The 72,089-nt window shown below is 44.5% G+C and overlaps 1 protein-coding gene across 11 annotated transcripts; it reads left to right on the plus strand.

Moving 5' to 3' along the window:
* The first annotated feature begins 31,058 nt into the window (after positions 1–31,058).
* On the plus strand, positions 31,059–43,592 carry SERPINA1 (serpin family A member 1). Of its 11 annotated transcripts, none has more exons than XM_004091840.3 (7): positions 31,059–31,479; positions 32,902–33,093; positions 33,249–33,352; positions 38,667–39,316; positions 40,789–41,059; positions 42,318–42,465; positions 43,314–43,592. In XM_004091840.3, the coding sequence occupies exons 2-7, from the start codon at positions 33,073–33,075 to the stop codon at positions 43,503–43,505; spliced, it is 1,386 nt and encodes a 461-aa protein (XP_004091888.1). In that variant the 5' UTR covers positions 31,059–31,479; positions 32,902–33,072; the 3' UTR covers positions 43,506–43,592. The 11 variants fall into 11 exon arrangements, with proteins under 11 accessions (XP_004091888.1, XP_012353535.1, XP_004091886.1 ...); XM_012498081.2 differs by having other exon boundaries at positions 31,059–31,442; positions 32,902–33,111; XM_004091838.3 differs by having other exon boundaries at positions 31,059–31,442; positions 32,902–33,111; positions 33,252–33,352.
* The last annotated feature ends 28,497 nt before the right edge of the window (positions 43,593–72,089 follow it).

Raw genomic sequence — 72,089 nt, forward strand, 5'->3', positions numbered from 1 at the left:
GCATCAGGGCTCTCGCTGTTGATTCAGCAGCTCTTAGCAGGTGTTGCTGTAATAATGGGGTCAAGTACAAATGAAAAACTGAAACAAACAGGGAGACAGGAAATCTGGAGGAACAAGATCTGGGGGAGGTTGCATTAACAGTTCTAGAGGATGAAGTCACCTTAAAGGGACAATACATGTCCCAAACTGGAGAGAAGCTGGGAGGATGAAAACAGGGAAGTTAGGAAGAGTAAGAAGGGGAAAATGAGATTGCCCCTGCCTGACCAACTCGAATGTTTCAGGAGAATAGCAGGTGCCATTGGCTGCTAAGACCAAGCAGGCAGGATGAGGCTGGGCTCCAGAAGAATACAGAAAGTTTTAAGAAGCTGCCTTGGAACACAGGACAGTAAGGTCAGCTGAAAGGTTGGAGATGAGACATTTATATTGGCACCAGGTATGCAGCAGTTGTACTGAGATTTTAATGGAGGGTAAGGTTGCATGGTTAAGCATCTCTTTGGGAAAAAACTCTTCAAATTCAGCAATTCAAGAAGCCTGCCCCCAATCCCCTGTTAGGAACTGAATATTTGTGTCCCCACAAAATTTAAATGTTGAAATCCCAATCCCCAATATGATAATATTAGAAGGTGGGACCTTTGGAAAGTAATCAGGTCATAAGGATGGAATCTCTTGAATGGGATGAGAGCCCTTATAAGAAAAAACAACAGAGTTTGTTCTGTCTCTGCTCTTGCCATGTGAGGCTACCAGGAAAAGATGACCATCTGAACAACAGGAAGTAGCCCTCACCAGATACCAGGTCTGCAGGGACCTTGATCTTGAACTTTCCCATCTTTAGAACTGTGAAAAATAGATGTTTTTGTTTAAGCCTCTTAGTCTATGGAAATTTGTTAAAGCAGCCTGTCTCAGTACGTTTTGGCTGCTATGACAAAATACCTGAGACTGGGTAATTTATAAACATCAGAAATTTATTGCTCACAGTTCTGCAGTCTGAGAGGTCCAAGATAAAAGTGCCAGCAGATTTGGTGTCTGGTGAGGGCTTGCTCCTCATAGATGGAGGCTTCTATTTGTCCTCAAATGCCAAAGGAGTCTAACAAACTCCCTCAGGCCTCTTTAAGAAGGGCACTAATCCCATTCATTTGGGCTCCAGCTTCATGACCTAATCATCTCCCAAAGGCCCCACCTCTTAATATCATTTCACTGGGGGTTATGTATCAACATATAAATTTGGGGGGGACACAGCATTCAGATCATGGCACAACCTAACTAATTCATCTCTTCTTTTATTAATTATCTGTGGAACTAAATAAGGATTCTCTGGAAAGAGAGACAGGCAGACAGGCAGACAGACAGACAGACAGACAGACAGACAGACAGACGGAGATTACATCCTAGCAGAAAATCAACATGCTTGTCTTGTGGCCCACAATATGTGCCAGGACCTAAACTATTTGTCTGTTCTCACGCTGCTAATAAAGACATACCTGAGATTGGGTAATTTATACAGGAAAGAGGTTTAATGGACTCACAGTTCTACAAGGCCGGAGAGGCCTCACAATCATGGTGGACAGCGAATGAGGAGCAAAGTCACATCTTACATGGTGGCAAGCAAGAGAGCTTGTGCAAGGGGACTCCAATTTATAAAACCATCAGCTCTCATGAGACTTACTCACTACCACAAGAACAGCATGGGGGAAACCACCCTCATGATTCCATTAACTCCACCTGACCCTGCCCTTGACATGTGGGGATTATTACAATTCAAAGTGAGATTTGGGTGGAGACACAGAGCCAAACTATATCTTTCTGCCCCTGGCCCCTTCCAAATCTCATGTCCTCACATTTCAAAACACAACTATGCTCTTCCAACAGTCCCCCAAAGTCTTAACTCATTCCAGCATTAATCCAAAAGTCCAAGTCCAATGTTTCATCTGAGACAAGGCAAGTCCCTTCCACCTATGAGCCTGTAAAATCAAAAGCAAGTTAGTCACTTCCTATATACAATGGGGGTACAGGCATTAGGTAAATACACTCATTCCAAATGGGAAAAGTTGGCCAAAACAAAAGGGCTACAGGCTGCATGCAAGTCTGAAATCCAGTGGGGCCTGTAGCCCCTTTGTTTTGGCCAATTTCTTAAAGCTCCAAAATGATCTCCTTTGACTCCATGTCTCACATCCAGGTCATGCTAATGCAAGAGTAGGTTCCCATGGTCTTTGGCAGCTCTGCCCCTGTGGCTTTGCAAGGAACATCCCTCTTTCTGGCTGCTTTCACAGGTTGGTATTAAGTGTCTGCAGCTTTTCCAGGTGCACAGTGCAAGCTGTCAGTGGATCTACCATTCTGGGGTCTGGAGGATGGTGACCCTCTTCTCACAGCCCCATTGCTCTTCTCACAGCAGTGCCCCAGTGGGGACTCTGTGTGGGGGCTCCCACCCCACATTTCCCTTCTGCACTGTTCTAGCAGAGTTTCTCCATGAAGGCCCCACCCCTGCAGCACACCTCTGCCTGGACATCCAGGTGTTTCCATACATGCTCTGAATCTAGGCAGAGGTTCCCAAACCTCAATGCTTGACTTCTGTGCACCTGCAGGCCCAACACCATGTGTAAGTCACAAGACTTGGGGTTTGCACCATCTGAATGGCCTGAGCTGTATGTTGGCCCTTTTTGGCCACAGTTGGGATGCAAAGCACCAAGTCCTGAGCCTGCACAAAGCAGCAAGGCTCTGGGTCCAGCCCCCCCAAACCATTTTTTCCTTCTAGGCCTCCAGGCTTGTGATGGGAGGGGCTGCTATGAAAACCTCTGACATGCCCTGGAGACATTTTCTCCATTGTCTTGGTGATTGACATTTGGCTCCTCATTACTTATCCAAATTTCTGCAGCTGGTTTGAATTTCTCCTCAGAACATGGGTTTTTCTTTTCTATCACATTGTCAGGCTGCAAATTTTCCAAACTTTCATGCTCTGCTTCCCCTTTAAACATAAGTTCTGATTCCAAACCATATTTTTGTGAATACATAAAACTGAATGCTTTTAACAGCACCCAAATCAGATCTTCAGTGCCTTGCTGCTTAGAAATTTCTTCCATCAGATACCCTAAATTATCTCAAGTTCAAAGTTCCACAGATCTCTAGCTCAAGGGCAAAATGCCCCAGTCTCCTTGCTAAAACATAGTAAGAGTCACCTTCATTCTGGCTCCAACAAGTTCCTCATCTCCATCTGAGAATACCTCAGCCTGGACTTTATTGTCTATATCACTGTCAGCATTTTGGTCAAAACCATTCAACAAGTCTCTAGGAAGTTCAAAAATTTCCTACATTTTCCTGTGTTCTTCTGAGTCCTCCAAACTGTTCCAACCTCTGCCTGTTACCCCATTCCAAAGTTGCTTCCACATTTTTGGATATCTCTGCAGGTACCAGTTTACTGTATTAGTCTGTTCTCACACTGCTAATAAAGACATACCTGAGGCTGGGTATTTATAAAGGAAAGCAGTTTAATTGAATCACAGTTCCACATGGCTGGGGAGGCCTCACAATCATGGTGGAAGGTGAATGAGGAGCAAAGTCACATCTTACATGGCAGCAAGCAAGAGAGCTTGTGCAGGGGAATTCCCATTTATAAAACCATCAGATCTTGTGAAACTTATTCACTATCATGAGAACAGCATGGGGGAAACCACAGCTATGATTCAATTATCTCCACCTGGCCCAGCCCTTAACACATGGGGATTATTATAAGTCAAAGTGAGACTTGGGTGGGGACACAGCCAAAACATATCATAAACCAACTTTGAGATAATGAGTGCTTTAGTTATTCAACAGTAACTAATTTAAAACATTTTTTTCATGTCAAAACAAACACTGATTTATTATGGAGCAAAAGGCAAAACGGGCCAGATTTTCAAAGGAACCCATGCTCTGGAGCCTCACCCTGCTCTGGACCCCAGGGAAATATATCATTCTCCTCTGAAGTTTGGGGAAATTTGATGACAAAGCTGCTGACCCTAGTAGCTCTGAGCAATGTCTAGCCAAGCAGACATGAAAGAATTTCCCTTACAGTCCTGTGTTTGGCACAGGGTCCATGCTTAACCCTCTATTGTTTGATGCTGTTTCTCTTGCTTAGAACTAGAACAATTTTGGCCGGGCACGGTGGCTCACGCTTGTAATCCTAGCACTTTGGGAGGCCAAGGCGGATGGATCACAAGGTCAGGAGATCGAGACCATCCTGGCTAACACGGCGAAACCCCGCCTCCACTAAAAATACAAAAAATTAGCTGGGTGTGGTGGCGGTCGCCTATAGTCCCTGCTACTCGGGAGGCTGAGGCAGGAGAATGGTGTGAACCTGGGAGGCGGTGCTTACAGTGAGCCAAGATCACACCACTGTACTTCAGCCTGGATGACAGAGAAAGACTCCATCTCAAAAAAAAAAAAAAAGAAAGAAAGAACTAGAACAATCTGCAGCATCCCTGTGTTGTGAATACTTGCTGCACCCTCATTGATGCCCTCTTGCCAAAAACCTCACCACCACAAGGCATTAAGTTATAGGTGCCAACTCTGACCAGGTTGGTGGGCATGATTTCTGGCCATCCCACATTCCCAGTGAGAGATTAAAGACATTTTTTCTTTCTTGAAACTGAGTTTTGCTCTTGTTGCCCAGGCTGGAGTGCAATGGCACGATCCCAGCTCACTGCAACCTCCACCTCTTGGGTTCAAGTGATTCTCCTGCCTCAGCCTCCCGAGTAGCTGGGATTAGAGGCACTTACCACCACACCCAGCTAATATTTTTGTATTTTTAGTAGTGACAAGGTTTCACCATGTTGGCCAGGCTGGTCTTGAAATCCTGACCTCAGGTAATCCACCTGCCTCGGCTTCTCAAAGTGCTGGGATTACAGGCGTGAGCCTCTGCACCCGGCCAGACCTCTTAAGTATTTCTTTAAAACCTGGGAATCATAGGTTTCCATAGTGTAGGAGTTATCACGTTGGCTGAACATAAAACCTGGGAACCCTTGCTACCCTAGGGAAGTTATCACCAGAGGCAAGCTTAGCAACATGGTGGAGATGACTGGCTTATAGACAACGAGAAACACCATCCTCTTCTCTCCACCTTTCTCATGATACATGGGTCCTTTTTCTTTTACGATGGCTTTGCTCACGGTTATCCTCACTGTAGTTTTCTTCGCTCTCTCCTTCACAAGCCATTGGGGCCATCCAGTGATGCCATCTTCCATGTGACAAAGGGCTGAGTCTATACTGCTGAGCTTCTACTCCAGACCGTGGCTGACACATTGCCTTGCAACACATTCTTGGGCTCCCTTCACATCTAGTAATTATGTGTGGCTGGTCGTCCTGCACACTCCTCCCTGTTCTTGGTATGGTTTCTGTTCTTTTCTCCAGAACCTTTCAATCTTCAGCTCTCAATTCTAATACCTGTTCTTCCATATAATCTAGATAGGAAGATAACATGTAAGCAAGCATATTCTTAATGGAATAGGCAGAACAGATCACCTAGGTGTCTACACAAAGAAGAGCTCATAATCCTACAGAGCTGCTATAAGGAAGATTAAAAGGGGGCCTCAAAGACACAGAGCAAAGCAATCAGCTGCACCTGGAGGAGGTGTCCGGCAGTCTCAATACCAAGCTTCCATTTTGCCCAAACCACTGACTGAGTTGCCATACAGAGAGGACTTTAATGTCCTTGCTGGGAAAACTAGATTATTTACTTACCACTTCTAGCTGCTTCACAGGGAAACTAGGCATAAACAGTACCAGAAATAGTCAATTCATCATCCTCTTAATAATCAGAGGACACAGAAAGAGTAGAAACCCTGTCATTCATATAGAGTACATGACCCAATTTAAATTCAACCCAAAGTGCCTTCTTTGCTCTCTGATCTACATCTTTCCTCTGCATTGCACCCAGCCTGAGGGTAGATTGATAAGAATACAAATAGATCCTTTTGAACATTTTCTTTTTTTCCTGGCCCAGTACTGAGCCCAGCAGGTATGAAGTTATGTCCAGCATGCAGAAGAGGGCGACGAAGTACAATAATGGGACTTGGGCTGGTTTTAGCATCGCCCAGGAAATCTGTGTGGTTCAAACCATAGAGAAGCCAGGTGTCAGACCCATCTGTATCCAGTAATCTGGGGTCATTTTGTGCAGAGTGGAGGTCCTTTGGAGCTGAAGGCAATGCTGCAGGCTCAGCCTTGCTCTGTAGGGGTGCTCAAGGCAGCGTGCCAGGAGTGCCTTGGGCATCTGCAGCAGGGAGATGACAGAAGCCCCCAACTTCTAGGTGAAAGAAGTATGATGTTTGAGACACCCCGCAAATTATAGCAGCAAATATTTTAATATCTCCACCCTTTAGCATTTCAGCCATGAGAGTGACCCTTTGGGGATAAAATAGCCCAGCTGCCAGGGATCAGATGAGGTCATTAATGTGAGCATGCTTTATAAATTGTGTGTAAACAGGGAAGGCCTTCCTGTGACAATTGTCAAAAAGCAGAGGTCTTGGAATAAATGTCAACAGAGACCAAGAGAGAAAGGTCAATGAGTAGCAGTCAGATGGAGGATGACAATCTGAAAGCGCTCAGGAGGCGGTACCCTGTGGCAATTGGAAGCCACAGAATGCGGCTTCTTATCCACATCCTAGCTGGGTGGCCCTGGACATGCTACCTAATGGCTCAGTGCCTCAGTTTCCTCTTCTGTAGAATAGGGATGATATTAGCAATCACCTAAGACCTGTAATGAGGACGAAATGTGCTAATACATGCAAATCACTTGGAACAATGTTTCGCACGTGGTAAGTGCTGAGTAAATGTTCAGCATATTCATACCTAGTGTTAGTTTTTTACTTGGCCTCAGCCAGTTGTCGCCAGGTAGAAATCTACTAACAACACCAGATCTTCTAATTTTCTAGGCAAAAATGAAAAGTCTGTTGATTTTTACATATTGGCAACTAATTTTTTTTAACCTGTGCTGAGACCAGCTCAGAAGAGGAGACCCTAACCCAGCAGCACTAGAGGAATTAAAGACACACACACAGAAATATAGAGGTGAAGTGGGAAATCAGGGGTCTCACAGCCTTCAGAGCTGACAGCCTCGAACAGAGATTTACCCACATATTTATTAACAGCAAGCCAGTCATTAGCATTGTTTCTATAGATATTAGATTAACTAAAAGTATCCCTTATGGGAAACGAAGGGATGGGCCGAAATAAAGGGATGGGTTGGGCTAGTTATCTGCAGCAGGAGCATGTCCTTAAGGCACAGATCGCTCATGCTATTTTTGTGGTTTAAGAACACCTTTAAGCGGTTTTCTGCCCTGGGGTGGGCCAGATGTTCCTTGCCCTCATTCTGGTAAACCCACAACCTTCCAGTGTGGGCGTTATGGCCATCATGAACATGTCACAGTGCTGCAGAGATTTTGTTTATGGCCAGTGTTGGGGCCAGTTTGTGGCCAGATTTTGGGGGGCCTGTTCCCAACAACCTGTGAAAAATTGAATGAAGTCTGGAGCTTAGTTAATAGTAATATAACAAGGTTGGTTTCTTAGTCTGACCAAAATATAAGAATTTTGTCTTCATGACTATGTAAGAATTTAATAATAAGGGGAAAGTAGGTATGTGGGTACCCAATCTTTGTAACTTTTCCACAAGTCTGAAATTATTCAAAAATAAAAAAATTATTTAAATAATTGAAGGGGGCAACATGCACACACACATTTATGAGGTAGGACCCCCAAAGGGAGCTTTAGTATAAGGGCCCATTGCTAGATGCATTGATGGTGGTGAGAAATGTAAGAACAAGGCTACTGCCTTCCCATAGCTGACAGCCAAGGGGAAACACAGGCTTTCACTCATGAAAAGGAACCTAATAAAACAAAAAACTGTTTCTAGCCAATGGCCAGCTTGTTTGTGTGAATCAACCAAGCTACTGATAACAGCTAGAAAACATGGATTTAAAAAAATTCTTAAAAGTAAAATTAATTAAAAGGAGAGAAGTATAAAAAATCAAGAACCCGGAGGACTACACGAGCATAAAGCTGCTTTTACTTGGAGGGCATGTGCTCACCTTACAAAATTACGACCTTCGTTTTGATGACTGTTCCCAGCTCCCAACACCAGCTGTCATCTGGATCACTCATGCATACTTGCACACACATCTTTCTTTGAGCAGAGGAACTATATTGTTCACTGAATTTTTCTTAGGGGTCTTTGACCACCTCCCCAACACCCACATGAATAGTTAAGAGGAATGGGTGTAAAATTACCACTCACACTTTTTTATGAGAATTAAGAAGATGTGGGGTAAAAGCTACTGCTGAAACCTTCCATCTGACTTATCACTAATGCCTGACATTCCACCACCAGGGAAGCAGGACCGGGGAGGAGTCTCCAACTTAGCAGCCCCTTTTACTGTGTGTCACGTGGTCAGATCCTGTCCAGAGAACAGGCCTTATGATGTGAGAGGGCAGAGAATCCTGTGATCTTCAGGTGTGTAGGTCACAGCAAAAGTATGGGAACGAAGAGAGAATTCTCTTTCCCAGTGAAGAACAGAATGCAGAAAAAGGTGAATGGGGTGGGTGCATGGCATCTTCCAAGCATTCCCTTTTTCTTACTGAAATCCAGATACCTTGGTCCTTGGCCAGCCAGGTTCCTGCAATATTTTACTTTCTGTCTCCCTTATCACCCCAGCAGGCGATGCTATTTCATGTAGGCAAAGTTGGAGGTAGCCACTGCAGAGGGATCCAATTGTAACCTGAGGCCCTGTGGGTAGAATGTGTCCTGCTGAAAGTGACCCAGGGAACTAGTGGTGACACTGAACTGAGACACTGGTTTTCTGACTCCGGGTCGTGTACCTTTTTCACTTGTAAAACCTCTTGGAGAACATTTCCACATGACAAACATTCTTGCATGTAGGCATCGTCAAGACTCCTCATGATCATATTCATTTGTACATTCTCTCACTCACTGAAAAGGCACTTTCTGAGGGATCTTATATGCCAAAGGTAGATGAGACATGCTCAAGCCTGCCCTAATGGAGCTTAGTTGAGGACACAGGCAGTCAAGAGAGCTTGGGAAGTAAGATCCATTGCAGGTTAGATGGGATGTGTGCTAAGGAGAGAAAAATACAGCAGGGAAGGGGGCTATTGAATGTCATGGGTTGGAAATGACATTTCAAGAGCGATGGCCAGGGAAGGTCCCATTGAGAAGACTTTTGAGGAAGTTCTGAAGAAAATGAGGAATTCAGTCAAATGCATATGTAGGGGAATAACCCTCTAAGCAGAGACAGCAAGAGCAAAGGCCCTGGGGCTTCTTTCAGGAATACAATGGAAGCCAGTATAGCTGGAGTGGAATGGGATGGGTTGCAGGGGGCATACAAGGAGATGAGGACAGAGAAGAATGTGTACAGGGAGCATGGGAGCAGCTGGATGTGGATCTCTCAGCTTATTTGTTTGGTTGACTGAAACATGAACTCAACAGCAACCTACAACAATGAGGTAGGCTTTGTAAAGATTTTGGCTTTACTCTTGGTTACTAAAGGATTTTTGAGCAGACAGTGACATGATCTGACTACTTTGTTGAGTATAGACTTCAGGGAGTCACAAACAGAAGTAAGAAGATGAACAAGTAAGCCACTGTTGTCATAGTCCAAGCAAAGAATGAAGGTGACTGGGACCAGGGTGGTACTGTTGGTGATGTTGAAAAGGGGGCCGGTTCTGGGTGTATTTTGAAGGTAGAGTCTGTAGGACTTTGACCAATCCGGTGTGGGATGAAAAAGAAAGAGAGAAATAAAGGATGACCCAGGATTTTCATCATGAGCCACTAGAAGAATGGAGTTGCCATTTATGCAGGCTACCAATTTATTGTCTCTCAGCTCCAAATTACCCTTCATTGCTTGCTCTGAGAAAACAGGTCTGTGTCCTTTAAAAAGCTTTTCCTTTGCCAGCTGGCAGATCATGCAGCTTTACAAGTAAACGAACCAGAGAGACATTGCAGGAGAAAAGGATTTTGCTTCCTCATTTCAGTGTGCTCCCAGGCAGACTCCAGCAGCTTGCTCAGCCCCTGCTCCAGAAGTCCAAGTGGTTTCCTGATATCCCCATCCAGGTACCCCCATCCTGCAGTGCACAGGGGCCACTGTTTCCTCTGGCACCCACTTTGCATGGTTTCATAACAGACCACCTCCAGTGAGATACCTCCCCATCAAGGCTTTCCCCAGTACCCTTTGCTGGCAAATTCTGGACAGTAAATTTTCAGAAATTTCTACCAACACAGCAGCACGCTGACTTCTCTGTCATTCGGAGAGTCATTACTGCACTCTCTGCACTCTCTGAGGTAGTGGGGTTGTGAAGCTCTTCCCTGGGTGCTCTGATCAGTCCTGGGGTATTAGCTATTCCTTAAATCTGCTCTCCCTTTATTCTTTTTTTTTTTTTTTTTTTTTAATTGAGACGGAGTCTTGCTCTGTCACCCAGGCTGGAGTGCAGTGACGCGATCTCCGCTCACTGCAAGCTCCGCCTCCCAAGTTCACGCCATTCTCCTGCCTCAGCCTCCTAAGTAGTTGGGACTACAGGTGCCCGCCACCATGCCTGGCTAATTTTTTGTATTTTTTAGTAGAGACGGTGTTTCACCATGTTAGCCAGGATGGTCTCGATCTCCCTTTATTCTTTAGGATTCCCTTTACTTTTTAGAAGCCAGTGTCTCATTACTCCAGTTGTCTGCTTTAGTTAATGATTTTTTATGTTAGCTATTCCCTGTTAAAATTACTGTGTATGTTTTTTCTCCTGATTGGACCCAGACTAATACAAATTGGTATCAGTCTGGGTCAGTGGACCCAGAAGACAGATCTGGGACTTTAGGATTGACTTGTTTGTGCCCTTGGGCTTGACAGAGTGCTGAGCTCCTTGACAGTGAGAAATGGGAGGTTAGCACTGTGGTATGCAGCGACATCATAGTTAATCAGGGTTTCACCTGTGGTGAATTACAATGATGCCTCAGATTCACTCGACCACTATGGCCATAAGGACTATAAGCAAGTGCAAAGGCCCTGATATGAATGAATTCTTTGGAATGCACTTGAGCTCTTACAAAATGAAAATGACAAACTGAGATCCACTAGCTCTCAGGTCAAGTCCCAATCTGAGAAATAGAGCATTTCCATAACAGCCCTAGAAAAAACTCCAATTTATTGTATCAATAATTGCAGGACTGATATTGCTGAAAATCAAACACAAAATTTAATTTATTGGGTTGCTGGACAGCAATGAAAATTGAATTCAGAGTCCCCACAAGTTTTCCATGTGAAAGTTAGGACATTAATTGGTTTAAAAAATGGAATTCTTAAACTTATAACAGGGTCATCTAGTTGACAAAATGAAACTATTTGACATTTTTCCATAATAATTTTTGAGTATGATAATAAGAGAAGGAGGAGGAAAGGGAGAAGAAGCATCAGTGGTGGTCATACTTGGCATATCAGGGGCCCCGCCACTTCACTAAGGAGGTTTCTGGAGATGTAATGGTCCGAGCCATGTCAAGTTATCACCTCTAAGGTGAATTTTCTGCATTCTGCAGGCCCAATGCTTACTAGACTTTTTTGGCAAGTTTAAGAAATCCATATTTGTATTTGTGGCTCACAGAATTAAAATGAAGTCACTTGTGTTAAAAATTCTGATCAGTTGAGCCAGGGAAGACACTAAAAGGAAGGTTCTCATGCAATGAATACCTGATAGCAAGAGCTATTACAGAAGACTCTGCAAAAACCGCAACATTGCACAGAGGCCATCACAACCTTACACAAAAAGATACCTACTTTTTTTTTAATTCTTTGAGACATAGTCACTCACTCGGTCGCCCAAGCTGGAGTGCAGTGGCATGATCTCAGCTCACTGCAAACTCTGCCTCCCAGGTTCCAGCGATTCTGCTGCCTCAGCCTCCTAAATAGCTGGGGTTACAGGCATGCACCACCATGCCCAGCTAATTTTCATATTTTTAGTACAGACAGGGTTTCACCATGTTGGCCAGGCTGGTCTCAAACTCCTGATCTCAGGTGATCCACCCACCTCGGCCTTCCAAAGTGCTAGGATTACAGATTTGAGCCACCATGACTTGCCACAAAAAGATACTTCTGCAAGGTCATCTGCCTGCCTGTCTAACCTCAGACTGGTGCTACCCTTGTTATTGATCTTTGTAGCCAAGGATAAATATCTCAAAACAGTTGTGTAATCCTCCTCATTTTTCCTTTAAAAACCTCTGTGGGCCAGGTGCGGTGGCTCACACCTGTAATCCCAGCACTTTGGGAGGCCGTGGTGGGCAGATCACGAGGTCAGCAGTTCAAGACCAGCCTGACCAACATGGTGAAACTCCCTCTCTACTAAAAATACAAAGATTAGCCAGGCATGGTGGAACACGCCTGTAGTCCCATCTCTTGGGAGGCTGAGGCGGGAGAATCACTTGAACCTGGGAGGCAGAGGTTGCAGGGAGCCTGGCTCACACCACTGCACTCCAGCTTGGCTACAGAGTGAGACTCTGTATAGAAAAAAAAAAAAAAAAAAAAGCCTTTGTCTTTCTTTACTTTCCAGAATATACACATAGCTTACTGTGGCATGCACATTCCCATCTTGATGCCTATTTTTAAATAAATATCGTTTTCTTTTAAAGAGCTTCTCTCTGTCTGTTATTGAGGTTATCAAAATGGTTTCAGAAACAAGATCAAAGTCAGCTCATCTTGGGCAGATCGGCAGCCCAGCTGTGATATTGACTGAGCCCCTTGCTCTCTCTTCTTCCGTAAGTCACATTTTTCAGCCCAGTGAAGCTCATCTTGGATTCTCAGACTCCCTCCTCTTGGTGAGTTCTTTTCTGTTTTATGCAGGATCTGATCTGGTTATAAGACTGCCTTAAATGAAGGACCTCACATTTGTCTTGGGACTATACAAGTCTGTTTTGGCAAGCCCTTGCTCGTAAGTGTCCTTTTGGAGAGTACTCTGGCTTCTACAGAATCTGCTTTCTAGCTCTGAGGCATATTTTTTTCTGGGGAATTCACTTTTGGTTTTTTTTCTATGAGCCTAATTTAGTATTTTGTTTGGTCCAGATGCCTGGCTTAAAATTTTTGTGGGCACTCTTATTTTTGCTTCATTTTGTTTTGGTTACACACATCTGTAAATGATTTGGCCCTGTTACTTTTTCTCCTCTTGTTTCTGAAGACCTTCTGAGAGTAAAATAATAAACATTCTAAATGATGTGAGCAGGATAGCTAATTAAAAGCCATTAGAGCGATCGCCACCATTTAGAACACTGGTTCAAATTCATGACATTCCCTAACAGGATTCATATGATTTTCTTTGCTCTCAAGAGATGAATAAGAAATAAAATGGGATTCTCAAAATTCTAAAGCATGCCAAAATTTCTGAGACTCCAGCTGGCTACATATTCAAAATTTATGGTCCATTCTCATGTACATTTTTTAATTATTGGAAAAATTACACCAAAAATAATATATGGCCATTAAAGGGAATCATTTCAACTCCCCAAGCCTGCTTTTCTTAAAACTAAATAGAAACAACAGCCAACTATAGAGTTAACATTTAGAGTCTTCTAAGTTGTCTATCTCTATTTCTTTTTTCTGCCTATTTTTAATTTTCTGACTTTTTTTTTGCTAGTGCTAAACTCACTGCTTATGGCATCCCAGCCAAGATTTTCTAAAAACTCTTAAAGGGCTTTTAAATTAATGATTTTACAAATTACAGTGTTTCCATGGTAACCAACAAACTAGACACCTGAGTCATCCCTTTTGGAAATGTAAATTTAGATTTGCCTGGCTAACAATCGCTTTGGGTGATGGAACAGTTAATTGATGGACTGATATTCTCAAAGGAAAAAACTAGATAAATATTTATAAATGTCAAGTTCTCCAGTCAAATTGGTAAAGATCTTGAGCTCAGAGCAATAATATAAGGTATCTCAATAATATAAGGCATAAAAATTGCTTTGTCTGCCATGCATGGACCAGAAAAAGCCAGGAAAAAAACACCCTGCGAATAGCTTCTTCTGAAATGCTTCCCCTCCCACATTGACTAGTCAAGCAAACCAGGCCAACAAACAAAAGATAAATTTGTTACTAAAATTCAAGGTTGCTTGGAGATTTGGGGATTTTCTACACAATTCAGCAGCCATAGCTAAAATGTAAACATTTAAGTTTAACTCCTAAACTCATGTAAAACTACTGTTTAAAAAAGAGTTAAAGAGATTTGTTTTTACCAAATGACTTTATTCACAATTTTGGTACGCCTTCATTAGATTACCACTCTGGGCAAACAGCCATGTGAATAGGTCCCGTTTTGTCAGAAATATAATTTGGATCCAACTGTCTTTCATAAACCAATGAGTTTGTATCAATCACTGTTTTGCTGTCTCATGACTAAAATTCTAAAATGAAAGCTACGAGATCTTTGTGGGGGGGTTAGGTGTTTTTACATGTATATTCATGTATTATGTTGTGTGTTGTATCTACATATAAGAATCTGGCATAGTCAGCTCAAAATCCCTTAAGGAATTCTACGCGTATTGGCTTAGATAAGTGAGTGCTTATATAAATTGTTAAAATATGGTAATTAACTCAAATATCTTTCAGTTCACGTGACTTAAGTAAATATTTAATAAGTAAGCTGTGTTTAAATTTGTTGATAAAATACACATGTATTCAGAGTTTTCAGCATAGTTTGCTGCCTGAATTTACTGGTCAGACAAGATTATATTTGTCTCTGCTAGATGCTTTAAAGTCATAAAACTATAAACTCAGACTAAAATCAAAATGATCTTTGTTTGTGAAACTCTTCGATAAGTAAGACTAATTTAATATTGTTTATTTAATAAAAACAGCTGCATCTTCTGCGTTATTGGCAAATACTCAAGTATTTAACTTTAGGGTTCTTACGTAGGTGAACATCTGATATTCACAAGTTATAAAAATTGTTATTAAGGAAATAACTTGAAATGCTGACTAACTTTGTCTAATAGTTTAGTTTTTAAAAGTAATCTAGGTATAATTGTTAAATAAATAAACAAATGAAAAAGGCGAATGTAAATGGAATAAATGATTATAAATGAACTTTTTATGTAATTTAAAATCTCGAAGTTATATTATATTTAATTAAGCAACAGATACTTATCAGATGTTCAGGTCATTTCCAAATAAAGTAAAATACTGAAACATAAATTGGTGAACATCGATGTAAATTTGTTCTTGGCTTCTTAAATTTGATATAAAGACTAAAATATATTTGGGTCTTTTAATACACATAAAAATTATGTTATGGGGAAACATGTTTCCAAAATTATAAAATGGTTCTTATCTCTAAAATACTGATATATCACAGTTAAAAATTTCTTGCTTCTCATATTTTTGCTAGAAATTTAGGCTACTGAGAGTTAACAATTCTAATTAATATATAAAATTCTGTATAGCAAGTGTACTAAAAGATGTATTTATGATGAAAATATAAGAAAGACATTAAAATATGTTCTTTATTGAGAAAAAAGATAATTGTGTCTAAGTTCAGAGGCTATTTAAGGATTTTTTAAAAAAATAAATTTGGAAAAGAAAGACACGATAGAAAAAAACAGTAAGTAGGAAAGAAAGATGTGAAGAAAGTTATAAGTCATACATATATATTTTTGGTAAGGAAGTTTAAAAAAATTACTTTTCAAATAACAATAAAAAAGAAAGTACATTTTTGTCCTAAAGTAACATAACTGTTTAAGAAAGGAAGAAACAAAGGTCTAAGCATATAATGAAAGGTCTGAGTAAGTTGTAGAAGGTTTATGAAAAATGAATTCATGAAAAGTATTTTCTATGTACTGAATAAAATTTGATTCCCCTATATTAGAACAACAGTTTTCTTGAAGTATTGATTTGCTCTTTACAAAAATTGCAAGAGTTTTGAATTTTATTTCTGAAACCTGTTTCTTTAAATTTTCAGACAGCTTCTAAATTGCAGCTTTTTCTGTTTTAGTCTTCATTTAATTTCCCTGGTTTCAAGTTAGAAATGCTATCTTCTTCAGCTACACTGGTAATTTCATTTTGCAAGGTAGAGTTTTCCTGTTGAAACTTCTCAGATTCATATTCCAGAGGTTCAACTGTTGTTAGAGCTTGCTGCATGTGATTTGCAGGTCATGCATTATGGCCTTCTGCTCTTCCTCTTTTTCTCCTTCAGATGGTACATTTTGGCCAGGCGTGGTGGCTCATGCCTGTAATCATAGCATTTTGGGAGACCAAAGTGGGCCAATCACTTGAGCTCAGGAGTTCAAGATCAGCCTGGCCAACACGGTGAAACCCCGTCTCTACTAAAAATACAAAAATTAGCCAGGCATGGTGGTGGGTGCCTGTAGTCCCAGCTACTCAGGAGGCTGAGGCAGGAGAATCACTTGAACCTGGGAGGAGGAGGTTGCAGTGAGCCAATGTTGCACTCCAGCCTGGGCAACAGAGTGAGACCCCGTCTCAAAAACAAACAAACAAAAAACCAAAACCTAACTATAGAATGACTGATCAGCAGTGCTTTGGAAGAAAGATCTTGAACAAAAGGGGAAGTGTAGAAGTTGTCAGAATCAAAATGGAGTCACTTGTGTTAAATCCCTGACAAATGGAGCCAGAGAAGGCCACGAAGAAAGCATTCTTGCAAACATATGCCCGATAACAAGGACTATCACAAAAGATGGCAAAAACCACAACCTTGCACAAAGGCCATCACAACCTTACACAAAAGGATACTCTTGTGAGGACATCTACCCAGCAAATGCCTATCCAGCCTCAGAGTGGCACCACCCTTGTTTCTGATCCTTGTAACCAAGGATAATTATGTCGAAACAGTTATGTAATTCTCTTCATTTTTCCTGCAAACCCCTTTGTCTTCCTTTACCTCCTAGAACATGCACATAGTTTACTACGGCCTGCTTGTTCCCATTGCAGGGCCCATTCCTGAATAAATCCACTGTCCTCTAGAGAGCCTTGCTCTGTCTCTTAGTTAGACAGACACCTCTATGTAACAAATATCTCCCACTATTTTCCCACGTGTCATTATGTTCCAGCCACAAGAATCTTTCTGTAAGTCCTGGAGTAAGCTCCTTCCTGCCTCAGGGACTTTGCATATGCAATTGTTTCCTCTGCCTGGCATGTTTACGTCCTCTGTTTTCATTCTGTAGGTATCAACCTTAGTTCATCTCTTCACAGATAATTTCCCTAAACACCCTACCTAAAGCAGGCTCCCGTATACATCCTTATCTTCTATCTCTGCCTCTTACTAACTTCCTCTATAATGCAACTTAACATTTATATTATTTATTGGTTTCTCTTCCTTGAAGATTTTTTGCTACTGGCTCATTGTCACGCTCTCCAACCTTTCCCCTTTCTTACCTCTCGGCAATGTCAATATTCACAAAAATAGGACTTTCTCGTTCCTGTATCTCCCCCTGTCCTCTCATAATGTTTCGCTTCACTCAACCTAAGACACTCACTCCCATGATCACGGCCTTGATCTTGTAATTGCCAATGCTGTGTGACCCAGCATTATAATCACTCAACTACCGTGCTCTTCTTTCCCTTATTATACTAGCAAAACCAAAGCCTGATTAAATCCTCCTGTGCATATACTCCATGTGTGCTTCTGTAGAGCTGAAAGACATGGGAGGGCAGCACATCCACCGTGATTGATCATACTATCACTGTACAATCACCACAATCACCAAGGACTCCTAATGCTACCTAGCAATCATACTAGGTATTTCTCGAATCCATTCTCTGCAATAATCCATTCTAATAAATTCTCTAATTCCTTCTTTCCCATTCTCCTAGGTGACTATTTCATGCTTTCCTTTCTTTCCTCAGATTTCCAAAACCTCCTTCTCCATTCTTATTCTAAACCAATGACATTATTTCTTGCCGCACTGAGAAAATTAAAGCAATCAAAAGAGAACATGCTTCCAGCTCAACATTCTTCTACACTCCTGAAAATGTGCTCTCATGTCCTTCTTTCTCTTCTATATTTGGGTGAAGTGTCTATGCTGTCAGCCAAGGCCAATCCACTTGTGCACTAGATCTACCTCCTTCACCATTCCTAAGACAAGGCTTAGCAGCAATCCCTCCTACTCACAAACCATCAATTCCTTCATCTCTACTTAATCATCTTCCTCTGCTAACAAACACAGTTTATTTCTGCCAGACTCTGTGGGAGGTGCCCTAAGATGCACAAAAGTTGATAAACAAGTTCCAAAATTTACCCTTTCCCCATATGTACTGATAATGTAATTTCTGATATGAGACAAGTGAGCCCACTGTTCTCTTCATGGGATGATGGGAGGTGGGGTTTCAGAGCTCAGTGCAGTCACAAGTTGAAACAAGGAAGAGATAGCAGGAAAGTCTTGAGCAATTCAATCTCTGACCATTGTTCCCTCCTCAAGGTCTTCACCATGGCTCAGCTGAAGGTCCCCCATGGGGAAAGTGAGCCTGCTTAGCTATTTAGGGGACCAGTCTCATCACTGGGCATCCACAGCGTGGGCACACAGTGATCCCTGAGTGCAAACTCAAATAGTGACCAGGAAGAGGTGGGGCTAAAGTTGGTAATATGCCAGGGGAGTGGTACCACATCTTGTCCCTGAACTCAGTTTACATGTAAAATAACATAGAATGAAATTACTCTTGGATTTCAGAAACCAGCATGATTAGTTCTCGATGAGGAATTATAGAGGAGTTGGCATGGAATCTGAACAGAAGAGGATGCCAAACAGGTGTTGCTATGGACTGAAGCAGAGGAAAGAAGCACTAATGCTGTTCTAGGGGATTAATGACTTCTGGGGACAATGTGCCCATCAACTGGAACACTGCCAGGGGAAAGAAAGGAAGGAAGGTCAGATGAGGAGTTGGGATCCTTGAAGTTCCGGCCAAGTCTCAGAGCAGGGATGGAGTCAACCACTGTTTACTTTTTCTTCCATCACAACTGCTACCCAGTCTTTGATTAGGATCCTTGGCCAATGGAATCCGAACATTGCAATACTCTTCAAGCCTCACTTGAGTTTGAGACATGTATTTTGCTGATTGACATTGAGTCATCTTAGTTATTCATCACTCGGTGTAACACAGCTCCAGCCATGTTGTGTTTTCTGTGCACATCTCAGTTGCTTGATCACTCCAGTCCAGACTGCAACTGGGTGGCTAGAACATGCAGGCAGATTCAATCAAGGGTTGTCCCTACTGAAATGATGCCAGCTCACAAGAAGATGTCGACTTGCGGATGTTGGTTTGTAGCCTCTTACTCAGTACTTGTAAAACAATTGAAAAAACTGATAAAGAACTATAAACTACATATCTAACAGGGTTATTTAAGAATCAACTTGGGCCCGTGACTAGCATAATGCAACATGTACATAGAAAGTATATAAGGGGTTAGCTGTTAAATATCAGTGACATTGTTCATGAAAATAAGAAAGAAAGAAGGAAGAAATAGTTGACAGGACAGAGATATAAGATCAACAGAACTGGAGGATAAATCAGAAATTATTCATTTGAAATTTGAAGGCCGGGTATGGTGGCTCAAGCTTGTAATCCCAGCACTTTGGGAGGCCAAGGCAGGCGAATCACCGGAGGTCAGGAGTTCAAGGCCAACCTGGCCAACATGGTGAAACCCTGTCTCTACTAAAAATACAAAAGTTAGCTGAGCATGGTGGCATACACCTGTAGTCCCAACTATTCAGGAGGCTGAAGCAGGTAAATTACTTGAACCTGGGAGGTGGAGGTTGCAGTAAGCTGAGATGACAGCACTGCACACCAGCTGGAGTGAAAGAGAGAGACTCTGTCAAAAAGAAAGAAAGAGAGAGAGAGGAAGGAAGGAAGGAAGGAAGGAAGGAAAAAGAAAGAAGAAGAAAGAAAGAAGAAAGAAAGAAAGAAAGAAAGAAAGAAAGAAAGAAAGAAAGAAAGAAAGAAAGAAAGAAAGAAAGAAAGAAAGAAGAAATTTGAGCCAGCCACTCACACTGCTTAGATTATTCGTTTCCAAACATTTGTTCACGGTCCAGATGCACGGCAATCAGACTCACCTGGGGAATTGTTAAAATACATTCTACATGACTTTCACAGAGTCCACTTAATCTCAACTATGATAAGCCTGGGATTTTTTAAAAGTAAATTACTTAATAAGCCAGTACATAGGAAAGTAAAACCATCTCATACGCAGTTACAATAATTTTAGAAATTTTATCTAAAAATGAAAAATTTGAATTCTTGTGTCCATAAATGGACTAAGATAGGATCTAATCTTATATCAACCACATGGAATCATTATTCTTATTTTTGGCTTGCTAAAAACCAAAGTAATAACCTCAATCACTTCAAGGCAAATAAGAGATTTATTATTTTAACTAAAATGATTTTTTTGAGGTAGGGGCTCATTCTGTTGCTCAGGCTGGAGTGCAGTGGTGCAATCACAGCTCACTGCAGCCTCAGACTCCCAGGCTCAAGCTATTCTCCCACCTTAGCCTCCCAAGGCAGTGTGCTATAGGCGCACACCACCATGCCCATCTAAATTTTTTTATTTTTTGTAGATACGGGGTTTTGCTATGTTGCCAAGGCTAGAAAAGACACTTTTTATAACAGGAATTCTATGGTTATGGTTGTGAGCAAGCTGTACCATGAGGTGGCATCAGCAAAATACCAATGCCTTATTGTATTAGTCAGGGAGGATTAGGTTATGCTTCAGTAGCATACAACTCCAACAATCTTAGTGGCTTCGGGATAAAATTTCTCTCTCATGCAGATTGGGTATGGGCTTCAGCAACTCTCAGACCAACTGTTTGTCAAGGCATCACGTCTGAATTGATGCAGTGATCAAGGTGTCCATTCTCATGGCTTCCCATCTCAGCATGAGCCCTCATCTTGACTATAGTAAGGAAAGACGGACTGGAGAATCACTCAGAGGGCTTTCCCTGCTTCAGTCCAGATGTGATACATAGCATTTATTCTAGCATTATTTTTGGCCAGAACACAGACCCGTCCACCTGCAACTTGGCTGGAAATTGTTGCCTTCTATATGCCCAGAGGAAAAAGAGAGTCAGATATTGGCAAGCATTAGCGATGTCTCTCACACTCAACTTAGCCTTCCTTCTGGAAGTTTCTATGCAGCCATCTGTGGCCTGGCATATGGCTTCTGGAACACTCCCAAAAAGATGCTGGTGCTCTGATAGTGGGTACCAGTCATTTCTTCTTTAGGTTAAGTTTATAGTCTCTGTCAGGAAGACTGTCACTTAAAATGGCCCAGTCTTGCAGACACTGCTCAGTGCAAATGTTTGATATTTGCATTCCTCCAATTGTTAGCAGGCAAGGAAGGTGTAAAGTCAGCTGTTGGCTGGGCCTAGGAAACAGGGGAATTCTGGAGTTGGCTGTTGTCACTTGCTAAGCTTATTGGCATTCAAACCAGACATAAGGAATTTGAAAGAACAATATGTCACTGCTATTTTTCTTCCATTGCACAGTTCCCTACAGCCCCTACTGAGAAGCAGGCTCATTTTCCCTAGCTACAAAGGCAGGATAGATGTGATATCCAAGGCATTTAAATGTGAAGTGCTAAACTCCTGCATGTGTATGTGTACATACACACATGCTAAGCATACAAAATTTGCTGTAATGTTTTACAGACCATTTTTGGATGAGACTAATCCATGAACCTAAGGGGAAATGGAGATTTCAACGGTTCACATAAATCAGGGGTCTTCAGTCCCTGGGCTGCAGACTGGTACCGGTCCTTGGCCTGTTAGGAACCGGGCTGCAAAGCAGGAGGGGAGCGGTGAGTGAGATCAGTGCCCTCCTGTTAGATCAGCTGTGGCATTAGATTCCCATAGGATTGAGAACCCTGTTGTAAACTGCACATGAAAAGGATCTAGGTTGCACACTCCTTATGAGAATCTAACGATGATCTGAGGTGGAACAGTTTCATCCCAAAGCCATCACCCCAACCTCCATCCATGGAAATTGTCTTTTTTGAAACCGATCCCTGGTACCAAAAAGATTGGGAATGGCTGACATAAATCATAAAATCAAAGGTAGTACTCTAGCCTCCATGGAAAAATGTATCAGGAAATATTGATATGCAAGAGATTTACTGATTAGACTTATTGCACAGTGTGGCAGACAAGTGATCAAAATTACAAACTGACTTTCTGCTAGGGTCCTTAACAATGCCAAATTTAAGTGAAAGAGGAAGGAAGTTGAAACAAAGTATGAAAAATTATAAATTGTGAAATTAAGATATTTACTCAGTAACTTCCTCGGATTAAAGTTTGTAATCCCAGAGCTCAGAGAGATCCATCTGACTAAGAATCCTAGTGGTTCACAGGCATGTAGTTCCTTCCTGATGTGATGGGTTTTGATTTTTTTTGATTTTGGTATTTTGGGTTTTTTTGAGACGGAGTCTCACTCTGTCACCAGGCTGGAGTGCAGTGGCACAATCTTGGCTCACTGCACCCTCCGCCTCCTGGGCTCAAGCAATTGTCCTGCCTCAGCCTCCTGCATAGCTGAGATTACAGGTGTGCTCCTGATGTGATGTTTTAATATGCTGAGCTTGAATTTGCAGGGGGAAAATAGCAACATCATTTTTGTTGACTAATTCATGTTTTCACACTTAGTGTGGAATCAGGATTTAAAAAACTGTACTTGGAGACCTATTTCAGAACTGCCCTGAGCTCAGGAGAATTGCAAATCCTCAAGGATCACCAAACTGTCTAGTAGAAAACAAGTCCCAGTTGCAGAAGAGTTCTACCTTAGGTGACCAGATGACCAACATGATGAACTATTAAGTCAAAGGATCCACACAGGGATGCTGGAGGTGCTGCTTTTGCATCTGAAAGATGTTCTTCAGGGACAAAAACACTGTATTCCCCAGGGTCTTTCCATGCTAATGAGGCTAATGTCATAAGGCTTGAAATCCAGGTCATGGGATCCCATCCCCAGGGAAGCCTCCAGATTCCACTTGGAGAATACACACCCCTGGTGCAAAATGCAAGGACAAGTGAAGGACAAACACAGATCTAATGACCTCTTCAGGCACCAGGGTCAAAGCCAAAATATGGCATGGCCATAATGCATAGAGAATACCTATAGTAATGTAAACACAGAGAACAAGGAACAGTGCTGGTTTTCCAGGGCACAACTCAACAAGTCACTTAAATTATCTGAGTTTTGGTTGCTCTTCTGCAGAGTGAAATGACAGCATGCAGTGACTATGGCACAGCATTGCTGGAGGTCATATTCTTGGAGACTGAACTAACACACAGGGAAGGAGACTGAAACTGCCTTTGCAAAATTATAACTCAGGCAATTGTGACAGTGAAAGAAATCAGACCTAACCGACTCCATCTTGCTTCTAACCTTTAAGCTGTCCTTGTTCATTCCTGGGCATAGGCCGAACTAACTTTGGGAGGGAATTCAGTTCGTGGTTTTGACTCTGAAACAAAATTGATAATAGCCCTTTCCCGAAAAGATCTCCTTCTTCCCTGCCTTTGCAGGACTGATGAATTAGCTACAGATTAGATATTACAGTTCACTGGTCATGCAGCCTCTGGCTCCAAGAGTCTGAACCTCTCCAAATTGCTCCTGGGGATAACATCACTTATTGTAAAATCTAAGATCAGTGCTTGAGATATTTTACAGACCCTACACTCGATGGATCAGCTGACACCACCCAGACCAGTAATCTGGCTCAACCAGTTCTGCCAAACCACCCAGGAACAGAAGACAGCCAGAAAAACCCACTTCGATCCCACTATGATTCTACTTCCAACCTGACCAACCAGCACTCCCAGCTTCCCAAGCCACTACCTGCCAAATTATCTTTAAAAACTCCAATCCCTGAATGCTTGGGGAGACTGATTTGAGAAATAATAAAACTCCAGTCTCTTGCACAGCAGGCTCTGTGTGAATTACTCTTTCTTCATTGCAATTGTCCCATCTTGATAAATCGGCTCTGTCTAGGCAGAGGGCAAGGTGAACCCATTGGGCAGTTACAAAACTGCTGCTCCTCAAGGAGCTTCTATACGCTCGGACCGTATATTGTTACTACATCAGCCATCTCCAAAACACACCAAAGTAGGTACGTTCCCGGTTTTATTCCTGGGCTCAATGAGAGATTAAATAATTTCCTAAATTCCCACAGCTAATAAGCAACAGATTAGGATTTGAGCTCCATGTTGTCTGACTTCATCACAGAAGATTTTCCACTCCATCAGACTGCCTTCCGAGGGTTAGGGCATTTGGAGGAAAGCCAAAAAGGTGAAGGAGAACCCCCGGAGAAGTTACCTTTTTAGAGACCCTGAAAGAAACTGTCATGTATTTGAATAGAGTCTTTCCATTTGTTTAAGTTAAAAGGAATTAAAGGCTTGCTTTCTTATAAAGGCAACCCATTCTTGTGAAAACATAAACACACAGAAACATAAAGAACAAAGTAAAAGTCATTGTCCCAGCTGGCAAATCTGCATTCCAGGAGAGTCACTGGGTTGTGTCTCAGAGCGTTCCATGCATCTCCTTTAGTTTCTCTATATATGCATAGACTCTTACCCTATACAATGTATTGTACATGGCTTTGTTCTCTTACTTCCAACCAAAACAAAAGGCCAAAAGAGAAGAGGAAAATAGAAAGAGGAGGAGTCTCTCTGAACCTGTTCTGGTTTGGGGACTGCCCAATTTTTTTTTCCAAAAAGGAAAAGAAAGGGAATCAACATTATTGTTACCAGAAAGGGGTCCTGATCCAGACCCCAAGAGAGGGTTCTCGGATCTCACACAAGAAAGAATTCAGGGTAAGTCCGCAGAGTGAAGTGAAAGCAAGCTTATTAAGAAAGTAGAGGAATAAAAGCATGGCTACTCCATAGACAGAGCAGCCCTGAAGGCTGCTGGTTGCCCATTTTTACAGTATTTCTTGATATGCTAAACAGGGGGTGGGTTATTCATGCCTTCCCTTTTTAGACCATATAGAGTAAATTCCTGACATTGCCATGGCATTTGTGAACTGTTATGCACTGGTGAAAGTGTGGCAGTGAAGACAACCACAGGTCACTCTTGTGGCCACCTTGATTTTGGTAGGTTTTGGCCAGCTTCTTTACTTCAATCTGTTTTATTGGCAAGCACTTTATGACCTTGTGCTGACCTCCTATCTCATCCTGTGACTTAGAATCTCTTAATCATCTGGGAATGCATCCCAGTAAGTCTCAGCCTCATTTTAACCAGTCCCTATTCAAGATGGAGTCACTCTTATTCAAACACCTCTGACATTATGAAGTGTCTTCTCTATACTGGTCCTCTCTGTGTACTCATTTATTTCATCTTAACAACCAACTCTAAGACCTCGGAACTATAATCTCCACTTACACATATGGACAGTAAAGCCATACGAAGTTAAGTAACTTGTCCACAGTAAACTGAGCCTAGCCCTAACTCTCCCAAATCTTATAATCTTGCCATAGTCTACACTATTTCAGGTGGTGTCAGGGCCATCATTTTTTCCAGAGCCCTTTAAATAAGGAAGGAGACCCCCAGAAGTCTTATGTGGGGATGTTAGTGTGTGTATGCACACGTGTGCAAACTGTTTGTCTTCAGCACGCTGGGTGCCTTGCCCTGCCCTCCCTGGTAAACCTGAGAGGGCTCCAGACCGAGGGAGCAGGGCACTTCTGCAAGTGTGTCCTCAGCTCCCTGAATCCCATCCACACAGCTTCCAGCACCTGAGCCTAAGTCGCTTCACAGAGTCTTCCCTATCTGCTTCCCACGTAGCCCTGCTGGAGAACAGAGGTAGCGGGAATAGGGCAGAGAAGTCCAGAACACACATGTCCTCATTGTTTGCTAGCAGGGTTGATGTTGACCCAGCTTGTGTTTGCCCTCCTTGCCCAATGCTTTCCCAGGGGGAGAGCCAAACACCAAGCCCTGAGAACTAGTTTAAGTAGAATGGAAATCATTGATTTTTCACTAAATTCCTGAAACAACTTTGTTTTTTGTTCCCAGTCATTTCACTGAATTAAATTTCTATTTGCCTGCCGTCAAAATAACAGGCACACAGTCCCAAGGGTGAAAGAAAAAGGAAATACTATTTATTCAACCAGGCACTTTCTGTAATCCTCACTGCAGCCCCACCATGTCAGGACTATCATCTCCATTCCACAGACAAAAGAGAGGAAGTCGCTGACTCTGGGTTCTTGGTGGTTAATGACAGATCTGGGTTTGAACTATGTCCAACTTCTTTTCCATTTCATTCCTGGAATCCTTCCAAGACAGCAAAGAAAGGGGAAGGAGGGGAGAGGAAAAAAAAAGCAAGGAGGGGAGAGAAAAGGGTTTTTATAATACAGATTAGCATAGTCTACAAATAGCCATTCCACCCAAAACAAATGAAAATGCAAAGACTTCTACATGAATGCTCTTAGAAGCTTCATCCATAACAGACCAAAGTGGAAGCCACCCAGACATCCGTCAATAAACGGGCTAATTGTGGTCCGCCCACACGATGATGATGGAACAGGACTCAGCAAGAAGCATAAGCGCACTGCTGATATTGGTGACAACGTAGATCAATCTCAGAAACATGATGTTGAACTAAAGAAGCCAGACACAGAAACATAGGTAGTGTATTATCCCATTTACATGTTCTTCTAGAAGGGGAAAAACTGGTCTATGGAGACAGAAGTCAGAACAGAAGTTACCTTCGGGAGGCATTGGTAGAAAGGGGACTTCGTGGATGGAAGAATTTGCTCTGTCTTTCTCAGAGTGGTGGTTCCACAGATGCAAACACATGTAAAAATGTATTGCGCTGTGGATTTAGGAGTTACGGTTTTACTACATGCAATTAACACCTCCATAAAAAGTAAATCGATAAAGACAGGGAAGAGATGGTGGCACAGGGGAGATGTGGAGAGGCTGGAGGATTCAAGAGAGGCTTTATAGTGTCATCATATGTATTCTCTTCAATCCTAATGTGCAAAGTAGGTATAATAAAACGTTCCTTGCAGAGCTGTTGGGGAAATGAACGTTTGTGAGCACAAATTTCTGACAGAAGCCTTGGCATCTGGTAACCAATCAGCAAATGGGTTGCTTTGGCTGGGATTCTGCTGATGAGCTTAGGAGGGGCCACAAGGAGAATGGAAAGAGGGACGGCCGGGGCATGATGCAACCTCCTTCCTCATCGGTGGATTTCATCATGACAGCTCAGTCCTCGCTCTGTTGTCCTCCCACGGACTGTTTCCCTTTTCTCATGGGGCAGACAGAGGAGGCGGGTGGAAAAGCAGCTTGGGTGGTGGTGGAAGCCCAGGCTTGGCACCGGGTTCTAGGTCCTGGCTGGGAGGCTTTGGCAGCCTGCTAACCTCTCCCTCCTCAGTGTTAGACTGCAGCTTGAATAATAAAGCAACTGGGTTTGTTTTGTTTTGTTTTACCTAAGAAGTTGCACACCTCACACAAATTTTTAGCATATGCAAGGTTTTCACACTTTCACCCTGGCAAGACACCGTAGCCATCTGATTAAAGAAACGCTCCATTTCCATGATCCTTGATTAACTCAGTTCATGAAGCAACTTTTCCATCACCTATTTTGTGCTCAGTACAAAGCCACAGAGATGGAAAAAACACAGTCCCTGCCCTCAGGTCATTTGCAGCCTGGTGATGCCACCAAGCTTTGGGACCATTCGTCTCACAGCCTGGTTAGAATCTGCCCTCCACCACTTGCCTGCTCTGTGACCCAGGGCTAGGTGCTCGACGTCTATGAACCTCAGTTTCCTCATCTATAAAATGGGATAACAGAAATATCGACTTCATAGGTTTGATGTGAGGACGAGGAGTTAATCTGTAACAAATGCTTGGAATGGCTCTGGCGTGAGCCACGTGTTCACTGTTACCTATTATGCTAATGCTACAAAGGGATACGTAGGAAGTGTTGTGGAAGCAGCAAGCAGGGAGAAAGAGAGGAAGGGAGAGAGGGAGATACCTGTTTCAGCATCAGGGTAACACTCTGCCTCAGTTTCCTCATCTGTTCTAAGGCGATAACAGTGGTACTTACTGCACAGTATAGAGTGAAGTGATGCATGTGAAGTGTTTAAGACAGGGCCTGGCAGAGGCCACACGTGCAAGGACTCTCAGCCACGATTCAGTGGGTGGCATACCACCGCTGGAGTATTTGAAGATTTATATTATAAAATGGAAGCAAGAGGCCTCTTAAAACCAAGCAAATAGAAATGCTCAAAGTCAACATGAAGGAGTCAACAGGGTAAATCGAACAATTTGAAGCCAAGGTCGGAGTTGGGCAAATTAATAGCCCTATTGCTCTCTGTTATCTAAGCCACCCATGCAGGGCATGTATTTCTGAATAATAAGCCCTAAAGTCCTGCTGGGTCTCCCATAGTCCCCATGCAAGGGTGAGTCCTGCACGCTCAGCCCTGCCTGTGGTTCCCAGAAGGCCTCTGTCACTGCCTGCTCGCTTCCTCTCCCAGGGAAGATACCCCAGTGCCATGTCTTGGGGCAAGAAAAAATGAAGACAGACCTGGAACATGAACATGGTGGCCTTGCCAGCATCAGCAGAGATTGTCAAAGGGATAAAGAGATAACTTAAAAGGGTTCCTATTGACCAAAATGCGACAAGTTGACCATCTAAAATCAAATCATAATTATAGTTCAATAGGACACATTGAGTCTCTTAAAAGCTTCCAATCCATAATGACCATCATGGCCCATAACCTCAAAAGAGTAAAGTTAAAATAAAGTTCAGAAAAGTTTAGTTGCAATAAAACGTTAGTTTTATAAATTTTAACAAGAAGGGGATGAAGCTATAGATGCATTTTTATTCCTTCTTTTAACTATGTTGCCCCTTACAATGTATAGCTTTGCCTTATTTTTCTCTGTCTGAGTAAGGATAAAGAGTAAAGGCTGGGCACAGTGGCTCACACCTGTAATTCCAGCACTTTGGGAGGCCGAGGCGGGCAGATAACTTGAGGCCAGGAGTTTGAGACCAGCCTGGCCAACATGGTGAAACCCCATCACTACTAAAAATATAACAGTTAACTGGAATTGGCAGCACATGCCTGTAATGCCAGCTACTCTGGAGGCTGAAGCACGAGAATTGCTTGTAATTCCAGAATTCGAGAGGTGGAGTTTGCAGTAAGCCAAGATTGCGCCACTGTACTCCAGCCTGGGTGACTGAGTGAGACTCTGTCTCAAAAAAAAAAAAAAAAAAAAAAGAAGCTATGAGTAGGCCAAATAGTTCCAGAAAATGCAGAAGTCCCCCCTCCCCTCCCCAACATACAGGAAGCAGCTCAGGAGGTTACACACAGAAGGAAAGTGTGTCTGCTGGGGTTTTACAAATTGGTTAATTTGAAAGATGACTGGAGGAGGTGAACAAATGGTGCAAACTTCATTCATTCAATAAATGAGTTATAAGAAGACAGACACAAGTGTCCATTATGCTAACAGAGCTCTGTGTTAAACACCCCACCAGCATCACCTCATGTAAGCCTCAGAACAACTATGTGGGAAAGAAACTTTTATCCCTATTTTATAGATGAGGAAACCAAGGCTCAGAGAACTGAGGCCCTCCCCCAGATCCAAGTCTGCCTAGCTGCAGTCACCCCATATCCTCTGCACGTCACAGGTGCTCAGAAAGATGCTAAAGGTACCTGGCCCTTCACCTTCAGAAAGCCAAAATAAGCATGGCCCCCAAAGAGGGGATTGACGGCCTTTTTCTGGAAAAAATGGAAGTTTGAATCTGAGGAGGTATCCCTCAACAACAGGTGCTGCTCCCCAAGTCTGGGGCCAAACGCAGAAGTTGTTCCCCCACTTAGACCCCTAAGACCCATCTATAAGGTTTTTCAGAGCCAGGACACATCCCCAAGGGTCATGGCCTTTGGTGGTTAGCATTGACTTGGGGCCCCTCACATGCCAGAGGCTGCCCGAAGTGCTTAAATGTTATTATCTCATTTGATCTTCACAGTCCTGATGGAAGTGACTCTTCTTAGAGTCTCCCTATCTCACAGATGAGGAAACCGAGGTGCAGAGAGGTTAAGTGGCTTGTCTAAGAGCTCACAAAAAGAGCGATGGAGCTAAGGCTTGGCCCCAGATGTTAGATCCCGAGCCCACGCCTTAACCAGTGACCTGCGCTGCCTCTCAAAGAAGGAAGCTGGCGCCTGGGAAGGAGGGTGCATAGTGAGGGTGTGCATGGTGCGTGTGTGTGTTTGTGGGGTGGCCAGCACTCTCTGGGGCACTTTGCCAATGAGTTCAGCTCCCATGAAGTTCTCCTGACCAACCACTCAGTCTTGATTTACTTGGCCCAGGGCCACTGGCTCACCCCACCCCCTTACCCGATTCTTTGCTGCAGACCCCATATCTCGACTCTCACATCCCTATCCAGCCCATACCACGAGGCTCCCATCTCCAGGCAGGGCCCTGTGGCGGGGCAGGGCCTCCCCCAGATGCCCCCTTTTCATTACCAGCTCACAGGATCTTCCCATGACACATTTCCTCTGGGGGGATCAGCCCAGATGCTGCAATAGACAATTCTGGAAGTAACCACGTGGACAAGACTTTCCCCATCATGTCCTGGGGTTCCTGGGGGCACAGTGTCCTTGTGAATGGCCACTGAGTACTCTCGCCCCTCCTGCCCCACCCCCCTGGATTTTGTCCTGGTGCATTTTTCCAGATCATCCCAGCCCTTCCTCCCAGGATGGATGTCCAGAGCAGGGCAGGGGCTGAGCCTAGAGCCCTTGACCCAAAAGAGCAGGACCCCAAATTCTGAGCCCCTTACTTGCCCACCCATGCTTTCTTCATTCCTCCTCCAAAAGCCCCAGCTCCCCGCTGCAATCCCTTCTTCACCCAGACAGGTCCTATGACACACACCTCCCCAGTGCACACACACCTGCCCAGCCGCGGGGCTGCGCACTGGGCATTTCATAGGTGGCTCAGTCCTCTTCCTCTGCAGTTGGCCCCAGAAACCTGCCAGATGTTGGTGCCAGGTCTGTGCCAGGAGGGCGAGGGCTGTCATTTCTAGTAATCCTCTGGGCAGTGTGACTGTACCTCTTACGGCAGCTCAAAGGGGGAGGGTGACTTGTCCCGGGTCACAGAGCTGACAGAGCAGCTAGAACAGGTGACATGCAGGGCTGTCTGAGTTTATGAGGGCCCAGTCTTGTGTCTGCCGGGCAATGGGCAAGGTCACTTCCTGTCCAAGCTCCCCCCCGCCCCCAACCTATTGCCTCCGCCCGAAGCCTACTTCCTGGGTGGGCAGGAACTGGGCACTGTGCCCACGGCGTGCACTGCCTCCACACAGCAACCCTCAGAGTCCTGAGCTGAACAAAGAAGGAGGAGGGGGTCGGGCCTCCGAGGAAGGCCTAGCCGCTGCTGCTGCCAGGAATTCCAGGTAGGAGGGGCAGCAACCTCCTGCCAGCCTTCAGGAGGAGACAGAGCTTGAGGAGAGCAGGAAAGGTGGGACATTGCTGCTGCTGCTCACTCAGTTCCACAAGTGGGAGGGACAGCGGGGCTTGGAGTGGGGGTCATTGGGCAGATGGGAAAACGAAGGCCCAGAGAGGGGAAGAAACACCCAGGAGGTACCGAGTACAGGCGACCTCAACCACAGCCTCAACCACAGCCCAGCGCTGGAGCTGTGAGTGGACGTAGAGTAGCGGAATATCCATTCAGCCAGTTCAGAGGAAGGACAGGGGCCCTGAAGCCAGGGGATGGAGCTGGCAGGGAAGGGAGCTCAGAGAGAAGGGGAGGGGAGTCTGAGCTCAGTTTCCCGCTGCCTGAAAGGGGAGTGGTACCTACTCCCCTCACAGGGTAACTGAATGAGAGACTGCCTGGAGGGAAGCTCTTCAAGTGCCACCCACCGCACCCCAGTGACACCAGGGAGACCCCTGACACGGGGGAGGGAGGGCAGCATGAGAAGGGGCTTTCCGGGCACACCCAGCACCTGGCTCTGAGCTTTCCTTGAACTGTTGCATTTTAATCCTCACAGCAGCTCAACAAGGTACATACCACCACCGTCCCCACTTTACAGATAGGGAAATTGAGGCTCCGGGCGGTTAAACAACTCACCTGAGGCCTCACAGCCAGTAAGAGGGTTCCCTGGTCTGAATATGTGTGCTGGAGGATCCTGTGGGTCACTCGCCTGGTAGAGCCCCAAGGTGGAGGCATAAGTGGGACTGGTGAATGACAGAAGGGGCAAAAATGCACTCATCCATTCACTCCGCAAGTATCTACGGCGCATACGCCAGCTCCCAAGCAGGTTTGCCGGTTGCACAGAGGGTGATGCAATCTGATTTTTAAGGGATTGCAATCAAGTGAGGCCCCACTAGCCTCAACCCTGTACCTCCCCTCCCCTCCACCCCCAGCAGTCCCCAAAGGCCTCCAACAACCCCAGGGTAGGGGCCATGTATCCAAAGAAAATCCAAGCTGTATACGGATCACACTGGTTTTTCAGGAGCAAAAACAGAAACAGGCCTGAGGCTGGTCAGAATTGAACCTCCTCCTGCTCTGAGCAGCCTGGGGGGCAGGCTAAGCAGAGGGCTGTGCAGACCCACATAAAGAGCCTACTGTGTGCCAGGCACTTCACCCAAGGCACTTCACAAGCATGCTTGGGAATGAAACTTCCAACTCTCTGGGATGCAGGTGAAACAATGCCTGGTTCAGAAAGGTGAAGCGGCCTGCCTGAGGCAGCACAGCTCCTCTTTACAGATGTGCTCGCCTACCTCTACCCTGTCTCATGGCCCCCCATGCCAGCCTGACGGTTGTGTCTGCCTCAGTCATGCTCCATTTTTCCATCAGGACCATGGAGAGGGTGTTTGTGTCTAAGGCTGACGGGGTAACTTTGGATGAGCGGCCTCTCTGCTCTGAACCTCAGTTTCCTCATCTGTCAAATGGGCTCTAACCCACTCTGACCTCCCAGGGCGGCAGTAAGTCTTCAGCATCAGGCATTTTGGGGTGACTCAGTAAATGGTAGATCTTGCTACCAGTGGAACAGCCACTAAGGATTCTGCAGTGAGAGCAGAGGGCCAGCTAAGTGGTACTCTCCCAGAGACTGTCTGACTCACACCACCCCCTCCACCTTGGACACAGGATGCTGTGGTTTCTGAGCCAGGTACAATGACTCCTTTCGGTACGTGCAGTGGAAGCTGTACACAGCCCAGGCAAAGCGTCCGGGCAGCGTGGGCGGGCGACTCAGAGCCCAGCCGGTGGACTTAGCCCCTGTTTGCTCCTCCGATAACTGGGGTGACCTTGGTTAATATTCACCAGCAGCCTCCCCCGTTGCCCCTCTGCATCCACTGCTTAAATACGGACGAGGACAGGGCTCTGTCTCCTCAGCCTCAGGCACCACCACTGACCTGGGACAGTGAATCGTAAGTATGCCTTTCACCTTTCACTGTGAGAGGTTCTGGAGAGGCCTCCGAGTCCCCCCACGGGCCAGGCAGGCAGCAGGTCTGGGGCAGGAGGCGGGTTGTGGAGCAGGTATCTGCCCGCTGAGGTGCAGGGCAGATGGAGGGGCTGCAGCTGAGCTATTTTCATAATAACAGAAACCATGAGGGTTGTATCCTGCTTCCCAGTCCTGCCCGGTCCCCTCTCGCTACCTCCTGGTGGATACACTGGCTCTTGTAAGCAGAAGTGGATGAGGGTGTCTAGGTCTGCAGTCCTGGCACCCCAGGAGGGGGGGACACCAGCCAAAATACAGCAACAGCAACAAAGTGCAGCCGTTTCTTTCTGTTTGCGCAGCTCCTGTGTCTGTCGGGGGCTCCTGTCTGTTGTCTCCTGTAAGCCTCACCACCTCTCCTACTGCTTGGGCATGCATCCTTCTCCCCTTCTATAGATGAGGAGGTTAAGGTCCAGAGAGGGGTGGGGAGGAAGGCCGGATCACATTCTCCATCCCCTCCAGGTATGCCCAAGAGCAGACCTGTGCCAGGCCTCAGCCTTACATCAAAATGGGCCTCCCCATGCACCATGGACCTCTGGGCCCTCCTGTCTCAGTGGAGGACAGGAAGCTGTGAGGGGCACCGTCACCCAGGGCTCAACCTGGCCTTCCTGAATAATCGCTCTGCAGCAGGCCACGGCATGATTAAGCCTCATAACCCTCCAAGGCAGTTACTAGGGTGATTCCCATTTTACAGATAAGGAAGATGGGGACAGAGAGGTTAATAACTGGCCCCAAATCACACACCATCCATAATTCCGGCTCAGGCACCTGGCTCCAGGCCCCAAACTCTTGAGCCTGGCCCTAGTGCTCACTGTTTCTCTTGGGCCTCAGGCGCTGGATGGGGAACAGGAAGCCTGGGCTGGACTTGAGGCCTCTCTGATGCTCGGTGACTTCAGACAGTTGCTCAACCTCTCTGTTCTCTTGGGAAAACATGATAACCTTTGACTTCTGTCCCCTCCCATCACCCCACCCGACCTTGATCTCTGGAGTGTTGGAAGGATTTAATTTTTCCTGCACTGAGTTTTGGAGATGGGTCAAAAAGATGACCAAGGCCAAGGTGGCCAGTTTCCTATGGAACGCCTCTAAAAGACCTGCAGCAATAGCAGCAAGAACTGGTATTCTCGAGAACTTACTGTGCATCAGGCACTTCTTGGCATTTTGTGCATATTTAATTTCACAATAGCTCTATGACAAAGTCCACCTTTCTCATCTCCAGGAAACTGAGGTTCAGAGAGGTTAAGTTACTTGTCCAAGGTCACACAGCTAATAGCAAGTTGATCTAGAGCAATCTGGCCTCAGAGCCTCTAATTTTAGCCACAAACTGATGCTCCCCTCTTCATTTAGCCAGGCTGCCTCTGAAGTTTTCTGCTTCAAGACTTCTGGCTTCAGCTTTGTACACAGAGATGATTAAATGTCAGGTTTTGGAGTCAAATCTGTTTAATCCCAGACAAAACATTTAGGATTAAATCTCAGTTTTGTAAGCAAGTAGTTCTGTGGTTTTTAGTGAGTTATTTAATGCTCTTTGGGGCTCAATTTTTCTACCTATAAAATAGGGCTAATAATTTGCACCTTATAGGGTAAGCTTTGAGGACAGATTAGATGATACAGCGCCTGTAAAACACCTGGTGTTATTAAGTGTGGCAATGATGGTGACGCTGAGTCTGATGTTTGCTTAGCATAGGGTTAGGCAGCTGGCAGGCAGTAAACAAATAGTTGGATAATTTAATGGAAAATTTGCCAAACTCAGATGCTGTTCGCTGCTGAGCAGGAGCCCCTTCCTGCTGAAATGGTCCTGGGGAGTGCAGTAGCTGTCCAGGAAGAAATCTACCATCTCTCAGGCAGGAGCTCAACCTGTGTGCAGGTACAGGGAGGGCTTCCACACCTGGTGCCTACTCATGCATTACGTCAGTTATTCCTCATCTCTGTCCAAAGGATTCTTTTCTCCATTGTACAGCTATGAAGCCAGTGCTCAAAGAAGTGAAGTCATTTACCCCAGGCCCCCTGACAGTAAGTGACAGGGCCTGGTCACACTTGGGTTTATTTATTGCCCAGTTCAACAGATTGTTTGGCCATAGGCAAGATTCTCTTCCCTGCACCCTGCCGGGTTGCTCTTGGTCCCTCATTTTATGCTCCCGGGTAGACATGGTGTGAGATTAGGCAGGAAGTGGCTTGCTTCCCTCTCCCTGGCCCTGCAAAGAGCGCTCCCACCTGCCCCGATCCCAGAAATGTCACCATGAAGACTTCATTCTTTTGGTTTAAAGCTTGGCCTCAGTGTCCATACACCATGGGGTACTTGGCCATCTACTTTCTCCTCTCCAGCCGCCCTCCCAGGCACTAGCTTTTAGGGGTGCAGGGTGCTGCCTCTGATAGAAGGGCCAGGAGAGAGCAGGTTTTGGAGTCCTGATGTTATAAGGAACAGTTTGGGAGGCACAATGAATCCAGCACGATGCTTGAGACCAATGTTAGAGCCCAATTCTGACATTTATCATCTGAGATTTGAGGACACAGCTGTCTCAGTCCATGAGCTGAGTGCTGGGAAAGCCAAGACTTGTTCGAGCTTTGTCACTGACTTGCTGTATAGCCTCAACAAGGCCCTGACCCTCTCTGGGCTTCAAACTCTTCACTGTGAAAGGAGGAAACCAGAGTAGGTGATGTGACACCAGGAAAGATGGATGGGTGTGGAGGAATGTGCTCCTCCCAGCTGTCACCCCCTCTCCACCCTCCCTGCACCAGCCTCGCCACCTCCTTTGAGCCCAGTAGCCCCCTGTCTAGGAGGGCACCTCTCCTTATGCCTAGCCATGGGAATTCTCCATCTGTTTTGCTACATTGAACCCAGATGCCATTCTAGCCAAGAATCCTGGCTGGGTGCAGGGGCTCTCACCTGTAACCCCAGCACTTTGGGAGGCCGAGGCAGGCAGATCAAGAGGTCAGGAGTTCAAGACCTGCCTGGCCAACATGGTGAAAACTCGGCTCTACTAAAAATACAAAAATTAGCCAGGCGTGGTGGCACGCGCCTGTAATCCCAGCTACTTGGGAAGCTGAGGCAGAAGAATTTCTTGAACCCAGGAGGCGGAGGTTTCAGTGAGCTGAGATCACGCCACTGCACTCCAGCCTGGGGGATAAAGCGAGACACTGTCTCAAAAAAAAAAAAAAAAACCTATGTTAGCTTTCAGAGGACCCCTGTGAAGTCTTCTCCCAGCCCCACTTTGCACAAATGGGGAGAGTGAGGCCCCAGGACCATGGGATTCTTGCTCAAGGCCAAATGGATAGTGATGGCCCTCCCAGGGCTAGAAGCCACAACCTCTGGCCCTGAGGCCACTCAGCATATTTAGTGTCCCCACCCTGCAGAGGCCCAACTCCCTCCTGACCACTGAGCCCTGTAATGATGGGGGAATTTCCATAAACCATGAAGGACTGCACACAATTCAGTTGGGAAGTGAAAGAGAAATCTACGGGAGATGGAAATACACAGCACTAATTTTAGCACCGTCTTCAGTTCTAACAACACTAGCTAGCTGAAGAAAAATACAAACATGTATTGTGTAATGTGTGGTCTGTTCCATCTGGATTACTTAGAGGCATGAGGGCCAGGAGAAAGGTGGTGGAGAGAAACCAGCTTTGCGCTTCATTTTGCTGCTTTATTGGAAAGAAACTTTTAAAAGTCCAAGGGCGTTGAAGAATCTCAGTATTTGTTATTTCCAACTTTTTTTCTCCAGTTTTTCATTTCCCAAATTCAAGGACAGCTTTTTCTTTGTATTTTGTTAAGACGATGGTTTTAGTTTTGTGACTAGTATTTAACTATGTGGCTGCCAGGCATATTCTCCTCAGCTAGGACCTCAGTTTTCCCATCTGCGAAGACGGCAGGTTCTACCTAGGGGGCTGCAGGCTGGTGGTCCGAAGCCTGGGCATATCTGGAGTAGAAGGAGCACTGTGGGGCAGGGCAGGTTCTGTGTTGCTGTGGATGACACTGACTTTGACCATTGCTGGGCAGAGCCTGCTCTCGCTGGTTCAGCCACAGGCCCCACCACCCCCTATTGTCTCAGCCCCAGGTATGAAACATGTATTCCTCACTGGCCTATCACCTGAAGGCTTTGAATTTGCAACACCTGCCAACCCCTCCCTCAAAAGAGTTGCCCTGTCAGATCCTTTTGATGTAAGGTTTGGTGTCTAGACTTATTTCACTAAATTCTCATAAATAAACATCACTTTATGTATGAGGCAAAATGAGGACCAGAGAGATGAATGACTTGTCCCGGCACACACACACCTGGAAAGCGACAGAGTCCGATTAGATCCCAGGTCTATCTGAAGCTAAAAGAGGTGTTTTTTCACTTCCCACCTCCCCCATCTCCTTTAAAGCAGCACAAACCCCTGCTTTCAGGAGAGATGAGCGTCTCTAAAGCCCCTGACAGCAAGAGCCCAGAACTGGGACACCATTGGTGACCCAGATGGCAGGTAAGCTGACTGCAGGGACATCAGCCTATTCTTGTGTCTGGGACCACAGAGCATTGTGGGGACAGCCCCCTCTCTTGGGAAAAAAAAACCCTAAGGGCTGAGGATCCTTGTGAGTGTTGGGTGGGAACAGCTCCCAGGGGGTTTAATCACAGCCCCGCCATGCTCTAGCTGTTGCTGTTGTGCAAGATGCATTTCCCTTCTGTGCAGCAGTTTCTCTGGCCACTAGATAGTGGGATTAGATAGAAGCCCTCCAAGGGCTTCCAGCTTGACATGATTCTTGATTCTGATCTGGCCCGATTCCTGGATAATCGTGGGCAGGCCCATTCCGCTTCTTGTGCCTCATTTTCTTCTTTTGTAAAACAATGGCTGCACCATTTGCATCTTAGGGTCTTTGCAGATGTAAGTGTTGCTGTCCAGAGCCTGGGCACAGGACCTAGATGTAGGATTCTGGTTCTGCTGCTTCCTCAGTGACATTTAATAGCTGACCTAATCTCTCTGGCTTTGGTTTCTTCACCCGTAAAAGAAGGATAGTAGCATTAGCACCTCACAGGATTGTTACAAGAAAGCAATGAGTTAACACATGTGAGCACGTAGAACAGTGCTTGGCATATGGTAAGCACTACATACATTTTGCCATTCTTCTGATTCTTTCAGTGTTACCGATGTTGGCAAGTACTTGGCACAGGCTGGTTTAATAATCCCTAGGCACTTCCACGTGGTGTCAACCCTGATCACTGGGAGTCATCATGTGCCCTGACTCGGGGCCTGGCCCCCCCATCTCTGTCTTGCAGGACAATGCCGTCTTCTGTCTCGTGGGGCATCCTCCTGCTGGCAGGCCTGTGCTGCCTGGTCCCTGTCTCCCTGGCTGAGGATCCCCAGGGAGATGCTGCCCAGAAGACGGATACATCCCACCATGATCAGGATCACCCAACCTTCAATAAGATCGCCCCCAAGCTGGCTGAGTTCGCCTTCAGCCTGTACCGCCAGCTGGCACACCAGTCCAACAGCAGCAATATCTTCTTCTCCCCAGTGAGCATCGCTACAGCCTTTGCAATGCTCTCCCTGGGGACCAAGGCTGACACTCACGATGAAATCCTAGAGGGCCTGAATTTCAACGTCACGGAGATTCCGGAGGCTCAGGTCCATGAAGGCTTCCAGGAACTCCTCCGTACCCTCAACCAGCCAGACAGCCAGCTCCAGCTGAACACCGGCAATGGCCTGTTCCTCAACAAGAGCCTGAAGCTAGTGGATAAGTTTTTAGAGGATGTTAAAAAGCTGTACCACTCAGAAGCCTTCTCTGTCAACTTCGGGGACACCGAAGAGGCCAAGAAACAGATCAACGATTACGTGGAGAAGGGAACTCAAGGGAAAATTGTGGATTCGGTCAAGGAGCTTGACAGAGACACAGTTTTTGCTCTGGTGAATTACATCTTCTTTAAAGGTAAGGTTTGCTCAACCAGCCTGAGCTGTTCCCATAGAAACAACCAAACATATTTTCAAACCATCAGTTCTTGAACTCTCCTTGGCAATGCATTATGGGCCATGGCAATGCATTATGGTCCATAGCAATGCATATCAGCGTGGGTTCTTCAGTTTTCTACACACAAACACTAAAATGTTTTCCACCATTGAGTAATTTGAGGAAATAATAGATTAAATTGTCAAAACCGCTGACAGCTCTGCAGAACTTTTCAGAGCCTTTGATGTCTTTGTGTATACTGTATATGTAGAATATATAATGCTTAGAACTATAGAACAAATTGTAATACACTGCATAAAGGGATAGTTTCATGGAACATACTTTAGACGACTCCAGTGTCCTGGAATCAGTATCAGTTTTGCAGTCTGAAAGACCTGGGTTCAAATCCTGCCTCTACCACGATTAGCTTTAGACAAAAACAATGCATTCTACCTCTTTCAGGTGCTAATTTCCCATCTTAGCATGGACAAAATACCATCCTTGCTGTCAGGTGTTTTTTAGGATTAAACAAATGACAAAGACTGTGGGGATAGTGTGTGGCATACAGCAGGTGATGGAGTCTTCTGTATCTAAGGCTGCCTTCCTGCCCCTGGAGGGTTAAAATGCCAGGGTGCTGGGGGCCCCAGGGCATTCTAAGCCAGCTCCCACTGTCCCAGGAAAACAGCATAGAGGAGGGGAGGTGGGAGGCAAGGCCAGGGGCTGCTTCCTCCACTCTGAGGCTCCCTTGCTCTTGAGGCAAAGGAGGGCAGTGGAGAGCAGCCAGGCTGCAGTCAGCACAGCTGAAGTCCTGGCTCTGCTGTGGCCTTAGGGCAGGCCCAGGTCCCTCTCCAGCCCCAGTCTCCTCCTTCTGTCCAGTGAGAAAGCTGGGATCAGGGGTCCCTGAGGCCCCTGTCCACTCTGCATGCCTCGATGGGGAAGCTCTCTTGATATGGCAGAGGGGAGGCTGCTCAGGCATCTGCATTTCCCCTGCCAATCTAGAGGATAAGGAAAGCTCTCAGGAATAGTAAGCAGAAGGTTCGTCCTGGATGAATAACTGAGCTGCCAGTTAACAAGGGGCAGGGAGCCTTAGACAGGAGGTACCAAATATGCCTGATGCTCCAACATTTTATTTGTAATATCCAAGACACCCTCAAATAAGCATATGATTCCAATAAAAATGCACAGCCACGATGGCATCTCTTAGCCTGAAATCCCCACGATGTAGAAATTCTGCATCTTCCTCTAGTTTTGAATTATCCCCACACAATCTTTTTTGGCAGCTTGGATGGTTGGTTTCAGCATCTTTTACAGATGATGAAGCTGAGGCTCGAGGGATGTGTGTCGTCAAGGGGGCTCAGGGCTTCTCAGGGAGGTGACTCATGGTTCCTTTATTCTGTCACACTCTTCCAAATCTTCACCCACCCCTGGTGATGCCCACCTTCCCTTCTCTCCAGGCAAATGGGAGAGACCCTTTGAGGTCAAGGACACCAAGGAAGAGGACTTCCACGTGGACCAGGCGACCACCGTGAAGGTGCCCATGATGAGGCGTTTAGGCATGTTTAACATCCACCACTGTGAGAAGCTGTCCAGCTGGGTGCTGCTGATGAAATACCTGGGCAATGCCACCGCCATCTTCTTCCTGCCTGATGAGGGGAAACTACAGCACCTGGAAAATGAACTCACCCACGATATCATCACCAAGTTCCTGGAAAATGAAAACAGAAGGTGATTCCCCAACCTGAGGGTGACCAAGAAGCTGCCCGCACCTCTTAGCCACATTGGGACTGAGGCCCATCAGGACTGGCCAGAGGGCTGGGGAGGGTGAACCCCACATCCCTGGGTTACTGCTACTCTGCAAAAACTTGGCTTCCAGAATGAGGCCACCGCTGAGTTCAAGTGGTGCCGGCTATGCTCCACGAGGAGGACAGTACCCAGGGGTGAGGAGGTAAAGGTCTCGTCCCTGGGACTTGCCACTCCAGCGTGGACACTGTCCCTTCCCAACATCCAGTGCCCAGGGCAGGGACAGCAGCACCACCACACATTCTGGCAGAACCAAGAAGGAACAGATGGGCTTCCTGGCAAAGGCAGCAGTGGAGTGTGGCGTTCAAGGGTAGAATGTCCCTGGGGGGATGGGGGAAGAACCTGTGTGGCAAGGCCTAGAAAAGCAAAGTTTGGAATTGGAACAGCCAGGGCGTGTTAGCAGAAGGCTTGAGTTTCTCTGTCACTTTATCGGTGCCGTTAGATTGGGTGTCCTGTAGTAAATGATACTTGAACATGAGCCACACATTAGTGTATGTGTGTGCATTCATAATTATGCCCATGCCCCGCTGATCTAGTTCATTTTGTACACTGTAAAACCAAGATGAAAATACAAAAGGTGTCGGGTTCATAACAAGAATTGAGGCTGGAATTTCTCTGTTCCACGCCAGCACCTCCTGAGGTCTCCGCTCCAGGGGTTGAGAAAGAACAAGGAGGCTGAGAGGGTAATGGATCGGAGAGCCCGGAGCCAGGCTGCCCGCTCACACCAGACCCTGCTCGGGGTGGCATTGTCTCCCCATGGAAAACCAGAGTGGAGCGCTCAGCCTGATGTGGTCACTCTTCTCTTACCCACTAAACGGGTGTCACTGGGCACTGCCACCAGCCGCGTGTTTCTCTGGGTGTAGGGCCCCGGGGATGTTCCAGGCTGGGCGCCAGGTGACCCAACACTACAAGGCAGGATGAGACAGCCTTCCAGGACACCTAGAATATCAGAGGAGGTGGCATTTCAAGCTTTCATGATTCATTTGATGTTAACATTCTTTGACTTAATGTAGAAGAGCTAAAAGTAGAACAAACCAAAGCCGAGTTCCCATCTTAGTGTGGGTGGAGGACACAGGAGTAAGTAGCAGAAATAATCAGAAAAGAAAACATTTGCACTGTGGTGGGTCCCAGAAGAACAAGAAGAATGCTGTGCCATGCCTTGAATTTCTTTTCTGCACCACAGGTCTGCCAGCTTATATTTACCCAAACTGTCCATTACTGGAACCTATGATCTGAAGACAGTCCTGGGTCAACTGGGCATCACTAAGGTCTTCGGCAATGGGGCTGACCTCTCGGGGGTCACAGAGGAGGCACCCCTGAAGCTCTCCAAGGTGAGATCACCCTGACGACCTTGTTGCACCCTGGTATCGGTAGGGAAGAATGTGTGGGGGCTGCAGTTCTGTCCTGAGGCTGAGGAAGGGGCCAAGGGAAACAAATGAAGACCGAGGCTGAGCTCCTGAGGATGCGTGGGATTCACTGACACGGGACATGGTCAGATAGCGAAGCCAGGCAGGGGCCTGCTGTGTAGCTGGCACTTTCAGGGCCTCCCTTGAGGTTGTGTCACTGACCCTGAATTTCATCTTTGCCCAGGACCTTCTAGACATTGGGCCTTGATTTATCCATATTGACACAGAAAGGTTTGGGCTAAGTTGTTTCAAAGGACTTTCTGACTCCTTCCATCTGTGAGATTTGGTGTCTGAATTAATGAATGATTGCAGCTAAAGATGACACTTATTTTGGAAAACTAAAGGTGACCAAAGGACAACTGCAGTTCCCTGAATGGCTGCGTTCTCTTGGGGTGTGGGCACTGTGAAGGTCACTGTCAGGCTCCATGTCCTCAAGGGGCTTCAAGCCATGTACTAGAAAGGAGAGAGCCCTGGAGGCAGACGTGGAGTGACGATGCTCTTCCCTGTTCTGAGTTGTGGGTGCACCCTGAGCAAGGGGCCAGGCGCTTCTCAGGAAGATGGACAGAGGGGAGCCAGCCCCATCAGCCAAAGCCTTGAGAAGGGAGCAAGGCCTGTGTGACAGGGAGGGAGAGGATGTGCAGGGCCAGGGCCATCCAGGGGGAGCAAAGGCCTGAGTGAGCGCTTCCTGGGAGGTGTCCACGTGAGCCTTGCTCGAGGCCTGGGCTGGGGCACAGCTCAGCCTTAGAATGTGTCTCTGCTTCTCTCCCCTCCAGGCCCTGCATAAGGCTGTGCTGACCATCGACGAGAAAGGGACTGAAGCTGCTGGGGTCATGTTTCTTGAGGCCATACCCATGTCTATTCCCCCCGAGGTCAAGTTCAACAAACCCTTTGTCTTCTTAATGATTGAACAAAATACCAAGTCTCCCCTCTTCATGGGAAAAGTGGTGAATCCCACCCAAAAATAACTGCCTCTCACTCCTCAGCCCCTCCCCTCTATCCCTGGCCCCCTTCCTGGATGACATTAAAGAAGGGTTGAGCTGGTCCCTGCCTGCGTGTGACTGCAAACCCCTCCCATGTTGTCTCTGAGTCTCCCTGTGCCTGCTGAGGCTGTGTGTGGGCTCCAGGTCACAGTGCTCTTTCCGGGCCCCCTGAACTGTGTTCATGGAGCATCTGGCTGGGAAGGCACATGCTGGGCTTGAATCCAGAGGGGACTGAATCCTCAGCTTACAGACCTGGGCCCATCTGTTTCTGGAGAGCTCCAGTCTTCGTTGTCTTGTCTTGGAGTCCCCAAGAAGGAATCACAGGGGAGGAATCAGATACCAGCCCATGACCCCAGGATCCACCAAGCGTCTTCATGTCCCCTTGCTCATCCTCCACTCCCCACCACCCAGAGTTCCTCATCCTGCCAGGGCTGGCTATGCCCACCCCAAGGCTGCCCTCCTGGGGGCCCCAGAACTGCTTGATCGTGCCCTGGCCCTGTTCTGTGGCATCTGCAACGACACAAGAGAGAGGACCGTGTCCTCTTCTTGTCCCACTGTCACTTAACCAGGCTTGGGCCCTGCACCTCTCGGGCATTTCTGGAAAATGACTGAGGCAGATTCTTCCTGAAGCCCGTTCTCCATGGGGCGACAAGGACACCTATTCTGTCCTTGTCCTTCCATCGCTGCCCCAGAAAGCCTCACATATCTCCGTGTAGAATCAGGTCCCTTCTCACCAGATGAAGAGGAGGGTCTCTGCTTCGTTTTCTTTAGCTCCTCCTCAGACTCGACCAGGCCCAGCAGGCCTCAGAAGACCATTACCCTACCTCCCATCTCCTCCCCAGTCACGTGGCCATAGGCCTGCTGATGGCTCGGGAAGGCCATTGCCAGGATTCCTCAGCTATGGGAGAGGAAGCACAGCACCCATTTACCCCTGCACCCCCTCCCTTTCCTCCCCTGAGTCCTGACCGGGGCCACATGCACCCTGACTTCTTTGTGCCTATTGCTATCCCTGCAGTCTTCAGAGGGCAGCCGCGGCTCCATTGCCACGGCAGGAGGCTGATCCTGAATAGCCCTTGTGGTAAGAGCCAGGAGGGTCCTTCCATCCTCCAAGGCCCTGCTAAAGGGCACAGCAGCCAGGAGGTCCCCTGCGCCCCCAGCTGAAGGACAGCCTGCTCCCTCTGTCTCTACCAGGGATGGCCTTGTCCTGTGGAAGGCACTGCCCCATCCCAAACTAATCTAGGAATCACTGTCTAACCACTCACTGTCATGAATGTGTACTTAAGGGATGAGGTTGAGTCATACCAAATAGTGATTTTTGAAGTTCAAAATGGTGGAATTAGCAATGCTACATGATTCAGTCTAATCAATGGATACCGACTGTTTCCCACACGTCTCCTGTTCTCTTAAGCTTTCTCACGGACAGCCTTTCACTCTCCACAAATACATTAAAGATATGACCATCACCAAGCCTCCTAGAATGATACTAGACCTGAGAGTCTGAAGACCTGGATCCAAGTTCTGACTCTTCCCCCTGCCAGCTGTGTGACCTTCATGAAGTCGCCAAACCTCTCTGAGCCCCAGTCATTGCTAGTAAGATTTGCCTTTGAGTTGGTATGATGTTCAAGTCAGATAATAAAACGTTTATACCATCCTCTAGGACCACGCTGCATCAACCTGCTGTGCCCTAACATCAGCTGGAGGCCAAGCTGCGGGGCATCCTGGGTGTTCCAAGTCAGTTTCCCACTGCAGGCAGGAACCTCATCCTGCTCTGAAACAGATGAGAGGGAAATGCAGAAAACAGCTTCCAGCTCAGCCAGGAACCTTAGAGTCATGACCTTTTACCTCGCCTAGGAGTTTGCAGGGGAGAGAACGCATGAATTTTAGATTTTAAGCCTAAATAAAGGAAGCCTTGGTTTGAAGTGCAAGCTCTGCCAGACAGGGGGCACCCTGTGAGCCCCATTTGTTAAGAGGACAATAGTCAGGGAGCTTCCAGGCTCTCACACTAGCAACGGGAAATAGAGATTTCACACTGATCTCCTTCCCAGGAGCAACTTGATCCTCTCCATAAATCCGAGCGGGAAGCATTTATTCAAACAACAAACAAGCAAACATGAGCTGTGTATGGGGGATAGAGAGAATGAAACCCAGATCCAGCCCTGGGAGAATGCTGGTCTATGGCGGTGGGGAATGGTGAATAAATGAGGTGTGCATCCATGGATCTGGGTGGAGAGGGTCAGGGTGCAACCCAGGACCTTTCCAGAGGTGTGAGAAACAGTCAGCATACACCCACGGATGACCTCAAACACCCCAAAGGCTCCTTGAAAGGCTGAGGCCTTTGTGTTGTTCTTGGCTGGATAATTCACAGGCAGTGGAGTAAACAAGGCACACCGCAGGACTCAGAGCCAGGGACAGCTTCTGCAGGAACCTGGGTCAGTTCTAAAAGGACAAATGGAATGACCATGAGTAGAGAAGTCAGAGAAAGGCACTCTCACTGAGGCAAACTCCCTCCCCAGCAGGGACCCAGGCAGCAACCCGGAAAAGCAGGAGTGTCACTATTGTATCATATGGGAGAAGGCAGGCTGTGTGATCTCAGGGAAGTTCCTCAACTTCTCTGTGCTGTAGTTTCCTCATCTGCAAAATATAAATCAAATTTGAGGTTTCAATGAAATGAATTATTTCTCTAAAGTTCCTTGTCTTTGTCCCGTGCAGCCCAGAAATCTTCCTCTGACCTAGTTGTGGAGCCACGGATAGGCCTGGCCTAAATCTCACATTGCTGGAGACGGTGAAGCTGACCAGCATGAGAGATCAGTTTTTAGAAGCCCAAATCCCAACAGGCATAAGCCTCACCCTCCAATATCAGCTCTATCATAAACAAACAAACAAAAACACGTCTTATCCATTTGTCCTTTTCCTCAAATGGGTGGCACTTGGGCAGGGCAGAAGGGCTGGTTACCCAAGCTTGGAAGATGCTGACAGCAGACGCTTCAATGGCAGTAGGAGTTTTCTGATAACTATCATTGGTATCATGCTTACTATTGAAATCGTGACATCAGGAATGATGAAAGGAACTAGAGTCAGATGGCCTGGAGCAGGGAAGTGAGGAGCTGAAACCTCCTTCAGTCTGGTTGCTGTGTCCCCAGGGTGGGTAGATCCCCTCTGTTCATCCCACATGGGACAAGTAGAGTGGGAGAGGAATCAACCCTTTCTAAAGGGTTGAAGCATTGAGCTGTGAGCTTCTTGGTTGCTGCAGCGCAATCCTTGCCCATCCTGACTGATCCAACCAGAATTCATGAAATGCATCAAAGAAGTCTTCACCTACTACGCAAGCCTGGAAGGGTGACTAAGGTCTGAAAAACACCGGGAAGGCTAAAGGAACTCCCACAAGGAAACCCCATTAGAAAGTTCTAGTTACAAGATGCTCAGCACAGGCCATGCAGAAATACGCCCAGATCCGGTGGTGAGCAAGGAATGGTAGGAGGAATGTGAGTGCTGAGTCACACAGGAGAGACTAATAGAGGTGCAAGCCAGCAAGGGGACTGCCTCCACCCCACGCAGTGTTGGCCAACAGCTTCCAGGGGCATTTGCTCTCAGAAGTCAAAGCTGATTTCCAAAATTGAAGTGCTCACTGTTTGGGATGATTTAGGAACAACACCAACAAAAAGGAATGAACAATCAGAGCTAATAGAATTGTGTTTAAACTCTGTTGGGCTTCCTTGACAGAGGGCACGGGGAGCAAACAAAGTCAGCAGTATGTATTAAATAAAAAACTTTTTTCCTTTTAATTGGCAGTTAATACCCTCAAAATATGTTCTGAGATTGATCAAGTAAGTGTCCTTCAGCATTAAAATATTAGGATGAAATTGCTAAGGGCTTCTTAGCAAAGTGGAAAGAACACAGGAATCCCAACCCCACCTTCTCCTTAGCGTGCAATCCTGAGTGGGCTGTTACAGCTCGCTGTGCCTCAGCGCCCTCACCTGCAAGACGGGTAAAATAAAACTCCTAGGTTACTTTCATGGAATAATGTGCGAAGCATCACCCTAAAAAAGTGCTGCTACTTAAATGACCACCAAACATTAATGAATACTGTGGATTCCAAAAATATTAGTTAAGGTGAGTGGTGTGGCTACCTTCCCCTAATGCCCACTGCTCTGGCAGGGAACTAACAGAGGAATAAATTACAGATATTCACACGTTTGTTACCAATGACCCTGAGCTGGGAATCAGCCTGGGATCTTTTCCCAGGCCTACTACTAATGTGCCACCTGACGTTGGGGACATCCCTTCCCCTCCCTGAGCCTCAGTTTCCTCACCAGAGAATGTAAGCATTGAGGTCCCTGGAGTCCTGACATTCCATAGAGCTCTGAGGGCTTCAGGCCGGCCCCACGTCAGTCTTTCACCTGTGTGCCCTGTGCCCACGCCTGATCTGGGGCAGAGGAGGCACCGGGAAAGGGCCCAGGCTGCTCTTAAAAATCACACCTCACATTGAGATCGACGCGTGGAGACTGCGGCAGAAGAAGCAGAGGTGAGGACCCCGTGTGAGTCCCCTGTGGCTGCTGTAGCTGATTTAGCTGATTACCATGAGCTCCGTGGTTTCCAATAGAAACGCATTCTCTTACAGTTCTGGAGGCCAGAAGTCCAGAACAGTATCACTGTGACAAGGTCAAGGTGTCAGGAAAGCCGAGTGTCCTTGGAGGCTCTAGGGGATGTGCCGCTTCTTCCTCTTCCAATTTCTGGTGGCTGCAGGCATTCCTTGACTTGTTGCCTCTCCAATCGCAGCCTGTGTTGTCACATTGCCCCCTCTTTCTCCATCTGTGTCAGGTCTCCCTCCTCCTCCCCCTCAGGAAGATACTTGCGATAGCATTTAGGGCCCACCTGGATTGTCTTCTCCTATCAAGACCCTTAGCGACTTCTGCAAGGGCATTTCTCCCATAGATGGTAACATATCTCTGGGGGGCGCTGTTGAGCCTGTAGAAGGCCCTACTTTACCATTGAGGGGAATGATGGGGCTGGAAGAGGGAACAATGAAAGGAGTGTGAAGGAAGCACCACCAAGGACAGCTGTGGAAGCCCAACCCAAAGACCGCACCTGGGCCAAGGTGCAGAAGGAGAAGGAAGAGGGTTGGAGGTGGAGGACCAGCAGCACCAAGGCTCAGAGCCAGGGTGAAACTCCCCCGCCAGGGGATGGAGACAAATGGTGGGTTCGTTCTCTCAGGGAGTGGCACAGCAGAGCCAGGGCCAGATCTGGAGGTGGCTGTGCCCCGCTGGGGGGTGCAGACTCACAGCCCCTTCAACAGGGAGCCTCTCCAGGTGAGAGCGAAATGGAGATGAGCTCAAAACCCTGACTATCAGGCAGATTCTGCAGCAAAAATGACTTCAGAGGTGACCTGTGTGTAGCCTCAGGAACGGGATATAGGTGGCCCTTGTAAACCTACCCTGCAATGGTGTCTAGGTCCCATGTCCCCTGTTCCAGACAGAGGCAGGCCTTGGCCTCCTGAGGAGGGGCAGCAGGAGGGCAGGCCCCTCGCTGAGCCTGGAGTCTCTCTCTGTACAGCAGGCAGCTTCTCCCGACCACTCCTGCCACCAACATTTCATTCTACTCCTTCCCTCTGGGGGCAGTTGCAATTTCTCTCTTAGCCCAAGGAAAGGAATAAAACAAACTGCCTTATATTGAAGTGAACATGGCTGACCTGGGCTTATTGGGAGCCCCTCCCAAGGGGCAGGGGCTCGTTCTCATTATCTTCTCCATCAGGGTGGCTAAGAATTTTTGCAGTTCCTTACAACTCACAAAGTACTGTCCTAGAAGCTATATCCCCATGAGGGGAGGTAGGGCAGGTATTATCAGGTTCGCTTACAGGTGGTCAACAGAGAGGGTCAGAGAAATCGGTGATTTGGGGAGCTCACAGAGCTGCTAGGAGATGTAGCCTGGCATCTGTCACCGCGGGAGGGCCCACCCCGGCCTGAGTGCAGGCAGAGTGCTGTGACACTGAGTGACATGGACAAGCCACCATCCTGAGCCTCCCATTCTCACCAGCAGAGAATCACCGCCCTCGGCCTGCAGAACAGGGTGCCTGAGGCAACCACGGGGGTCACAGCAACAGCTTTCCTCCCTGCCAGGCCCGGGCCCCAAGGTGCAGGGAGTCAGGTGTGTGGCCTTTTGTGGTGTCTGTGTGGCCCAGGAAGAGAGGGCTCCACCGTGTGTGTGTGTGTGTGTGTGTGTAGTTCTGTGTGTGCATCTGAGTATCTGTGTCTCTGTGTGATGCTATATGTCAATGTATCTTTGTGTGTGTGTGTCTCCATGTGTTGGCACGTAACTATAACGTCTTTCCTTGTTTGTGTGTGTGTCTGTGAGTGTGTGTGCCTGAGTGCACATGTGTCTCTGTCTCTAGGTGTTTCTATCTAGACTGAGGGTGTGTCTGTGGGTGTGTGTGCCTGAGTGCACATGTGTCTCTGTCTCTAGGTGTTTCTATCTAGACTGAGGGTGTGTCTGTGTGTTTCTGTGATTGTGTGTCTCTGAGTTGGTGTGTGTCTGTGACTGTGTGTGTTACATGAAACAGAAGCAGATATAGTGAGAATGAGGGGGTCTAACTCCCTTTATCCTCAAACAAGGACCCCTCACTGGAGTGGAGAGAACGAGTCTTTCCCAGTCACACCCAGGAGCCCTTGGGTGGCTCTTGGCAGCTGGCGTCACCACCCTAAGGACCCACACAAATGGGCTATGGAGCCAGAGCAACAAGGATTCCAGCTCCTGGTGAGAGATTCCCAGGTCAGGGTCTTGGTAGACACAAGCCTGGTGACTTCAGGCAGCTGGCAATTGCTGGGCATCTACCAAGGGTCAGCCACGGTTCCAGGCCCCTAGCGTGTATGCATTCCTTGGCTCCTCTCGTCACCTCTCTGAGGGTGTGTCAAGGAGAGAGGAACCTGGATCTTGGATGGCCACGGGGCTCCCTTCCACCCACACTCCCACATGGCTGCACAGCACAGGCTGGTTCTGCTGGACTGAGCCCATCCAGGGAGGAATAGCGAGACCCTCGGGTGAGATCGTGCTCACTGGAGACAAACACCTTGACAGGAGCTGGAGGTGCCCCGGGCTGATTTCCGGGACAGAGCGTTCCTGGACACAGGCACTGAGCATCCCCACACCCCCCGAGACTGGCCCATGAGCACGAGAAGCCATGAGAGTGCGTGGGGGTGGCCTGTGTGCAAGGCAGCGCAGCGAGCCTCTCTACACAACCCACAGGCTGTGCTGGGTGAGGAGTTCTCCCTCGGCCCCCTCTGGAGCTGACGCTGGGGGAGAGCGTCGTGAGCCTCCCTGCCTGGATTATTATCTCCACTTCACACAGGAGGAAACTGAGGCACAGAGTTTTAGCTCCTCTTGGCCAGAGCCAGGATCTGAACCCGGGCGTCTGAACCTTGGTGATCCTGCGGGGCAGAGTGAGTTGGGGGATGGAATTGCATCTCTCCCAAAGTGCCCAGCACAGGGTGGGCCCCTACAGAGGTTAGGAGCTGGGGGGCGGGGCCCAGTCAGGTGTGATTTTCCCCTTCTCCTGCCCTCCCCAGGGTGGGACTCCCCTGTGGTGTCCTGGTGTTCACCTGTGTCTCCACCCGCGGAGGCAGGAAGGCCTCAGCCTTGGGGATGCCCCCCACCCTAAGGGTCTCAGAGGAGGAAAGAGTGTCCTTTTATCTCTGACCCCTCAGAGCTTGTTACCCAGATTCCAGAGGACACTGTGTCTTATCCCCACTGATCTCTGGGCACCACCCTTCCGTCCCAAGGGGAATCTACCTTTGATCTCTTGTTTAGAACTCCTGGCCTGAAAAGGAGATATGTATTCATTAACTCCTCAGGTGACCTGGCGATCTTTTCCATCACCTTCTTCCTCTCTCTTATCTGGGTTCATGGCCCCATCCTTTACCTACTGGGGCCCTCACTGTTTCCCCAGCCCGTATCTCTAATTCTGCAGCTCATCTGATATAAAAGGTAGTTATTTCCTAGGAGGAAATTTAAGGGATAGACAGAGCCAGCAATAACAAAAGAGAGACCTCTCTGGAGGTGGGTCAGAACACTTAATTGAGTGTTTAGAGTTTTTTAGGAGAGATAAATAAAGAGGACATGGGTAACAAAAGGGTAAATTGGGGAGGCCACACAATAGGGAGAAAGCTATGGGATCTGTATTCTTGTGGACCACAGTGAGCTCAGAGGTTAAAGGATAAAGTCCAAGGTAAATAAATAATAGTGTTGACACCTCTGGGTATATCAAATATTAAAACATCAGAAACATCAGTGTTCTGGAAGAAGGTATGAAGTAATTTAATTTCATAATTTTTTAAGCGGATATGTCCTTTCTAAAGAAGGTAGAAAACCCAAAAATCGCAAAGCAAGGACCGATATATTTACCTTTAAAAATGTAAACTGTATGCCAAAAATGCCATTCAATTCACTCAGAAAAGATAACAATTATAAATATACATTCACCCAACATCAGCACTCTGAAGTATATGAAGCAAACATTGACCCAATAGAAGGAAGAAATAGACAGCAACACAATAATAGTAGGAGAATTTCCTGCTTTCAATTACCAATAGAACAACCAGACAGAAGATCATAAGAAAACAGAAAACTTGAACAACGCTATAGACTAACTGGACCTAATGAACATACGGAACACTCTGCCCCAAAACAGCAGAAGACACATTTTTCTGAAGTGCACGTGGAACATTCTGCAGGATACACCATATATTAGGCCACAAAACAAGTCTTAGCATGTTTTAAAAGATTTAAATCATACAAAGTATCTTTTTCTGATTAAAATGAAATGAAACTAGGAATTAATAACAGAAGTAAAACTGGAAAATCCACAAATATAAGGAAATTAAACAACATACTCTTAATCAATTGTTAACGATATCACAAGGAAAATTAGAAACTATCTTGACACAAATGAAAATGAAAACACAATATACCAAAATTTCGTGTGCAAAAATGCAGTGCTAAGAGAGAAATTTGTAGCTGAAAATATTTATGTTAAAAAATGATGATCTCAAACCAGCACCTAACTACACCTTTAGGAACTAGAGGGAAAAGAGAACAGACTAAACCTAAAGCTAGTAGGAGGAAGGAAACTAAAGATTTACAAAATCTACAAAACAGATAATACAAAAATAATGGAGAACATCAACAATAGAAAAATAACAGAGAAAATCAACAAAATGAAGAGTTGGTTCTTTGAAAAGAACGACAACATTGGCAGCTCTTTTTTTAGACTGACTAAGAGAAAAATGAAGACTAAAATAACTAAACTCAGAAATGAAAAAGTGGATGTTACAAGACTTTTTCACAGGAATAAAAAGAATTACAGCCTGGGCATGGTGGCTCAAACCTGTAATCTCAGCACTTTGGGAGGCTGAGGTGGGTGGATCACGAGGTCAGGAGTTCAAGACCAGCCTGGCCAACATGGTGAAACCCCGTCTCTACTAAAAATACAAAAATTAGCATACCTGTAATCCCAGCTACTTGGGAGGTTGAAGTAGGGAATTGCTTGAACCCCGGAGGCAGAGGTTGCAGTGAGCCGAGATCATGCCACTGCGCCCCAGCCTGGGCGACAGAACGAGACTCTGTCTCAAAAAAAAATGATTATTAAGAGAATACTATGAACAACAGTTCACTGAAAATTGGATGATGTAGACAAAATATATAAATTTCTAGAAACTCACAACCTACTAAGACTGAATCACAAGAAACAGACAATCTGAACAGATGTATGGCTAGTAAAAAGATTGGATCAGTAATCAAAAACTTCCAACAAAGAAAAGCCCAAGGCCAGATGGCTTCACTGCTGAATTCTAACAACATTTAAGGAATAATTCAAGCCAATCCTACACTAACTCTTCCAAAAAGTTGAAGAGGAGGGAACACTTTCTAACTCATTCTATGGGGTCAGAATTACTCTGAAACCAAAGCCAGACAAAACATTACAAGAAAAAAAACTATAAACCAATGTCGCTTATGAACATTGATGCAAAAAATAAATCCTGAAAAAAATACTAGCAAAAGGAATTTTACAACACATTGTGAAAGTAGTCAGAATCAAAATGGAATTATCTGTGTTAAAAAAAAAAAAAAAAAAAGGAATCCTGAAAAATGGAGCCAGGGAAGGTGTTAAAGGGAGGGTCCTCATCCATGAATTCCTGATAAAAACCATCACAAAAGACTCTGCAAAAATCATAACATTGCACAAAGGTTGTCACAAACTTACACCAAAAAGTACTTCTGTGAGTATTATCTGCCCAGCAACTGCCTGTCCAACTTTAGACTAACACCTTTGTTACTGATCCTCACAGCCAAGGATAGTTATCTCAAAACAATTATGTAATCGTCCATATTTTTCCTTTAAAAATGCTTGTCTTCCTTTACCTTTCTGAATATGCACATAGCTTATGATTGTATTCCCATTGCAATGCCCATTCCTGAATAACCACCACTTTCTTTTAGAGACTCCCCCTCTCTGTGTGTTATATAGGTTGGCATAACTGGAGTCAGAAGTGGGACCTGAAGCAAGATCACCTTCAGAAGGCATCTGCGATTCTTGAGAATGGTGTTCGATACTCACCTGAGCCCTTTGAACTCTGGTCTAAGGACTCACCAGGAGTCGCAGACTGGTGAGTCTTCTCTCAGGCAAAGCCTCCATTTTTCTAGAAGCTCTTTGACTTTATTTGAGATCTGATTTCAATAAGGCCATCTTAAATAAAGAACCTTGTATCCCTCCCAGGATGATAAGAGACTTTTTGGCATTTCTGACAAGTCTGGTACAAAGACATTCGTCTCTATGGTGAGTACACTCTTCTGGTTTCTATAGAACTTACATTCTGTGAGGCATGTCTTTTCTGGTGAATTCACTTTTGGTTAATTCTGCTTGCCTGATTTCAAATTTTGTTTCAGCTGCACACCTGGCTTAAAATTTGTGGGCAATCTGATTTTGGTCTCGTTTTGGTTTGGTTATGCACATATATAAATAATTTAGATCTCTTACTTTTTTCCTCCCTTGCTTGTTTCTAAACATCTTCTAAGAGCAAAAATTAACATTCTAAATGGTGAGCATGAGACAGCAAATTAAAAGTCATTAAGGCAGTTGCCACCATCTAAAACACTGGTTCAAACTCCTGACATTACCTGGGAGGATTTATAGGATTTTCTTTGCTCTTGAGAGAGTAAAAAGAAATCAGATCTAATTCTCAAGTATTAAGGCATACCAGGTTTTCTGGGATTCTAGCTGGCTTCATAGTTTTTTCTAGTGGACATTTTAAAATCAGTGGTCATCATAGGGATTATTCAAACTCCCCAGGCTCCTGACTTTTCTCTTTTTTTCTTCCTCCTTTCTGTTTACTCTGAATCTATTGACTTTTTCACTTGTATTAAAATTAAAATAATCTACTGTTGCTAATTTCAAAAGCAGTTTAGAAGTTTTTCTTCCTCATCTTTTCAGCCAACAATAAAAAAAAAAAAAGCCTTCAAATTACAACAGCTCCAAGGCAAGCAACAACCTAGCCTTGTAGAGATAACTGTTATCTCTTTCGGAAGTGTAAATTTAGGTTTGCCTGACTAACAATCACTTAGGGTGATGGAGCAGTTAATTAAAAGGTTGATAGTTTAAAAAGGAAAGAATTAGATACATGTTTATAAAAGTTAGATCAACCAGGTGAAAACCTTGAGCTCAGAGAAATAATATGTGGTATCTCTGTCTGGCATGAAAATTTTGCGTTTTCTGCTATGCATGAGCCTGAAAAATCTAAGCAGAAAACCCTTTAAATACCTCTCTATAAAACACTTCCCTGCCCACATTGGTTAATCAAGTAAACCAGGCTGGCAAACAAAAAGGTAAATTTGTTTCTGAAACTCAAGTCCGCTTAAACATTTTGTTTTTCTTATTCAATTCAGCCAGTTCCAGATAAAATGTAAACATTTAAATATTTAAATTTCTAAACTCATTTGAAACTGAAAAAAAGAGAATTAAAAGAGGTGTTTTTAAAAAATCAAACTGCTATAAAAGCTGCTTTACCCAAAATTTTGGTTCACAGCCAAAGATTTGTCATAAATCTTTTTACTGGGCAAATATAATTTAGCCATATGAACAGGTTCCATTTGGTCAAAAATTTACTTTGAATCAAACTGCTCTTTTATAAACTGATGAGTTGATATTATTATGCTTTACTGTTTCATGATTAAAATTTCAAAATGAAAGCTAGGGAATCTACTTCTGTCTATGTATTTGTATTGTCTATATCTTTTTATGTTGTATGTATGTAATATTTTTCTACCAAAATATATGAAACAATTCCAATTAACCAATTAATTAAGGGGAAAATTAAGCACTTAAGTATTTTATCAAAATTAATTAATCCAAATGTTTTTAAGTTCACACAACTTGGGTAAATCTTTGGTAAATAACTAATTTCAAAATTACCCATTGGTAAAATACATGATGTGATTATTACACATTACATGCTTGTATCAAATTATCTCATGTGCCACATAAATATATATATCTACTCTGTACCCAGAAAAATTGAAAATTAAAAAAATATATTGGTAAAATTAAAGTAGAAGTGTCTTCAGAATTGTCAGCATACATTTTTTTTGCCTGAGTCTACTGGATAGACAATTTTATATTTATCTCTGCTGGATGTTTTAAGGTGTCAGAACTTGACATTAAGGTCTTAAAACTATAAACCCAGCCAAAAGAACAGGATAATCTTTGCTTATGTAATTCTTTAGTAAGACTAATTTAATATTGTTGATTTAATTTTAAACAGCTGTATTTTCTGAGTTTTGGGCAAGATATCCAGATAATTAATCTGCAAGGTACTTACCTGGATGATGAATGCCTGATATTCATAGGCCATAAAAATAGTTAACAAAGAAATAGCTTGAAATAATAACTGGCTTTGTTTAATATGTCAGTTTTCATAAGAAATTTAGGTATAATTATCAAAAAATAAATGAGGTAAATTTAAATGACAAACACTTATAAATAAACTTCATAGTTTCAAAAATCTTGTTGTCAATTTTAAATCTTAAAGTTATGTTAAATCAAGTAATAGATATTTATGAAATGTCTGGGTTACTTTCAAATAAGATAAAATACTGAAACATAAATTTCTGAACACAAACATAAGCTTATTCTTAGCTTCTTAAGTTCTATAGAAAGATTAAATATATTTGGGTCTATTAATACACATAAAAAAATCATGTCAAGGGAAAACAGATTTCTAAAATTACAAAATCGTTCTCTTCTATGAAATATTGATATGTAACAGACAGTTCCAAATGTCTTGCTTTCTAGGTTTTTATTATAAATAAAGGTTACTAAGAGTTAAATTTTTAATTAATATATATAATTTTGTATGCAAAATGTACAAAAAGTAAAATGTGTATTTGATGAGAAAATTATGAGAGGCATAAAAACATGCTCTTTATTGAGAAAAAAGGTTATTTAAATATTGTTTCAAATATGGATTTGGAAAGGAAATATTAACAGGGTTGAAAGAAACCGGTAAGTAGAAGAGAGATGTGAAGAAAGTTATAGGTATAAAGATGCATTTTTGGTAAGAAAATTTTAAAAAAAGAAGAGAGTAACTTTTCAAAATAATAAGAAAAAAGTAAATTTTTGTCCTAAACTAAAATGACCATTTTTTTAAAAAAAGAGGAAGTATAGGATAAAACTAAACTATTAAGTATGTCATCAAAGGTCTGTGCAGATCGTGAAAGGTTTTTAAAGGATTAATTTATGAAAGGAATTTTGTGTGCAATCAAGTCAGCTACCATTAAAAGGAAATTATTTATAAGTCTTTCTAAAGATTGAGCTTTGATAAAATGGATAGATAGATGATAGATAGATAGATGATAGATGATAGATAGATGATAGATAGATAGATAGATAGATAGATAGATAGATAGATAGATAGATAGATAGATGAGACAGATACATAGATAGATAGATATAAAACTAAGATTTTGGTCCCCTATGTTAGATCAACAAAATTGCCTTGAAGTATTGGTCTGATCGATCTGATCCTAGTAAAATTTGCAAGAGGTTTGATTTTGAATTCTGAAAATTTTCAGCAATCTTCTAAACTGAAGCCTTTGTCTTTTTTAGTCTTCATTTTATTTCCTGGTTTCAGGTGAGAAATTTTGTCGTCTGCATTTACAATGGTAATTTCCTTTCTCGAGGTAAAGCTTTCCTCTTGAAGCTTCTCAGATTCATATCTCAGAAGTTCAACTTTTGCTGTACCTTGAAGCCTGGGATTTGCCATACATCGTTGACTTCCACTCTTCCTCTTTCTCTCCTGTAACCTTTTTCCCTGGTTCAAACCCTGCTGTTGTGGCCTGACATGAAAATATTTGTCTTGAAGGTCTAGAAAAGCAATGTTTCTCTCCAGTATAATTCAATTCTGTATTCTTGGGTTTTCTTGATGTGTCTGAATTGTTTCCTGTAAACAGGCAAGTTCATATGCTTTCACTTTTTCTAAGAGCCATGTATGTACTGATTTTTTTGTTTACTTATTCTATGATATGGTTTACACTCATAACCTTGAACACACTATTCTCCTTCTGATTAAATTCAAGTACTCTTTCATAAGGCTTGACTTCCAGTTTATCTACACGAGCTTCTTATAAGGGGAAGCAATCACACTGCAGGAGGTTTATTTTTACCTATTGGCAATTGGCCTAGGAAAAAATATTTTCGTAATTTCCAGTCCTTCATGTTGTCTTTATTAGTTTTTTTTTTTTTAATTACTTAGGGAAACTGAGCTTTGAAAGAATGAAGGGCTCTTTTTTTTTTACATCCATGTAACTTTCTTTATTGCTTTTGAAGTCTTTGATGATCACTCTAGTTAAATAAGAGACTATTATTTCCACAGTAAACTGTGATTCTGTTTTGATTGTTTTGAACCTTTGACATCCTTGACAGGCTTCCTAAGGATTAAGTTCTAAATTTAATTTTTCTGACCCAATATTATCTTTGAAATTTTCCAGTTGCACCCCTGGAGAGCCTCAGTGGATAGATGTCTCATCTTGTAGAGATGCTAAATGATTAGATTTATTTGGTAACTTGTATGGGAAGCATTTTCAAATGATAAGTGATGCTAGATCTTCTTTCAGTTACATTTATGAATATAATATTGATAAGAATGTTTTAAAATTGTATAGAACTCTTAGAAAGCAAATATGTTATTAGTCATAATTCTGGTTATCATGTTGTATACCACTAAATGACCAAATTTCCCTCTGAATTTCTGGCTATGGTGAACTTTTATCAGATTTTCAGATTTTTAACCATGATTATTCCAGGCTTCTAATAACTTTATGATAAATGGGCTAAATAAAAATTTTCAGAACTCTAATGGAGAAACATGAATTCATAAAACTGCTAATCAAGATCAAGCAAAACAAGAACTAAGTGAACTGAAACTAAGTGAACTGATAAAAAGTAATTATGGCTTTGTATAGCCTCTTTATTTGAAATACTGTTAGTTCTTTTCTTAAACATTATTTCCAGTTTTAAGGACACTTTTTGTCTTAAACTATCTATAGCAATTTGGTAAAGTATACATTTGTGAATAAAGGTGAAAACATTTATTTTTCTTCCTGCCTGATCCCTCCAGACTTTGGAAACTATTCCTGAGTATTCTTATTTTTATGACAATATAATTATTTACATAAGTCAATAAGAATCTGCTTTCTTTATAACAGAATACAATTGGAAACATTGGTTACACTACCAAGGTTTTGGCTGGAATGTCATATTTAAATTGTTACAGGTGCTACCAACAATGCTTGCAGTCTACCTTGGTTTGGCTTCCTAGCCTCACGAGGTTTATAAATCTGAGATTGCTATGTGGACAAATCCCTACATTTGCAGGCAAAATTAAACTATACGTAAAGAAATTCGTCTTACTCTGACCATCTTTAGTAAAAATCAGGATGACTGTAGAGAGAAAAAGTTATGTTTCTAGAGACAAAATCCCCGTAATACACCTGTTATTAGATTATCGCTCTGTGCCTTGTTTTCCTGATATCTTGAGTTCTTGTCACCTACCTGTAAATTGGACCAGATCCTAACTTCCTAATTTCCTTCAATATTTGGCTATAATTATCCAACTAAGAAAAAGAATTGCTCTGTTCCTAAAGCCCCAAAAGCTGAAAACAGGCAATTTAGTATAAATTTGAAGAGACAAGTCTTGTGCCTGTTGTATGGGCCGCACAGAGAGTTCAGCAAACTGCCTAACACCATACCAGGGACATTCAAACTGCAAACCAGGAAAAGAAGTTGATGGGCTCATGCTGTAGGCAACTTTCCCAAGACAAAGAAACAAGACTACCCATCATAATGAAACTCTTGACCCTTTAATTTTTCCTTTTTTATGCCTACCTTTTTTGCTTTTGACAGAATAATGGTGTAATTGAAATGTCACAATCAGTAAGCAGCTTCTGTTAGTAACTTGACAGAACCTGACTGAAGAGATCCTTTAGTATCTACTGGCTAAAAGAGGAAATGTCTGTTCTATTGCTAATACTATATGCTGTACCTGAGTAAACTCTTCTGGGAAGTTAAGACCTATATACAGAAAATGAAGAAAAACAGTTCACGTGGTGACAACAAGTCTCACCTAATTTCCCATGGTCATCTCATTTATTCAGTTAGTTGCCTTTAAGCCTATGTTCATAGCTCAAGACCATTATGCAAACTGGGGTTGCCATGTTACTATTTATTTTATTTTGTGTTTTCCTTTTTACACTTTATACCTGTTAGTTGTCAAATTTCTGCAGAAGTACAATCCTAATATAATAAGGCTTACTAAGGATGATTGCTTTAACCATTTCTGTTTAGAACTGGAGGTTCAAACCAGGGACCTTGGGCAAGAAAAAGAATAAAATGGTATCCACATCAGAAAGGAAGAAATAAATTTATCTCTGTTCACTGACAACATAATCTTATATGTAGAAAATGCTAAAGATTCACGCATACAAACTGTTAAACTGCAAACAAATTCAGCAAAGTTGCAGGATACAAAATCAACACACAAAAATCAGCTGTGTTTCCACACAAGAAAGAAAATAAGTTTAATCAGCTCATGGTTCCACAGGCTGTACAAGAAGCATGATGCTGGCATCTGCTCAGCTTCTGGGGAGGCCTCAGGAAACTTATAATTATGGCAGAAGGAGAATCTTCCATGGTATACATGTACAATATTTTCTTTATCCAATCCACCATTGACGGGCACATACATTGAGTCCATGTCTGTGCTATTGTGAATAGTGCTGCAATGAACATACATGTGCATGTGTCTTTCTGGTAGAACAACTTATTTTCCTTTGGGTATATACTCAGTAATGGTATTACTAGGTTGAATGGTAGTTATGTTTTAAGTTCTTTGAGAAATCTCCAAACTGTGAAAGCAGGATCTTGATGAAGTATTTGTACACCCAGGTTCACAGAAACACTGTTCACCATGGGTAAAAAGTAGAACAACCCAAATTCATCAACAGGTGAACGAATAAACAAAATATAGTATATACATACAATGGAATAGCATTCAGCACTGAAAAGGAAGGAAATTCTGACATATGCTACAAGACAGATGAACCTTAAGGACATTACACTATGTGAAATAAGTCAATCAAAAAAAGGCAAATACTATATGTTTCAACTTACATGAGGTACCTAGAATAGTCAAATTCATAGAGACAGAAAGTAGAATGGTGATCGCCACATACTGGGTGCAGGGGAGGATGAGTAATTGTTCAATGGGTGTGGATTTTGAGTTTTAGAAGATGAAAATAGTTCTGAAGATTGATTGCACAACAATGAATGTACTTAACACAATTAAACTACACACTTAAAAATAGTCAAAATGATAAATTTTATACTAAATGTACTTTCCTACAATTTTAAAAAAATTAAATATAAATTACCTTTAAATAACATAATAATTGTGCAGCCAATATTTTCAAAATAAACCAGTCAGATCTCTGACATATTACTATTACTCATAATCCTTATGGTTTTAATGGTATTTTTACATCAATTTTTAGAAAAATAGATACTTAACTGCATATTTTTAAAATGCCATAAAAAAGCTAAAGGATAAACTAAAAAATTGTATAACAGATGTGACTAAGATAAACATTTTAGTTTTAAAGAATTATTTTAAATCCATAGGGAAACCGTAAGCAATCCAGAAGAAAAATGGACAAAGGATTTAAGCAGGTAGTCTATAAAAAAATACAAATTAACAATGGAAATATGCAAGAATTCTAAACCCCATTCTCAATTTTTTTAATACAAATCAACTTAACAGAGTGGCATTTTCCAGCTATCTGATTGGCAAAAATGTACGAGGTTGGTAATATGCAGAGCTATGAGCATGTGAAGAAACAGACATTGTCATTTGTCATATGAGGGCATGTAAATTTGTGCTATTTCTGAAGACAAGCTGGTAACATATTAAAGTTAAAAGAACGCAAAACCCTACTACTTGACTCAGAAAGTCTATTAATGGGAACTTACCCCATGAAAATATTAATAAACAAAACAAATGTAAAAAAAAGTTCTTCGTTTTAATTCCAGCATTGTTTGCTGAGCAATAAAAAATCTATCAATAGGAAATTGATTATATAAAGTTAGATGCACCTCTATACTAGAGGTGCAGTCTTTAAAAATCATGAGGCTAGCTCTGTAGAGGCTCATAGGGAGAGATCTCTAAAAGCAAAACTATGGTAAGAAGCAAAACACAGAACAGTGTACACAGCCTGATTTCTTCCCTGAACACACACATTCTTTCAACAATTATTTACTGAGCATGTAGTATGTGCCAAGCACTGGCTGTGCAGGTATGAACAAACAGACAAAATACCTGCCCATAGGAGCTCAATGAGGGATGCAGAAAATAAACCAGGTAAGTCATTATTGTGCATAGAATAGAGGAAGATGATGAGTCTTAACAGTGAAAAAATAATGCAGGGAGAGTAATAGGGGTGCTGGCGTGTGGGGCACACTCAGATAGAATGGCCAAGGAAGACCTCAATGAGAAGGTGGCATTGGAGACCCAAGGCAGGTGAGAAAATAAGCCATATGAGTATCTAGGAAAAGATCAGCCAGGCTAAGGAAACAGGAAGTGCAAAGGCCCTGGGGTAGGAATGTGTCTGGTATGATCAAGGGAAGCAGGGAGACCATGTGATTTGAGCAGTGGAGAGTATGGGAGAGAGAGAAGCTAAAGAAGAGGCCGGGGAAATGACAGCAGTGCCTGCTGTGGACGGGAGCTCTTCACTTGTGCGCCTATAAAGACTTTGACTTTTTCTCTAAGTAATCTTAGGAGTATTTAGACCCTAAAGAGGATATCCAGTAGAGGCACAAAATGATTTTTTTGGACAGAATCTCATAAAGACACATATTATTATTTTTAATATCAAGTGGAGTCTTTCTGGGTAGTGGAATCATGGACCATTTTATTTTCTGCTTTATAGTTTTCTGTTTTTAAAAAGTACCAAATATTAATTTAAGAATCAAATATTAGTGATGGCAAAAATCACAATTACTTTTGCACCAACCTAATAGAAGGGGGTACTGGGAGACGGGGGAGGGTGGGTGGATGAGTGGGAGCTCAGGGAGGTTCCATCCTAGACAGAGAAGGCAGGGTGCTGTCCTAAAGGAAGACGGTCCCCCAAGACATTTCTCTCTGGGGTTAGTTTGCGTTAGGGGAATAAAGTTTTCTTGGTCAAATGGGTTTGAAGAACTGGATAAATCTTTACTGCAGGACTTCACAGATCCTTTAAAGTATTACAATTTAGGATATGAAAATATTTCTGCACGTGGGAGAAAGAGGATGCACTTCCCCAAACTTATTAGACCATGGAGCCTATTTATTCACAAATCATCTCTACTGTTCCATGGCACACACATTGCAAAATGCTGCTGGGGTGAAGAGGCTCTTAAATGGGGTAGTGGCAAGGGCAGATTTGCATTTCGGTGGCTCACTCTGACAGCGGCGAAGGGAATCTGTTGGGAGACAAGATCATTTGTAAGGAGACCCCAGAGCTTACTTTCCTGTCATGCACATCTGTTGCTCTCTCTGCAACAATATGCCCTTGCGCCCAGAGACAGTGATGTGGTGCCTTCAGACGCCCCCAGGACTCAGTGGCATCCACTAAAAGGATGCTGATGTGGCCCCCTGGAGTTCGACATTCTTGGTTCAGAGAGACAACATATGCTGCTGTTCAGAGTCTCAGCCCACCTCTCTCCTTCCTGAGCATTATAACTGGGGTGCAGGAGGTGGGGTGAATGAACAGGACTGTCCACTGCGGGGGAGGTGGCCAGGCCTATGATTGCACAAGCCCACATTACCTTGGGCCTGTTAATATTAACTCAATCTCCAGCCTGGGGAAGCACCAGCAACCCCAAGAGTCACTGACCTGATAAACATGATTTTGCTCATTTTGTTGGCTGGATCTTCAAGGCTTCTCCCTTGGCCTTGGATGGAGATCCCACTGAGAGTCACATATATATATATATACAGCTTTAACCCCTATCATTACATGCTGGGAAAGTTCCTCCCAGAATCTGGTGGGGGACTGAGTGGGAGCAGAAATCTAACAAGAGCAACATGAATTGTCAGCGCAAGGGTTTCAGAATAATTGTCATCTGAGTCATTTCAGTAACTGTGCCATCAAAGCTGCTTCTAAGAAGAGTATATATCTTCCTAGTGGGCATTCCCTGTGTTTGGCGTCTGGACACTTTTTTGATGGCTAGTCATTGTTCACATAAACTAGGCTTATGAAGAAATAGATTCAGTCCATCAATTATTCATTCATTCAACCATCTCATGCTGCGTGAATCATTCATTCACTTTTTTATCCTATTCTCTGTGCCCACCACATGCCGGTCCTGGGCTGGCTACACATCATGCTATGTGTGAGTTCCATGTAAGTTCAGTGAACAGTTTTTGTTTTTGTTTTGAGATGAAGTTGGTTTTTTTGGGTTTTTTTTGTTTTGTTTTTTTTGAGACAGAGTCTCGCTCTGTTGCCCAGGCTGGAGTGTAATGGTGCGATCTCAGCTCACCGCAGCCTCCGCCTCCCAGGTTCAAGTGATTCTCCCTGCCTCAGCCTCCCAAGTAGCTGGGTTTACAGGTGCCCGCCACCACACCCAGGTAATTTTTTGCATTTTTAGTAGAGACGGGGTTTCGCCATGTTGGCCAGGCTGGTCTCGAACTCCTGACCTCAGGTGATCCACCCACCTCAGCGTCCCAAAGTGCTAGGATTACAGGCATGAGTCACTGCACCCGGCCTCAGTGAACAGCGTTGAATCATAAACTTCTTTGTAAAAAGAAGCAAGGGCTTTGTAGATACTCTGTGGCTCTGCTTCTTCAGAGGATTGTCTTTTGGGTCAATGTGGACAGTGGTACAGATTGTGCACTGCACATGGGTGCCTAGCAGAGGGAGCATGAGGCCTGAATCCCAACCCAGGTGCTGCTTGCCAAGTGATGTATCTGCTGTATGGTGACATCCATCTGGTTGAAGAGGTTTTTTTTTTTCTTTGCACAAAGATGTCATTACCCAAGAGAATATGTGATAAAACATGCATAGTAAAATGTCAATGGTAGAATCTAATAATAGGTTTAACGTGTCCACTGCTATATTTGAAAATTTTCATAATAAAACGTTGAATGGCATACTATTACTTGTCAAGTTATGCATGGGCAGAGAGATGCAGTAGTGGGTTGAATTATATTTCCCCAAAAATTCTTATGTTGAAGTTCTAATCCCCAATATCTCAAATTGTGAGCATATTTTGGAGATTGGGACTTTACAGGTAATCAAGTTAAACGGGATTATTAGGGTGGGCCCTAAACCATCTAGTGTCCTTATAAGGAGGAACCTGAATGTAAAGACATGCACATAGAGGGAACACGACGTAAAGATATAGAGAGAACATTGTATGAACATGAAGATGGCCATCTGTAAGCCCAGGAGAGAGCCTGGAACAGATCATTCCCTCACAGCTCTCAGAAGGAACTAACCTTGCCAACAGTTTGATTTTGGACTTCTAGCTTCTAGAACTGTGAGACAATATATTTCAGTTGTTTCAGCCATCCAGTGTGTGGTACTCAGTTATGGAAGTTCTAGCAAACTAATATAGATTTTTTTTTCTAATCTGTACAAAGGGAGATGTCCTGAGGTGTAGCAGTGCCCTAATCACCTTGAACTCTCAGGATGAGTACAAATGTCAGGAGGACTTTAGGCAGCATTTTAGTAGAGAAAGTTCTTCTTGTAGGGTGTGGTGAGCTGGGAACTGATTATGTGCTACTGTTTACATTAGGAAGAAGTGATTGACATTGAAGAGAAGTCATCGCCCACTAAAATCTAAAGGCCAGCTAATGTCAAGTGATGGGGCTCTAAGCATAGAACTTTTACCACAGTTGAATTTTGACACCCAATGCTGTTCCACAAATAAAGATACCAGACAAGTTTGTTTAGAAACCCACAAGAGCCCAAGCAATCTGACACAATAAAAATATACTAGGAGCTTGGGTTCCATTCCTGGCACTGACTACTCACAAAGTCTGTCATCTCCAGTAAGTCCCTTGAATGTCACTTTCTCATTCAGAAAGACGTGGATAATCACAGCTTCTTTGTAGGGTTGTTGTGAGGATTAAATAAGGGGTTACATGTAAAGTTCCAAGGACATAGTAGGTGCTCAAGAAATGGGGGCAAAAATCCAGAGACAGGATCAAGGGGACTAGAAAACAGGCTAAAAGTCTTGTTTGTTCAATAAATAAGTGCCTGCAGGTGAAGATCATCAGGGCCATGGCGGTCACAATCAATACTCACTTGATATCAGGTGTTTATCCCCATTAGACCCTCTGAGAATTGGCTATGATTTTTTGCCAGTCCCAAGAGCATGCATGGTGGAGTAGAAACACACTTGCTCAGAAGGCAAGAGGCAGATTCTAATGCTCGCTTCACCCCCAGCTCTGTAACTCTTGGCATGTCCCTATCATTTCTTTCAGCCTCTGCTTCCTCATCTATAAAATAAGGGCCCTTGACTAGACTCACAATGCCAAGCACATGGCCTGTGTGCCACCCTGATATGGTTTGGCTGTGTCCCCATTCAAATCTCATCTTGAATTGCAGCTCCCATAATCCCTACATGTCATGGGAGGGACCCAGCAGGAGGCAATTGAATCACCAGGGCAAGTATGTCCTATGCTGTTCTCATGATTGTGAATCAGTCTCATGAGATCTGATGGTTTTATAAAGGGCAGTTCCCCTGCACATGCTCTCTTGCCTGCCACCATGTAAGACATGCCTTTGCTCCTCCTTCACCTTGCACCATCATTGTGAGGACTCCCCAGCCATGTAGAACTACGAGTCCATTAAACCTCTTTCTTTATAAATTACCCAGACTGGGGTATGCCTTTATTTGCAGCATGAAAAAAAACTAATACACTACCCTTTCTGCTCTCACACCCATGACAACATCATTAATCAACCATGGCCCTTATTTCCATCTTTGTTCAGACACAGCTTCTGAATCCTTCTCAAGATAATACTCCAGGAACCACAACAAGAAACCCAAGATGGCAGCTTAGATGGAAACCATTTACTACTGCCCTGTGCTAGGTGATATTTAAAACGTCTTCTGGCTCCTAGGTTTTCTGAGTCTGATCCCTTTCTTGACCAGAAATGCCTTTATTTTGCGTCTTCCAAGACTTTCATGTAGTATTTGGGATCTTTCATTGTCTGGGGTCCTACATCATGAATTGTTCTATTGTTCCATACCCTCTTCTCCCAGACCAGAGGAGACCAGATATCCAATATCCTCCCCAGGACCAGAGTCCTAGATTTTAGAAACTTCATTAATTTAAGCAACCTAGCTCCTAGTAACATACACCTCTCTCTCTCCTCCCCTACCCACCTTCACTTTTTGAAACTCCTAGGTATTCCAGAGCATGATTAATTCATACTAAAATATCTATTTTACCACTTCCTCTATCCATACCTGAGATAGTCATGGTTACATAGTTAACAGATTAAGGCATAATCTCACAAAGAGATGGCATCTCAAACACCTTCTTAACCCCGTCTTCCATGCACGCCCTACCAAATGCTTGAAATTGATGTATCAGATAAAAACAATGGCCATTTCATCCCAAGAAAGTGTGTCCAAAAAATCTCTAGATCAAATTATTAAACCAAGAAAAAAAACAGCTGTTTGTTCATGTGTGTGTGTGGGGTGTGTGTGTGTGTGTTACAGATATCAGCTTCAAACCAGTGCTATATGAATTTCTTTCTTTTCAATACTTAAGAGCCTAACCAAGCCTTCAAGCCACCCTCTGGTTCTCTTCTTACCTTAGCAGCAACCTGAGAATGTGCTTATTCCCAAGAAGTCATCTTAGAATAGAAAGAATGCAGAACTGGGTGTCACATAGCTCAACATGCCAAGCCTGCCTTGGCCTCTATAAGGTGTTTGCTTTTGAACAACTGCCTCAACCGTTCTTGGGATCATCTGAAAAATAGGACTAATGCCTCCTCATAGGGTCATTTTAGCACATAGCAGATATTTTCCCACTTAGAAGACACTTAACAAATAAAAAGAATGGCTGCTATCCTTGCAGGTATTATTAATATCATCATTAGTACTATTTCTATATTCATCTGTCAGTCTTTGAGCCACATCCTTGGGTTTTTGCATACAGAAATAAGATACTGTTCATGCCCGGAGAAGTACAAAAAGGAGCAAAGGCAGATGAACAAACTGGAGGAATATAGCATGACCACAAGAGGCTCTGAGTCCATTTGGGGCACTGCTCAGAGGTTGCTTAGCCAGTGTTTTCTCTCCCCTATTTTCTGGCTGCTGAAATCCTGCCCATCCTTCAGGACCCAGCTCAAGGACACATGCTCACAGGAATCACTACTGAGTCCTCAGACCTCAACCCTGCCTGGTGGAGGAGACTTGATCTTGTTCAGTTCTAGTTGAGTTGTGTTAGTTCAGCATAAACTTTGTCAGCTCAGAGTTCTTTCAGTCAATTCAGTGCTTCCCAAGTTCAGAGCTTTTTCCACACCTACACCTCCCATCCCAGAGGTAGTGGGATTTGAACGTGGAGACAGTATGCATCCAGGGTGTGATGGTTAATACTGAGTGTAACTTGATTGGATTGGAGGATGCAAAGTATTGTTGCTGGATGTGTCTGTGAGGGTGTTGACAAAGGAGATTAACATCTGATTCAGTGGACTGGGAGAGGCAGACCCATCCTCAATCCATCCTCAATCTGATGGACACCATCTAACCAGCTGCCAGCATGGCTAGAATAAAGCAGGAAGAAGAGTGTAGAAGGACTTTACTTGCTAAGTCTTCTGGCCTTCAGCTTTCTCCTGTGCTGGATGCTTCCTGCTCTTGAACATCAGACTCCAAGTTCTTCAGCTTTTAAACTCTTGGACTTAAGCCAGTGGTTTGCCAGGGGCTCTTGGCCACAGACCGAAGGCTGCACTGTCATCTTCCCTACTTTTGAAGTTTTGGGACTTGGATTGGCTTCCCTGCTCCTCAGCTTGCAGACAGCTTATTGTGGGATTGTGATCATGTGAGCCAATTCTCCTTAATAAACCTCCTTTCATATATACGTCTATCCTATTAGTTCTGTCCTTCTAGAGAACCCTGACTAATACGCAGGGCATCAAGTGAGACATGCCTCTTGAGGGCAGTGATAAGATTTACTCTTCCCTAAATCCCTCTCAATGCCTACCCATGGTTAGACATGCAGCGAGTGCTTCAGAAGTGGATGGGTGCATGGATGGATGGACAGGGGAAAGGAAGGAAGGAAAAAGGGAGAAAGGGAGGGAATATTGGAAATCACTTCCCCTGCAGAAGGTGGCCTTCATCCTTCCCTTCTCAGCTTCTCTGTCAATGAGATGTGACCACCTTCCAAGCTAAGCCAACCCAGCAGGTTCTGTTCCTCCAGTTTCCCCAGGCATCATGAGAACCGCACACCATAGCATCCAAAAGACATAAGCGCAGTGGGCTGAGGGCTGGAATATTTGCCCAAGGAAGGTACAAGCTGACCTTCTCATGTAACTGTATGTCCACCACCAGCATCAGCAAATGACGTGTGCTACCCTCTCAACTCCTCAGCCCAGGGTGAGACTTGAGGGCGCTGTGGATGCACCAGATTCCTAGTACATAACCTGTAAGTAAAATTTACCTGCCCCCTTGCTTCACAGGGGGTCCCCATGGCTCCCAGTTTGCACCTGAGGAGACAGCTCTCTGCATGGCTGTCAGCAATAAGAAGGGAGAAGAGCTCAGAGGCTCTCTCAGCCCTCAGGCAGGGCTCACATGCAGAGGGATCTTGTTGCAGGTCACCTTATTCTGAAATAGGCAGCCAGTGAAGGATCAAATAAAGAACCCATCTTTAGAGGCAGCAGAACTGGCCTGGAATCCCGGCTCAGCCACTGGCAAGCTATTGACCTCAAGAAAGCCACTTAACTTCCCTGGCACTCAGTATTTTGCAGGGGTTGGTCATGAGTATTAAATAGAGTATTACTCAGAGTCCCTTCAAGGGTTCAAAGGAGAAGGCTTTAATGAAGAGACTATGTGGAGCAGTGTGGAAAGGGTTAAGGGAAAAAAAAATGCAAAGGTGAGGCCCCCAGAGGTTAGCAAAAGAAGGGGGCTGTTACCTGCTGAAAGCTGAAGGAGCCAGGGGAGGAAAGGGTGGGAGCTGGAGCCATGGAGAAGAGGGATGCTTGGAGGGGGCGATCTGCAGTGACCAGGGGATTCAGCTACTCCTAAAGATGTGGAGCAGAAGCAGGGAGGGAATGGGAAGAAACACCCTAGCCTCTCTCTTCTCCTGCCCAGGGCTCCCACTGCCAAACCCAAGAGGAAGCCAGCTGGCAGGAGAGTCCAGCAGCTCAGTCCAAAGGGGTCAGCCTCTCAGGGCACAAAACAGGGCAGAGAAAGGATTGGTGGGGCACGGGGGTGGGCAGGAACTGGCAAACAGAGAACAGCCTGCAGAAAAGGCATCGCCGCTAGTATCAGTAATAGCCAGCTTTTGCTGAGCACCTACTGCGTACCATGAGCACACAATTTCTCTTTTCTCAGCTCATTAAAGAGCTAAGCCCTGAGCACAGAGGCACTCACTACACTATAACTTGTATTATTGGCTGAATGAAATTCCCCACTGAGCCAGAAGGTGAATTCAGATTTTAGATATTTTTAAGAAATAGGGGATTTGTGACACCCCTACCCCCATTCCCACCTTCAGGTTTTCCTTGATGACTTGCTTTGAATGAAGGTTTTTGCCAAATCCTGGCGCACTGTGCACAGGGGTTTCAGAGATGGGAAGAATGATGACCACAGCAGAGGACAGTGGAAGGATGGCCTGCCAGCCCTGACGGATAGCAGGGAGCCTTAAGCCTCATGGTTAGACCAGGAATAACTTGAAGAACCCAGGGGTCCACTCTCCATCTCTCACGGAGCATCTGCCTAACCATTCTCCAGCCCCCTCTCTCTAGATAAGTTTCTCCCATCCAAATAATGGCAAATAGCGGCCGGACGGGTATCTCACACCTGTAATCCTAGCACTTTGAGAGGCCAAAGTGGGCAGATCACTTGAGGTCAGGAGTTCAAAACCAGCCTGGCCAGCATGGTGAAACTCCATCTCTACTAAAAATACAAAAAAAAAAAAAAAATTAGCCGGGCATGGTGGCACGTGCCTGTAATCTCAGCTACTCGGGAGACTGAGGCAGGAGAATCACCTCAAGCGAGGAAGCAGAGGTTGCAGCAAGCCGAGGTCGGCCACTGCACTCCAGCCTGGATGACAGAGTGAGACTCTGTCTCAAATAAATAAATAAATAAATAAATAAATAAATAAATAAAGGTAAATAGCACTGCTCCCCTGCTTGACCCAAAGCTCACTGAGACCAGGCCTTTCTCGATGAGCAAGAGTCTCATGATCCTGGTGCCCACAGTGCAGTGGCTGGGTAGGTTCCTGCTCCTGTGTTTCTATCACCTGCACAGTTACGCCCTCCAGCTGCCCTCCAGCGGCAATGGCACTGCAGTATTCATTCTTTCTGACATGGGGAAAAGTCAGAGAGATAGAAGGGACACTGATGAAGGAGAATTTTGATACATGGACTCAGCCCTTCCCAGTAAGGTAAAACCTCAGCTATCCCTGCCCCCTGCAGGCAGTGGAACCCTTTCGACATCCACCTCTGCAGTCTCTGCAGCTGGAGGGTGAAATCCCTCTGGTCTTCTGGACCACGACATGAGGAGGTGGGACTAGGTCACACACTAATTATCAAACGGGACTCAGCAATTCACTCCTCCAAGAGATGGAAACAAGTGTGCTGGCACAATAAAATCATTATCATCATCATCACCACGACCACCATGTTGTCACATTACATCTTCCTCTGAGAGATTTGCAATTCACCTTAGCACTTCAAAGCACTGAGGAGTTGTACAGAATGGAACAATGTCTAACTTAGCTTTACTCAGCATTTCCCAAACAGCACGTGAACATGGCAGGC

This window comes from Nomascus leucogenys, chromosome 22a, assembly GCF_006542625.1.
Source record: "Nomascus leucogenys isolate Asia chromosome 22a, Asia_NLE_v1, whole genome shotgun sequence".
Taxonomy (NCBI): Eukaryota; Metazoa; Chordata; class Mammalia; order Primates; family Hylobatidae; genus Nomascus; species Nomascus leucogenys.

Bases quoted from the DNA above. Each gene is read 5' to 3' on its own strand.
- SERPINA1 (XM_004091840.3), top strand. From the start codon at position 33,073: ATGCTGTGGTTTCTGAGCCAG. The intron at 33,353-38,666 runs GTAAGTATGCCT...TCTGTCTTGCAG, and splicing joins CTGACCTGGGACAGTGAATC to GACAATGCCGTCTTCTGTCT. The intron at 41,060-42,317 runs GTGATTCCCCAA...TCTGCACCACAG, and splicing joins CTGGAAAATGAAAACAGAAG to GTCTGCCAGCTTATATTTAC.